Here is a 70,578-nt window from a genome sequence, read left to right as displayed (position 1 = left end):
GGTCAGAGATGAGGACAACAACGAAAACCCCGACGAGTCAAAGCGTATAAGTCCAGGAGGTCCTGATCCGAAACATCACTGAATTTTCGTCAGAGCTAGATCTAGTTATCGGCATCGTGGCACAAAGCAGCCATAGCATCTTCGGATGAATGAAATAAAATTGTTATCAGAAATGGTTGTACTGACAAAATATGTTGGATGCAATAACAAAATTTTCAACTATCAAATAATACAATGCATCTGATCCATGTTATTTGAATACATTTTGTGTATTATCTTTAATTTGCATTTTGTGTATTATCGTCGGAAGAATACTCTTGGCCGATCTCTTCTGTTTTGTGGACTTTTCACTCTCTAGACAGAATACTTGACTTGGACAGTGAACTTCCTCTGCCCCTCTCATTAGATTTCCTGGAGAGTCAGAATGCTTACATTATTTTTTTTGGTCTGGCAAATATATTTATGCACCAAGGAAAGCTGAAATGTGGGTGTTTGTAAACCTGAATTATATAGTACTCACATTTATCATATGTCTTAACATCCAAATGACCCTTTTCTGTATCGATGCTCAAACAGTTGGATGAATAGAAAGTTTGGGATATGATACAAATCAATTAAGTAGGCTTCAGAAGCCTAAAAATACTGCTGCTCTGCTTCTTTCCGATCAACTGTTCCCACAATCAGAAAATAGACTCCAATTAATGCTAATTGATTGGTGGGGAGCCTGTGGTTTGGCCCATGTGAAGGACAGAAATGAAAAGAAGAAACGCACTAGCATATTTTCAATGGTCGTTAGAGCTTTCACTCTTTCCTACCATTGAGAACATATAGAATGAATCTATACACAGTATCACGATCTAATTTGATCAAAGCAATAATATGGAATCTCAGAATAAGATCCATGTAAAATGGAAAGAACTTGGCCTACATGAGTTGACTTAGTTTTACTTTGATTTTCTTGGCCTATGAATTATGAGCATGGTTAGAGCACTCAAGAGGCGAGCAAGGCCAATATAATTTTGTCAGCACACCACTTTGAAGTAGTGGATCTGTCCCAAAGTTACTCAGACGTGAAGATCGTGACTCTTAAATATTTGCCATTGGATGAGGAGGAAGCAAAGTTGAAGAAAGCTACGTGGACTAAAAACCAAGAAGATTTGTCTACAGGGTAATCAAAGACAAATTGAAACATACACGCCCATGCTGAAAATTTATATGCACCACACATATTTGCAGCATCTGCAAGTATGAATTAGGCATCTTGGATTTCATGAAAACCAATATCATGTTTTTAATTTGGAGGTCCTTTTCACCAATTTGAATGGCTGAAAGTAACAGTTCTCTAGCCTATATATACGCCACCTCTTCCAAGCTTGGACCTGCACAAGACAAAGACCGCATATGGCTAGCTTGCGTTTTTGTGCATGCTTGATACTGATTATATTGCACGCAGTACCAAGGTCTGAAAGCCGTGTTCTCAATCCATACGTCGAGGGAAAGACCACAACTAGTTCTTTTGGAGCATTGTCCATTACGACTAGTTCAGGGAAAGTGCATCAGTTTAGCGTACCACTCATAGATGAATACACGAAGAACCTGTATGCGTCGAAACGTTTGAGTCCTGGAGGACCAGATCCGAAACATCACTGATCAGCTAATTATCAGTAGTAGAGATATTCCATAGAGCTGGATATCGTTCACGGCACAAAGTAGCTAGCATTCTCTGATGATAGAAATCAAATTTTGTCACCAGAAACTGGTTATTGGCAGAATCTGTCAAATGGAATAAGTGCCGAATTATTGTAATGTATCTGATCAATGTTGGTTGAATAGAATTCCTATATCGGATTCTACCTTTTCAAAAACTAATGCTTCAGTTATTAAGAATTTGCAGTGATATATATGACAATGAAAATTTAGAAGAACTCCCATTCCTGGCAGTCTCTTCTGTTTGTAGCCTTCTCACTTTCATGAGGGAGGATTAACCAGGACTCCTGACTTCCTCTGTTCCTCTTATTTCCATTTTCTGAGAAAAATAGAATGCTTAACACAAATTTGTTTAATTGAGAGCATGGGATATTCTCTCCGACTAATGTGAACTTCTTTGGTTTGGTAATACCCTTGCACCTTCACCAATATGTATACGTACGCTTATGACTTTTGCACAAAGGGGGTTGAATATGACAGCACTGAGCTCATGTTGGGTTTTTTGCACTTATTTTAAGCACTCTTTCCGGTTCAATTCCGCTCCCCTGGCTGATTGTTCTGATATCAAATTGCAAAAGTTTTCTGGACAGAAAGAATGAAATTTTGTTTAATTTAAAACTGTCCTTTATATATTAATTTAGTTTCCCAAAGATTTTCTCAATATCAATTCAGGTCCACTCTCTCTTATATGCATACCTACTAGTGATATGATTGTTTCATTCTCTTGTGGTAGGATTAGGTCATGTCAGATTATAAATCCAACATGTGCAGCATACAACTTGATACTTAAATGATTTCCAGGTACAATAATTGTCTAATAATTATGTTGTTAAATGTGTGTGTACGGAAAGTAAAAAAAAATCAATAGAATTAATTTCGAGCATGCTGCAACGTATCAGTACTCTCCTTCATATTTATTTTGCTCTCACTATTTATGGTGTGCAACAAGTTTAATTCAATAGTTTTAAAATATAATTAAACTTTATTTGTTTGCGTCTTGCACTAATATATCCAATTATTAAATACATTTTAAAAAGCACAAAATTATCAAAATTAATCAATTAATTCATTTAAAAAGTAAACTTTTTAAATCTAACTTTAGTCGAGAATATTAATCAATTTAACATGCTTACAGTCTTCAATTTTGACACTTGTTTCACATTAATCGATTTTCATTAAATATTGATCGATTGATTGTCATTGAATATTAGTCAACTAATCTTGCTTACTTTTAAAATTTTCCAACAAATTAAAGCACAAAAGAACAAGAAAATTGTTAGGTCTGCGCGAATAAATCTTCCAATAAATTAAACCACGAAAAAGAACGAGAAAATTGTTAGGTCTATGCCTTGGAGTAGACTTTACAGTGCAACATTCACTTAGCAATTCTTGTAAAAGTTGTTCTTTTGTCTTCATACAACCTAGATAGATGGCTAGATGCCTGAGGAAGGATTTGAATAGTGAATAACTTAATCAGCTTACGAATGATACTAGCTTGAATGTGGAAATGAAATGAGAGAGCTTGAAGCATATCTTAACATTGAATGCCGAAGCCTTTATGTAGTAGTAGTTTTATCCACTCTACCTTCTATTAATTTGGTGATGATGGGAAGAAAAGGAGAAAAAGGAGCCATTGAAAGTGCTCGACCTTTGCTGCTTTTCCAAATCTAGATAGAAAGGTGCTGTCATCTCAAAAATCATGACCTACTTCTAATTTAGGATATGAAAGCAACATTTATTGGAAAGAACTTCTTCTATAAATCACTGGAAGTGGGATTCCTTCTGCTGCTTGCTGGGAATGTATAGGAGAATGAGAACTAATAATTAATCCAGATAGAGTTGGGTAAATTAGCCGCTTGAAACACGGGGATTTTATCCAAGATATGATTGGCACAGTACAATCTTATATATTTTGCTCTTTGACTTTACTTTTAAATCAAAATTCAGAGTCCCACGATTGTGATTAGACAGTCCACATTCCTCAAAATGATGCTAAAAGTAATTTAAACTAATGCCTTAAAACTAATAATGTTTATCTAAACACATATAGGCGCATAATTAATGTTATCAAATGGTATCAAAACCGACCCAAGTCCACTATCATGTCATCAACATTTAGTTAATTTTTGTTTTTGTTCTTCTCCTAGTCAACTTGGTGAAGTACTTTCCAATATGTCTACAGATAAGAACCGTTGATAATCAAAGTCTATATTAATTTTGCCAATCTGCTTATGAAGTGAAGATCAATGGGTTATGACTATTAATTTAAGCACTATATATGGTGTTGAATTCCCATTTTAATCACTCTGTAAGCCTACTTATTCATACGTTGATGGTGCTTCAAGTATGGATGATAAACATATATAAGACCAATTAGTCAACACATGTTGAGAATTTAATTATAATTATAGTAATTTTTATTCGTAAATATATATAATTTTACAAAATAAAATTACAAAAATTTATTCCACACATTTTCAAGAGATTCTTAAAAGGTCCAATCATATGATGAATTGATACGACAAAAAAAAATACTACAAGTGAACAGAAAGTGTTAGATTTGTGTCCAAGTCATGATCTTATGCAGACAAAGTTTAAAGCTCTAAGAAGCCTTCAATTCCCCCAGCATGTGCTTAGAAGGAAGAACAAGTTGGTATAGAATGAGGTCAGTCCCCTTTTTAAGGGATCGTGAACTGGAATTTGAGGTTCAGTGGTCCTGGTCCGTACTAAATTTAGGTCCCTCATGTTTTAAAACCCAAGTTGATAAAAAAAAAATATACATACAAAGTCCAAATTCCTCATCTATCAATAATATAAAGTGAGCTACAAGGCTGTTCATAAGTTGTCCAAGAAAATAAGGGAAGAATTTCGTCATTTGTCAAGGGTACTTTCGTCTAAAAACAAAAAAATGCAGAATGAGAAATTAAGAAGGAATAGAGAAGAGGGAAAGAAGGAGAGGAAATTAGGCTGAGAGAGGATTGGTAGGAAGAGGATGAGAGATGGAGATAAGAGCAGAAAGAAGGGGGCGTTGATCTCGGCCCGTCTGTAATGGACCTAAATAAAATTTATCAATCATTATATTTACACTTTTTCCACGTAGACACAAAAAAAATCACTTTAATACATATATATATATATATATAATCACAATGAAATACAAATGTCATAAGATTATTATTTTTTTAATAAATTAATTTTATAAGATGTGTAGTGCTTATACTTATAAATCTAAAATTTTTTTCTTACGTATTCGATATAAGATCTATAATATTCCCTTTCATATGAATTTACAATACTTTCATTACAGATCGAGTCACTTTATCTATTTCACTTCTTGAAGTGTTTGATGCGATATTGAAATTGAGTTTAAATTTATTATGATATCATTTTATTATATTTTCATTTAAAAAAGTAATTTGATAGGATATAGGATGTTTATTTTTATAAATTTAAAATTCTTTATTAGTATTCGATATAGAATTTCGTGACACAATACAGCGTATGCTTTAAAAAAATATAAATGTCAAAGGCACGGCGAAATCAATAGAAAAAGGTGAAAAGAAAGTTGGACATGAAAAGAAATAAAGGAAAAAAAAAAGCTAGCATTCCCTCATTTCTAATGCCAATGTCCAATAGCAATTAGTATTTAGGAACACAAAAGAACTTTGCACACATGTCTAGTATCCATCCGAGTTCCAGGTTCAAAGTTGAAGTTCAAACCAATTTTATTCATAAGTCATAACTTTAGTTTGGCTGGAGATTGATCCGAATCCAAGTACACCGTCCCTGTTGGTTACAGCTTCTGTCTCGCAGATAAAGCTCGCTTGATTTCAGCTTCCCTTGAATTCCCAATATAATGAGGCATTTTAAAAAATAATCTTTAAAGATAAAGATGTTTTAAAAAATAATATTTTTTATAAATTTAATTATTTTTAATCAAGTTGGGTAAAATTACTTTTAATGAAACCTTTTTATTTCAAGTGTACATGATATTACATGCCATGCACATGATGTTATACGTCATGTATAAAAATATATTACACGTCATGTATTAAATCTCTTTATATCAAGTGCACATGATGTTATATGCAGTGCATATGATGTCACACGCCATATTGAAAAAAATATTATTGTTACATATCATGTATAAAAACATATTACAAGCTATGGTTAAAAAAAATTGTTACACGTCATATTGAAAAAAAAAATATTATTATTATACGTCATGTACAAAAATATGTTTCATACTATATTGAAAAAAATATTGTTATTACATGTCATGTTAAAAAAATATTATTGTTACACGCTATATTTAAAAAATGTTGTTACACTTTAATGCATAAAATGTTGTTGTTACTTACGAACTAAAATTTCAAATTCTTTCAACTCTTTTCATTTTTTTTTTACGATTTGGCACTGATTAAAATGTTTTTAACATATTTTCATAAATCAAAATATAATTTTCCTTATCTAAAACACCAATTTCAACTAAAAAAAATTTCTTTTGAAACCTCAAGTTTATAAATTTCAAATTTTTGAGTTTATTAGTGCATAGGCCCCAAATTGACTTAATTAAAAGCTATTTTAAACATATGTGATCATTTCTATCATTTTAGTTTTATCCAAAACACTTAAAAATTAAAATTTTCAAATAGTCACCCACCCCAAGCACATCAAAACCATTTCTCGGCGTCTTGAAAGACAAGAAAGAAAAATTAGGAGCACAGCAAACAAATGTTGAAGAAAGAAATCGATAAAATTAGAGAGAGTTAGATGGTAAGAGAAAGAAATCAGAAACAGAGATGGAAATGGAGAGAAATTGTGATGAATAGTTTAATTTATTTAAAATGATTTCAAAAATATTTTTATCAACTCATGATTAAATATGGTTAAATTTAGTTAATTTTATTTTAATGTTTATTTTTGGAAATCAAGTTATGAAGATGATATTTTTTACAATTTTTTCTAATAAAATTAATAATTTAATATGGTTTCTAATAGCCCAATCAGATTTGGGATTATTGGGCATCTACTTCCATATAAAATCAAAAGAAAACTTGAAAAGTTGACTTGTTTCAAGGAGGATTATCGTTTTCTGCAGAATCCCACAACCAAGTCCAGCTATCAAGTTTTACCTCAATCTTCTAGAGATGAGCATATATGAAGTACTCATTATCTATGAGGGAGCGGGACAGCACATTGCCGGCCCACCACATTGCTCAGTGGATCCGTCCTAACAGGACATTAAAAAGCTGATAGAAAAGGGTTTTGGACGACCATAAAGAATTTCTAATACAGACAACAGAAGCATGTAAGTTTCTTGAAAAACTGCAAAAATAATTGTACTGAGTGCGGTTAGGAATGCCTTAGAAGAATCCAAATACAATGTCACTCTTTCAAGCCAATTGGAGAATGAGGAATTTCAAATGGAGCTGGGAGCTCCTCCCATTCAAGGGCACCTTCCACCATTTCCTGCCGCGTAAACACATGATTCGCATGTTGCGATATACATGCACCCCGGAAGAAAGAAGTTCAATGAAAAGAAAAGATTGCATATTGGAGGTGCTTTGACTCTTTGATTCGATCAGACCATAGGTTTCTCTCTCGCTGACAAAATTAGTTCACCTATATCTGTATGGTTCTTCTATGGTCGGTAATTGTTTTATATGATTAGTGAAAGGCATTGTTAGAGTATATAGGGAAATGAGAAACAAACAAATAATAACAACACAATCCCATTATGCTCTCAAGGCCTTTTTCAACACAATCCCATGATTTTTTAGGCCTTTTTCACCCACGATTACCAGGTTGATACACTGCCTTGAACCCGATCTTTTGGTAGAACTTAACAAGCTGAAAATTCTCAAGTGTGATATCCTAAATCCTACATCAAATGTGAATATAATTATTAAGACTTTTATAATAATTTAAGTCTATCATTGCTAACAACTTGAACTTTTAAGAACCATCTAGTTTAAACTCAAAAAGTTGAACTTGGGTTATTACAAAATGTTTAGTTGTAAGAAAAGATTTCATTAATATATTAATATACATTAAGTTCATAGTTGTTTTGCTTTTGAGAATTTTTATGAATTTTATTCTAAAATAAAAATATAATATATTCCATTATGACATGTTGGGCGTACCAATTTCAAAAATTAAATCACACCATTAAAAAAGTTCCACATTACATTTTTTAATTTTCAAATTTGCTTTTGGAAATTTTTACTAATTTTATTCTAAAATAAAAATATAATATATTTCATTATGACATGTTGGGCGTCCAATTTCAAAAATTAAATCACACCATTAAAAAAGTTCCACATTACATAATTTTAAAATTTTTAAAAAACATCGCGTCAACTTGAGTTTTCATATTATCGCAGTCAATATCCACATCAACAAAGTTAATGGAGGAATTGATGCTCTTATTGATTGAACTAATATTTACAATTCACAAAAATAGAAGGATTCAATTTGTACAAGATATTATATAAAGATTAAATTTACCTTTATGTAGAGTACGTAGAATAATTGTATAATTTAATCTAAATTTTTTTTATTGTTATTCTTATTTTCAGGGGCCCTCTTGAAGATAGTGGATGGAAACGACCTCTTTTAACTTGTTTTTGTTTATTAGCTTCCGTACATATATGTATAAAATGGTATTCCTTTGATCATAAGGCTCAAAGTGGATAAGAAGATCGTAAGTTAGCTCGTAAAAAGTAAACTAGAAAACACCACCAAAACTAACATAAATGACCGATGACCACTGTTGATTGGTGCTCAATGTCTCAATTAGAATTTTGAAGTGACCATGATCCATGGATAAGATAAACAAGACTATAATATCCTACTCTCCTGTAGGTTGGATTCTCCTTCGGTGCTCAAATCTTCAGAGTGATATTATAGAATGAAGCACTGATACCTCACCACATGAGAATTAGCTATTCCGCTCAAGTGACAATCGTGCAGTTATTTCTTCATTTTCTACTTCAAGTCAGAAAATATGTACTAATAACCTTTATCATACATTGTTGAGAACCTGTCGATCATGGAATGAATTGCAAAGTATAAGGCTCGTTAAATCCTACTGTCAGCACCTCTGAAGCTGACATCTGTCTAATGGGTGGAGACTGGAGAAGTAAATGAAACATAAGAATCTACTGATATAAGGGGTCGCTGTTTATCTAAAGCATGAAAAAGAAAAGAAAAAAAAAAAAGGAAGAAGTCTCTCTTCCTTCTTCCCTTCTTTGTCAAAGCAGCACTTTTTCCATTTAGAAAATAAGATATAATTCATGCTTGAAGTACCTTTATGACACAACTAAGCCACTTTGCAAGTTAAAGAAATCGAAAATCCAACTATATTTGCTCTAGCAATAAAGCAAAACTCTCTTTTGGCACTTTTTAGCAGTAAACAGTTTAAAATATAGTTTTTCTGCATCAAGTAGTATGTAGGCATCTGCCAGGATGGCAGAGCTTTTATTTCCCTTCTCTCAATTAGATCCCTAGTTCAATCTAACATATGATTGGAAGGGACATTAAAGTTCTGACTCTTTTTTATTTCCCTTCGATGACAAGAGGGGCGGGAGCACTAAGAACTGAATCTAAAAGTTTTGTCCCAACTCCCAACCCCAACCATTTAACCTTGCTGCCGAAATTAAGGCGATGTTTATCAGATATTGTTGTTATACAACTAAAATAAGAGCGAAGAACCATGAAGGTTTATTCTATGTTTGTCTGTCTCTGTGGATTATGGGGCGGAAAGAGAATGCTATATAACTATAGCGTCTCCAAATGACTAAAGAATAAGAAATTTGGAATAGATTTGTCTCTTTCATGATCAGGTTCAAGTTTACAAAATGTGATTCGATTAAACTCATAACACCATTTTTAAAGTAAAGACCAGCTAATACAGTTAACTGGAATTGGTGCTTTAAGACAATGGATAAGATAAGGGACCTTATGGAATCATATCCAGCTTGACCTCGAGTGGAACTTTTTGTTGGTGCCGCAGTCCAATCTTTTTTCTTTGAGAATGATAAGTTTCAAACCACTAATACATCATCGTCAGGGCAGGGCAAGGCGGTGGCTTAGCTCAACCTGGAAATCTGATTCAACAAGGATCCAAGAAAAAACCAGCCCTTCAATTCGTGACTTTCACTTCTAGAGAAAAGAAGGAATATAATTTCTTCATAAAAAAGAATTACAAGCAATTGAACCTAAATCCCTTGGTCCCAGCGAATCAAAGACTATTCGTGATTCGTCAATGCTTTTGAATTAACTACTAGCTAGCTACCTAATATTGACTCCCATTGCAAATCTTCATTGCTAAAACCCAGGAAGTTCTGCTGAACAACTATATTGACTGCAGTAACTCCTATAGGACTACATATTTTAATGGAAAAAGATCCTTGAATAAAAGTTTATAGGATGATGTTTCGCTAGAAAGTGGATTCCAACTTTTGCTATGTTTACAGGCTTACAGCTGCGCCCAGACCTCTGTGGCTAAAAATTTAGAACAAAAAGGGACAAACAGTTGAACACGATATAAGGACAAGAAAAGGGACATTTTAAAAAATAACTCTTAAAGATAAGATATTTTTAAAAATAACCCTCTTTATAATTTTAACTATTTTTAGTCAAGTTGGATAAAATTATCTTTAATAAAATTACACGTTATGATATTGCACGCCATGGTTAGGTTGTTATACGTTATGTATAAAAATATGTGACAAGTCATTGTTAGGTTGTTACACACCATGATTAGGTTGTTACACGTCATGTACAAAAATATGTGATAAGTCATGGTTAGGTTGTTATACGCCATGTACAAAAATATGTAACAAACTATGGTTAGGTTGTTACACGCCATGATTAGGTTGTTACACGTCATGTACAAAAACATGTGACAAGTCATGGTTTAGTTGTTACACGCCATGTTGAAAAAAAATATTGTTGTTACACTCCATGATTAGATTGTTACACGCTATGTTGAAAAAAAAATATTATTGTTACACGCCAAGTAAAAAAACATGTTACACGTCATAATTAAAAAAGGTTGTTACATGCTATATTGAAAAAAAAATATTGTTGTTACACGTCATGTTAAAAAATATTGTTGTTACATGACATATTCAAAAACATTTTGTTACACTTTAATGCTTAAAATTTTGTTGTTACTTATGAACCAAAACTTCAAATCTTTTCAACTCTTTTCATTTTTTTTTTATTTTTTTGACAATTTGGCACTGATTATAGTGTTTCTAACATGTTTTCATAAATCAAAATATAAATTTTTTTTTATCTAAAACACCTACTTTGATTAAAAATAAAAAAAAAATTCTTTTGAAAACTTAGGTTTATAAATTTCAAAATTTTGAGTTTATTGGTGTGTAAGTCCCGAATTGATTCAATTAAAAGCTATTTTATACATCTTTGATTATTTCTACCGTTTTAGTTTTATCCAAAATACTTAAAAATCTAACTTTCCAAATAGCTACCCACCCAAGCATGTCAAAACCATTACTTGGTGTCTTGAAAGCGCAAGAAAGAGAAATTTGAAAACAAGAAAGAGAGAAATCGAAAACATAGCAGACAAACGCCAAAGAGAGAATTCGATAAAATTTGAGAGAGTGGGATGGTGAGAGCGAGAAATCCGAAGCACAAATAGAGAGAAATTGTGATGAATGGTTTAATTTATTTGAAATAGTTTAAAGAATATTTTTATTAAGTTATGACTAAATATGGTTAAAAATAATTAAATTTATTTTGATGATTATTGTTAAAATATCTTTATTAAGAAAGATCATTCTTCACAATTTCCTCGTAAGAAAATAGTTTTAAGTTTGTTTTATAGCTATTTAAGAATATCCAATAAAGACAAAATGTACAGTTTGTCCAAAGCATTGGACGTAGATTAAGGCCAAAAAATGCTTTGTCTTTTTCCTTTCCTATAAGCCAACAACAAAGGCCTCGAGAGAAAAAAGATTTTGCTGGGTCTAATCAGAAGTCCTGACTGGAGAAATATGCTCAGCGTGCATTTATGAAGAGGAAATTACAAAGGTGATTGGAGTATGGAAAGAATCCGAAAATGAAGTCTCCTAAACTTTGTTGATATCGATCCTAGTTGAATGGACAGCTCATTGATACTCACAAATTAGTCAGTTCTTTTGTTTCCATGCGGAACTGTTCAAGTTAATAATCACATTGAAATATATCAGCCACATAGTATGGACAGGCAGATGAGGGAAGTAAAAAACGAAAAGGTCCCGGCCTAACTTAACTATCCAAAAAGGGGAATACAAGGCTAAGAATGAGTGATTTAGGTATGTCTCACTCTCATTTAACGGTTCAGGTCTGGCTTTCTCTATCCAGTCATTGATCAGCAGCATCAAACGGGGGGCTACGTATAAGTCAGGCAGAGATTTCTGAACAAGGGGATTGATTACCCTGGAATATATTAAATGAACTCTCTAATTAAGATTCTAATGTTTCTTCGTCTAACAAATAAGTATTTAACTCCTCGATTAACTTGTCAATTGTTAGAACTCGAAATTGAAAAATTAAAAAATAACTTCCAGACGTGTTCCGATACTACTATTATTAAAGGTTTTTTTGTCTTTGTTTGTAGTGTGCAAAAGAATTACTGACATATAAACCTCGAAGATATAATGAAGCTTGGTGATTGATGACGTTTTACATTGATGAAATCAATCTACTGAATCAAAGTATAACAAAATTATCAAACTTTTATAAAAATTTTCTGCAACAAAACAATATAGAAAATAACTTTGGAGAGTATGGAGAAGAAGGAAATATCGTTTTTTTGTTGTTTTCCATTGTGTGTTCTGTTGTTCAAAGAAAAGTTTTTTTATAGGCTTAGGTGACTATTCTCAACAGATACAGTTATGTCTATTTCAATCAGTTACAAATATTGGTCTTTTCCAACAAATTCCTTTATTTTCTTATTTTCAACAAACATGACCCATCCTTTATTTTTTAATTTCCAATAGACATGACTTTTCCTTTGATTGTAACATGGGATTGCATTCCATATTTATTTGAAAATGTCCAACAATCTCCCACCATTTTCAAAGTAATCCAAATTTTCGATAATTTGAAAATTAATGGCGTAAATGAAAGTGTCTTCCGATTAAACCTTCATTCAGTGAAAACATGTGAAAGTTAACCAAAATTGCATGGTAAACTATGCTTTGAACCAGTTATTCCATTTGATTAACCAAACACATCTCATACAATTACTTCAACACTAATAAAGCACAATATTCAACAACACTTTTATAACCATGCATCTGCATCCTCTTTTCATAAGTACTGTTAGAACCAAGCACTTGAGATCCTAGAAGCGGTCATACTTCACACTCACATAGGTACATCCCATCAAGAATGCCCTCATAATTAAAGCATTTCAAAAATTTATGTTATGGGTCTATTAAGAGTACATAACTCATCCTTTCCTTACCATTACAGGTACCTAGCATTTTACTTGGGATTGAAAATAATATATCATATTATAGTGCTAGCAACCACATATAGATAGTGTACTTTGTCTCATTGAACTAAAGACTTGACGTTATACCAAGCATTGAGTCAAGTTTCCACTATGGATGACTTTCAATTTATGAGTTTGAGCCTCATTTCCTTTGAGGTCTTATTCCTTTTCATTAAAAGATTGGCCAAGTTTCTACTAGACCTTATAAAAGTTACAGTGATCACTCCATCATAAATTAATTGTCGGACATAGCTATATCTTAATCCAATATGTTTAGACTTTCCATTATACACTTGACTATATGCTTTTGTTAGAGTTGTTTTACTATCACAATAGATAGAAATTGGAGAGATTGGTTTAGACAACAAAGGTACATCATAGAATAAATTTCTTAGCCATTCAGCTTTTTTGGTGGCAACAACCAACGCAATAAATTCGATTGTCATGGTTGAATCCGTTATACACGTTTGTTTCTTGAACCCCCAAGAAATGGCACTCCCACAAAACATGAAGATCTATCCACTTGTAGAAGCATGATCTTCTAAACTTGTAATCTAACTAACATCCGTATATCCTTTTAGCACTGATAAATATCCTATTATAGAAAAGTCCATAACTGATTGTTTTCTTTAAGTACCTTAGCACTCTTACATATTGTGCCTTAGTACATTAAGCAACTAATCACTCTTACATATTGTAATTGATCAATAGCCCTACTAGCATTAGACATTAATTTAATTTGAGGATCCATAAGTATAAATGCTAGTATACAATTACTAGGATTAAACTTTTTAAGCACTTTTTCAATGTAATGCGATTGTAACAAAGTTATGTCATTTTTATTTTGAAATATTTTAATTCCTAAGATGACATTCGTTGCACCTATATCTTTTATTGCAAAATTATTTAACAAAAACTTTTTTGTCTCATCGACTTGCTCTAAATCTGTACCAAAAATTAACATGTCATCCAAATATAAGCAAATTATAACACTTTTATCATTTTGGAATATATTATATATACACTTATCATATTCTTTTATGTTGTAGCCATTGGTTAAAATGACTTCATTGAATTTTTTAGGACACTATTTTAGTGCTTGTTTAAGCTCATACAATGTTTTGATAAGCTTACAAATCTTATGCTCTTATCTCAGAATAATAAACCTTTTGGTTTTTTTCTCTTTAAATCTCGAGCATAATTTCTTGTTTTAGAATCAATGCAATGAATGATCACAAAGCTACTATTGTATTAGGCCTCCAAATTAATATCCCATAGACATATGACTCCTTATAATTTTTTTTCTTCATTTTGGAGTAATTCCTTTACAATAAGGTCACAGATCTCAAATGTTATATCAAATCATTCAAATAGTAGTCATATATCTCAACCATCTTTTCGTTTTTTTCTTTCTTTGGAAAAGTATATAATAAATTCTCATTAAAGATCATATTTTGCAAATATTCAACTCAGTGTATGTCTAGTTTTCTACACCCACAACAAAGAAAATTTTTCTAGTTCTCAAATCACTATTAAGCATAAATTGGAATAGCAAGAATGAAAAACTGAAAAGCTTTTACTTGTTAACAAGCAAAGCACAAGTTGCATGGAAAGTATCCCAAATTAAAACTACTTATGATGGAAGCGAACAATCCTATTCACATAAAGCTTTTCTTTTTTTTTTAATGCTTAGTCATCTATTAAGAAAAATCATAAGATCTTGATTGTTTCCTCTTGAGAAATTATTTGTATATTTGACGTGACCAAATACTGTACGTAACAATAATACTAAATGTTCAATTTTCATTATTTCTTTTTAAAAATCAAATCAAATAAATAATGACTTTGCTCTGTTTGAGAATACCCTTATTGGAGTCTCACAATTTCAATCCTTACTAAAAAGGAATAAGAATGATGACAATAGTTGCCATGGCAAAGGCCTAAAGCTCCAAAACCAAGTATATATATTAAACGGCAAAAATTGAGAAAAGAAACAATAAATTTTGCCAAAATTATGTTTTCTCACTTTTTCCTATTGCAAGATAATTATGGCTACACGTTACCCAATTTAGATGAAGACACTGATTTATTTATTTATTTTTCCTTTTTGCTACTTAATAAGTTCTGCGTACTAAGATTTTTCTATCAAATTTCTTTGATCATAAACCATTAAAAATTCTTGAGATATCTAATAACTAATCTTTCTACTCTTAGGACAATTTGTGCAAATCAAATCAATAAAAAGAAAACCTTATATGATAATATGATGAAAAACCATTTTACTATTTTCTTTATCAATATCAACCCGATCCAATTTCATAAAAATCAAAGCCAATTCTCTTAGTATTCCACTTGCAGCAGTCATTAGTAAAACGAAATAAAACCTTAAGATTGTTAGAACTCGAAATTGGAAAATCAAGAAATGACTTCAAGGCGTGTATCAATGCTACTATCCTTAAGGTTTTATTTGCCCCCACTTGTAATGTGCAAAAGAATTATCTATGTATAAACTTTAAAGATATAATAAAGCCTAGTGATTGACGGTGTTTTGCACCGATGAAATCAATCTACTAAGCACTCACCGGAGTTTGATAAGATTATCAAATTTTTATAAGGTTTTTTTGCAATAAAATAATATAAAAGAAAACTTTGAATAATTTAGAAAAAGAAGGAAATATTGTTGTTTTGTTGTTGTTATGTGTTCTTTAAAAGAAAGTTCTTTCTATAGGCTTAAGTGCCTATTCCCAACAAATACATCTGCGTCTATAGCAAACAGTTACAATTATTGCTCTTTTTTAATAGACGTGACTCTTTCTTTATTTACTTATTTTCAACAGACGTGATTTTTTTATTTTTTTTTATTTTCAATAGATATAACTTTTTCTTTTATTACAACATGAGATTGTGTCCCATATTTATATGAAGATATTAGGATTAAGTCCCCTTATGTTTCTAAGGAAGCTGAAGCAACACTGCTTCTAAAATAAACAAAGATTAGCAGTTGTCCTGCAGGGACAAGGGCTTCATATAAAAATTATTAGTATTATTAATGCATAAAGGTGTGACAGCCCACTGTTTATCGTCAATGACAGCAGTATCATTGCAAGGTGGCGATGTTGACCTTACCTTGCATTGGAACCAGCCAGAAAGAAAGGGTAAATTAAAGGCAAAATCTTTGTTAATCCAAAAGGAGTTTTCTCTATTTGTTTGACGCTTGGCTTATCCCTGTGAGGTGCTTATCAATAACAGAGAAACTGGCCGGTTTAAAACGAGGTATCGGATGAGGGGCTTTCAACTTTACCTCAAAGAATTGGTTTAATTTAAAGTTTTCCGAACTTTTTATTATTAACTGTCACTGGCCGGTGTGGTTATCCACATCCACTTGTCCTCCATGGCGCACGAATGGTTATGCCTAACAGTGACGTATTCTTGACTTATCCGTCTGAGAAGTTGCGAACCTTACCAGTATCAGTTATAGGCTAAAAGGAGTTTAATACTCTAAAAACTTAAAATAAGCCAAAAGAGATGTTGCTTGTGGCTGTTTCACATCTTATTGGGAAAAGCTTCGTCAGAATGATCTCAGGGCCAAAATCCACAGGAAAAACGATCTTTCTCTGTCAGATGACAATTTACAGTTGAGCGATTGATTAATAATACCTCATCCACTTCGACATAAAGTTGACTAGGAAGTATATAAATATAGAAATCCTCTCAACTTCCATGCCAAAGCACAAGGTTTTCATTGAATCGCCTTAACTACAATGTCGTTCTCTAGATGTCTGGTGTGCCTTACTTTGCTCTTGCTTTTGTCCGCAGGCTCACAGAGTCGCCCCTTGATAGAGAAGCGGAATCTAAACAAGTCTATCGAGGACTTGAGACAGTACCTGAACGGAGAAGCTAAGAAAAACCAGAATGGACAGGTTGAGAGAACAAGTCCTGGGGGACCTGACCCACAGCATCACTTCAAAAATTACTAGTTTATAACTTTGTAGTAGGAGGTGGTATCTTCTGTAACGAGTAAAACAGGATTGGCATCTATCTTTTTCTTCATGTGGATTTTATTTCTTGTTACCTTCCCCTCTCTCTGGGTTTCACTTGAAAATGGAGGGAAATGTCAAATACCTGTTAGATATGAAAAATCCTCTTCTCGTAGGACCTTGTTGGTTTACATATGCTTGTACTATGTTTAATAGATTAAATAAACGTTTCTCTTTTTAATCTTTATGTTCTCAGCTATTCTAAACTTATTTGCATATAATGAATGCTTCCACAAGTTAATCAATTTCAACATGTCAAACTCACATTCTCCGCAAATTAGTTTAGAATAGCTGAGAACATTGAAACATTCATTTAATCTATTAAAGATAGTAAAAGCATATGTAGACCTACAAGGTCCTACGAGAAGAGGAATTTTCATATCTAACAGGCATTTGACATTTCCCTCCATTTTCTTGGTTCTTGCAAGCAAGAGATTTTTAATTTATGTTGGCGTCGATTGCTCCTCTGTTTTGAGGGTTTGAACTCATTTTGTTTTGATGGATTAGCTTAGGTTCTTAATTTGCACAGTGTTGATTCTGATCTTAGCCCGAATATTTTTGTATAGAGGCTTACTTTTCTCTGCTTGTGCTGCCAATTGCTTTTTGAGCAGCCTTCTCTCTCTTTCGTAAGTGTACAGGGCTACGTTTCCACCAAAGCTAATTTCCTTATGTCAAGAGGAGTCTTTTACCATTTTGGTTCAAGACTTGTTATGGCATTCTAGGTTTTGGCTCAATAATAAAAACACTTTTCGGAAAAAAAAAAAAAAAACTTGTGGAAGCAAAAGCAAAAGGAAAAATAACAAATGAAATACAACTCAGAATATTTCTCTTTATCGCTTGCATACGAAAATTATTCATTCTACAGAGCTAATGTGGCATTAAAAATAAGAATAAGCAATCCAACCCTATCAACTGTTCAAAAAGCTAACTCAAAGGCTCGCCTGCAGCAATCATTTGAGTTCAAACTCCATGTTCTGAATCTTCTGATTCTTGTGTAGTATTATTGACAGTATCCATCAGTAGCATTTAAGAGCAGCAATACATTTGAAAATGGAATATGCATGCAGAGGGCTACATTTCCCGTTGATACCAATCGGATTGAGTAATGGATCGAAAATATGATATAAATTTAAATTACATATATAAAATTAACCTAAGAATGGCACAATATTATCTATTACAATTTAAGGATTTCAGGCCTGCAGCCCGCTGTTAAAAAAGAACATAACCTTACTAATTTCTGTACAGCTTGTACAGATTTCATTTGTCAGCACACTGTAGCTCTTGTTTTTTTTGCGTTTTTGTTTTTTGGATGATTGAATATAATCTTTCATCCAATCCTATCAGTATCTTTACAACCAGTTTTTCTTTTTACATCATCAACTTCCAGGAAAATACCTTTCAAAATTAAAGTTCTGATAATTTGATTATTAACAAATGATCCAAAGCAGATGCACCTCTTTTAACTGGAACCCGTAGTTTGCTGTTGACATTTAGAAGTAGTTTAAATGCTTAATAGGAAAATGATACAGTTAGTTGCTTGCTGGGGCAAAGCAGTTTTCTGTTAAATAATGATTGGACCAAATGGACTATTGATTGTTAACTCAGGCAGGGCTTGAATCTAAGTAGAAGAATAAAGATTAGGATAAAATCCACACAAGCTACCTGAAATTGATTCTAAGTATAGAGGGTTTGAACTCAAGTCCTGTTGTAAAGCATGAATAGATCTATCTACTTGAAAACTAAAGGGAAAGCCAGCCAGGAAATTTGGCGTATCTATCGGTGGATACGGTATAACTTTCAAAGTCTGATAGATAATACGAAAAGATTCATACGTTCTTTGCTTGGGAAATTTAGCAGACAAAAACTGAAACGTCATTCAACCTTTGACGACAGCAAGTATAAAGTTGGAAAGATCTTTATCCTGGAGAAGGAGAAATCGTAGAGTTACACCAACTCTTTATTGGGTCGGCGTCCCTAATCACTTTGGAAAGTTATCAGGAATTTTTTAGGAGTCAGCGTTGAGCCAAAGAAAAACCTAAAGCAGTGCAAGTTGGATAAGCAGACCTAATACAAACAACAAGGCAGCAGAAATTGCCAAATTGGGAATCAAATACGTGCTCTGTTGCATTAATAATAACCCCTGTGGGGAAGGACACTGCAAAGTGGGCAAAGACGCATTCGTTTTGCAGAGTCACTCACTTTGGATCAAACAAAAGACAAAAACCAAATGCAAGAATGACTTGAAATGAAATTTGGCATGTCTGTCTGTTTCTTGTCCTTTTAACATTTTTATTTTTCAGGTTGCTCAACTTTGTTCTTGTTTTTGTCTTATTTAACTACTGCGCGTACCTTGGATTTTCAAAGAGCCGCGGATGATTTTTGCGGGTAAAGTTATAATGGGAAATGAATGATGAAGCCAAAGTCATCGGCCGCGTATGGCAGGGTGCTCATGTGGGGACCTAAGACAAATGCTTCTGCCTTTATGCAATTTGAGGGATAATTAAAGTTATCAGGTAATGGGATTGTGTTAGGAAAAGCTATATAAACATTGTAGAAAACAAAAACAAATATTCCTACAGGATTTGTCAACTATCATACGCCATACCATTATTTCCTGAGCTGTGAACTCTTGGACGTTTTCCATGAATTTCCCACTATATATGAGAACGGGATTAGACCGTAAAACGGCACTTGCCATTGCCATCCATTCTAGCTGGCTACAACTGATCACTTACACCGGATCCGGTACATTCAGCTTAGAAATGCCTAATTCAACCATCATGCAGACTTCACTTGTCATCTTACTGATTTTATCAGCAAATGCAGTTGACATCGAAGCAAAGAGTCATGCTGGGCGTAAGACAATGCAGAAAAGGATCGATAGCCAATCCATTATACATGCATTGGCAGGCTATGATTTGTCTGCAACGAAACAGGGCAGGAGGGTTATGACGGATACGTCAAGAATTTCACCAGGAGGGCCAGATCCTCAACATAACTAGCTAGCTCCCAGTTACTTTGAGGGATCAACGTCCACCAGCATTGCCCTAGAGATCAGCCCTTGAAGGGACAATGTGGTTGCGGCAATAGCTCTATTTGTCAGGTCCAATAATTTCTAGTAAGAATCATGAAACTTCGATCATCGAGATGTGTTCATACTTATCATAGAACATCTCTCATGTGAAGAATATGTAGCTACTTGACAACCTATATATATGTAGTACTAAGTAGTTGTCAGTGCTTGGACTAAGTTCGAGTAACTCAAGAGAAGTTTATGTTAGCTTCTTGTCTAATATCAAATACTAATTAAGTTTTACATATATTATATGGACTCCTACATAGTTTAATTCGACAAATTAATGTCTTCTATATTGTGCGTAATTAGATATTAAATAACTAAGTTAAAGTGCAAGTGTCATACTAAGTTTGCTTCTACAAATGAATGTCTTTTAAATTTTGTTGCAAAATTATAAGAAAATGTACTAATAGAACATTAAAAAACATTAATTTGAAGCTAAAACCAATGAAATGTAACTAAACTGAAAGGGAAAAATTATCACCAAATACCCCTGAAATTTGAAATCTATTTCAATTTGGTCCCTTGCTATCTATCTTTATAATAAAAGGTTTGAAATCCCATAGGAATTTCCATCAATTAAATATTCTTAATTAGCCTTTGTTAATTGAGGGAAAAAAAAAAAACAAAACTCAAGTAGTGTATAATTCTGGTATGAATGTGTCATTGATAGGCTGAAACTTAGTTTTCATGTGTCTGAATTATAATTAATGAAAAATATTGTCTAATTACCCCAACTTAAACACCAACAAATTGAGCTGAATGAGAGGAAAATTATTGGTCCTTGGATGAGTTCTTGATTGGAACTATCCTTAAGTGTAACCCAGTGACTTCCTCCCTCCTGGCTCATTCATGTTTGTCGATTGTCAAAGTCAGTTTCTTCCCTCTTCAACAAATTGAAATCGATCAAACATTCTTACTTTAAGCCAACAGGGACAAAGAGATATAGGCAAAGAACTGAACGCAAGGCGACGGTGCATGAGTTGGCCTTTCTCATTTCTTGATGAGAGCATGAGGCCCAAGCAAGAAACGTTTTGTCCCACATCAAATCAAGTATTGTAAATGTCCAAAATAGGGCTGAAAATTCGACTCGCCTCTGTTCTTTGTTTTGGTTTTCTCCCTCCTTTTGGTGTTAGATAATTAAGAAGGATATCTCAGGCTAAGTTTGGACTAGAAAGATTCAGATATCAATCTGTGAGCGAGAACAAGCACCAGATTAAAAGGGAATTGTATTAAAGTTTTGAGAGTGTGATCCTGACTTACCCTAATGAAAATGTTCTTATTTATAATAAAGTTCCTCGTTTGACCGGTGTTGCACGATAGAAAAGTGCAATCAATCGCACAATTACAGGCAGAGAGATCCTCCAAACCTGTTTCGGTCTTGGACTTGGATGACCAAAGATTTCTGTGTTCCTCGTTCTTGATTTGGAACTCCATTGTTCTAAAGCTTTCGAGCTCTGCCTTTGTTGTTTTGTTTTTAGCTTCCTTAGGAGTTAGGAGGATAGACTTAGTTGGATGGCTTTTGTGATACCTGCTGCCATACAGGCAGTGTTGAGTTTCCTGATTTGTATGGGGCTACTGCCAAAGTCTATGTTAGCAGTTGCCTTTCTTGTATAGCTCCTTTGTCAAGCTGGTTTTAATGTCAATGGGAGTCTCTGATAGTTTCAGCTTGAGACTAACAATAGCATATTAGTTAAATGACCAATAAAATCCACTTTCTAAAAAAAGAATCACCCAATAACAGCCTGACTAGCACGATACCTCTGTTGTCTCCGTTGACTACCACTCTTCCACCCTAACAATTTTGTTGTTCCTATTGTTAGCAATATGGGTTTTCATGGCCTTAAGATCTATCAAGATTTCGGGTCCTCATCCATTTCATCCAACCTGGAATGGGGAAAGTACTCTGTTTCTACATGCATTGACTAATTTTATTTCTGAAAGGCAATAGATTTTTGGCAATTTTTTTTTTCCATTTTAAATTTTGGAGCATCCACATTCATTGCTGTTACAACGCAATGACAAAATAATAGAAATTGGTTATATTGTTCAGAAGCTGAAGCAGTTGCCATCTATAATTTGGCCATTCGTTTTATATAGAATACTTCTAGGACTACAACAATAGCAAAATAATACTTAAAGATCAAAAAAGGAGATCCTGCCCCTGATATATAAATATTCAGTGATCTTAACTACCACTGAAAAGCCTTGAGTGGGTCACCTTGGTCAATATCAGCTAAAAGTGGGAGATCAACTGTTAGCTTTTCCAGGCTTAAGCCTCCCACATTCAGCTTCTTCACTACTTCCTCAAATACTACCTTGTTGCCATCCTGAGTGAGGTGCAAACCATCCCTGCATTTCCAGTAATAGCATATTAGCAGAGGGCTTAGCACTGCTTCTATTTAACCGATAATTCTTACCTTCAAAGACACGAATAAAAGAGAGAGAGCAACAACAACTGGGAACAGGATTTTGACAGCAAATTACAGATTAAAAATCAACAAACTATGGAAATTCAAAAGAATTTTACTGTGAATATAGAAAATTTCAGTATCAGATGTCAATGTAGCAATGCATTGTTTCATCAGAATATTCATGGTATTCATACCTAGCAGGTTTACAAATTTTTTAGTCTATCAGTCAAATCAGGCACAAGCCTAATCTGCAAACTCAGCGTAGAAACTGCTACCTAGTATTATAATATTAATATTGTGTACACAGAATCCATATATAGATCAAAGTATGCATTGTAAATTATTAAAAAAGCGCAAAGCCTTAGATACCTAAGATAAGCTTTCCGCCAGTCAGGATACTGCTGCATCCTGGTCCAGAGATCTACCACAGGGATTCCACATTCCCCAGCAGTTTCAACACATGCCTTGGCAAAAGCGCCAGCAGCTTCATTTGTCCTCTCGGGCAAACCCGATGGATTCTCTGCGTAAGGATGTCTGCATCCAGAATATTTCCTTTCGTTCAAAACATTCATTTTCAAAATAACTTTGCATCAGAGGCCAAGGGTAACACACCAGTCTTAAGTAGGTATAAAGATATTGTACATCTACAATGTAAAATAAACAGAACAAGTGGAACAAATACCTAAGGCGTTCATCTTCATCAATTGGAGGAGGAGTAATCAGGAGAATCAGAGTCTTTGGCCACCGCTTCTGAGACCCCAAAGAAGAAAGGGAAAAGCATGCAAGAGGAAGGCTATGAGCAGGACAAGCATACATAATACAGAAGATGATAGTAATCTTTTGGTGATACTGATAACAACTTGCATAATTCCTTAAGATGGTTGAGTTAATTAAGTTGATATAATGGGCTATACTTGCTCTTTCTAGGATTGTAGGCACAGCAGTATATAGTAAATTCTCGAGTCCAAATAACAATAAGAAACAATCCAGGCCAAAGGATGTGACACAATGATTGTCTAGTCCCAAGGATTTGTTGAGCTTCCCACGTTTGCTTTAGAAAACAAATCCGCTAAATAAAACCAGTCGGGAGTCCACCATTCCACCAAAACACTCTAGCAATTATTATTAAAGCAAACATTGAAAAGGAAAGCCAAACACATAGAAGAGACTATGCTTAACGAGTAAGTATAAACTCTTTTTCTTTTTCTCGAGTGGCACAAAATGGAGCCCCCGGTCATAAAGGCCTTGGATTTTTATCAATAAAGTAACATTCTAGAATTAATATTTAAGGTCATCCAAGCAAGAGAAGACGACCATAACCAACAAAAAAGCTACATTGCTTGTGATATCGGGCGCCATATATAACTGCAACCCCATCAATGCCTATGACATCTATACCTAATACCAATCTTTTGGGTCCCCATCTACCCCTATGTAATACTATAAACTATATACTACTTATTAAATTTAAAACGATTTTCTAAGGTGATCTGTGCATAAATCTTTGGACCACCAGAAACGTGAGAAAAAGGTCACCACTCAGCAGAAGACGCTTTTTTAGCTGAAGAAAGGTACTAAATTGTCATCGGTTTTAGATCACATGATTCATGTCTTTAAGTTAAATCTTTTGGGCAGTTTCTACCTAGTAGGAATAACAAAACGTAAAGATAAAAAGTAAGTTCAATAATCAAGATGTGAAATAAGAAGACTAGTTGTATAACCTTTGAATAAAAAGCGACCTTCCATTTTCCGACCTTTTGTATCAAATGAAAAATTTATACATGACGGACAAAACTAGGCATTCCTACGTTCTCGTTTGCCTTATTGATCGCAAAAAGATTGCTGGCTAGCTAGTAAATGTAAAAATTAAAGAGAGATATAGCCAAGTGGCAAACAATAACAGAGACAACTGGGCCTTACCCTCCCACGCTTTATCTGGCTCTATCTCTTTGCTTTTTGGATACTCACAGGCCCACTTCCCAGCCACAATGGCTGGTTGACCAACCAAACCAAAGTCCATGGCTCCCTTCCACCAATAAAGTATCCTCCTTTGCCAACGTCTTAAGATCCCTTACTACTACATTACAGGACACAGTGCTGAGAACACCATGGCCAAAATTATCTACCGAATATTTTTTAGAATTATTAAAAAAAAAAAACAAGTTACATAGTTCGACCACCTAATCCTTGCTTGTGTGCGTGTCTCTTCGTCTACGTGAGAGTTGCTTGAAAATAGTTATCTTTTGACCCTTTTCTCCGCTGTTAACGCAACTTTTATCGAGTAGAAATTAAAATTGTTGGTCAATAAGTTAACGTGCTTAATGTGTTAGCAAATTTGTAGTATAGACTATAGACCAAGTTACCATAAAAGAAGATGAGCACGTGAAATTAGTATCTGTGGAGAGAGGGATGTGAACCTTGAGAGAGGACACAATGGAGTGGAGATTCTGCTGGTACTCATCAACTGGCACGTGTTGGAAAGCAGCGTATCTATCGGGAAGGCAAGCGTCGTTAGCTCCGAAGAAGACGGTTACTGCAAGTGGTGGCGGTGAAGCACCGTCAGAACCACCGCTTTCCGCCGCAGGAAAAACCCTATCAAGCACCTTCAACGCCCACCTTGAATTGTACCCACTGTACCCTCTCAGCACCACATCAACCTGTAAACCACAACCCCAATAAGAAAATCTCTTATGCATACAAAAACAATAAAAAGACTGCCATTTAGCCATATTGGTATAGGAACCGCTGGAGAAAAAAAGAAACTTATGATTGGAAAAGACTTTTATGTAGCATCAGATAATCAATTAATACCGTGCGAGAGAAAAGGTTGGCGAGAGAAGCACCCCAACCACCATCACGAAAGGACTCCTCCGTGATTGAGTCTCCAAAAAGATAGATCTTTGGCCTCATGTTTGAGAGCGAAAACAATTCAACTTTTCTACTTCAGGGAAGCACTGTGAGAATCAAACTTGCAAGAACCAAGGACTAGCAAAGGAGGAGTTAATCAAGATCAATTCAGATCAACTACCTTCTATTGGTATCAAAAAGCTGGTACAATTAAATGCTCACCAACTTCGTTGCACCCCAAAAGGGAGAGAGGGAATACAGACAAGAGGTAAAGAGATTAAAGAAAGAAAGGTTTTGTGGGCTTTTTTTGGCTGGTTTTTGGACTTTTTGGTTTCTTTCTGAAACGATCCAATGGTTGAAATATTTTAACAGCAACACTATACGTTGAAGCAACTTGGTTCTGGGGCAAGGACCAAAGCAGCCTCTTTAGTTGGTTATAACAACAAGATTGCCATGGTTGGTTAAAGACCGAGAAGTCTCAGATTTTGAGCTAGAATGACATGACTGTTTACATTAAATTCTCTCTCTCTGTGATGTGAAGTCTAAGTCATGGAGGCTATGGTCTATCTCTATCACTTTCTCTACCCTTCCCTCTCTCCTATCTCTCTCCGGCTCAGGGCATCGATCCTTTTATCTCCAAGCTTTAATAGCAATAGGCATTCATAATTACGGTGGGCCTATTGTGCCTCACCATCAACACTATGTAAATTGGGTCAACTGAGAGAGTTGCAAAAATGATAAGGACTTCAAGTTGATGTGATTTTTTTGAGCACGATGCTGCCTCTTCTTTTTAAGATAATCCAAAAAGGAAAAGAGAGAATGAGAGTTTCAACCTTGAATCTGGTTTTCTATCGAATTTTTTGAACTATATTAAGAGAGATTGCAGCTTCCATATACTACTAAGGCGTATGATAAATAGCTAATTTTGCCTTTCCTATGTACCCCATAAAGTAATAAAAGGGTAATTCTTGATACGCCAGGCGCAAAATCTTTGGAAATCGATCAGGGTCATGTGAAACAATTATATATTCAAAAGAAAACTATTCAGATCTAGAAGATCAATTATATTATATTAATATAATATATTTATAAACATATATTGCATTATACATCAAAACCTAACTTTGGAAGATTTGTAAAAAGTGGATAACACTATTTTATTTGCATTTACTGAAAAGCAAAATGATGTCAGCTCCCAAAATCTCCAAATGAAATGAGGCTGGTCCATTTTTCAATTGATAAAAAAAAAAAAAAGGTTGATTGCGTATGCATGGAAATCCATACTTTTTGCATCAACTTCTTTTTACTATGAATTGAACCATTCGATTGGGCAAGAATCACTTAAATACTTGAAGAGTTTCTGCATTAAAAACGCCTCTTGAAAGTTGAAACGCTGCTATCATGACCAAAGACACGAGTTGGAAGTTGGAATGATAAACCTAGTTGGAAAAGGAAGGTGTAATGTTTTATTAAATTATTTAAAAAATTTTATATAAATTTATTTTGTTTTATTATATTCAATCAAGTTCATTAAATAAATTCTTAATATCAACGATTAATTAATTATCATTAATCAATATATCACTTGTCATTTTTATATCAAGTTCAAAAATACTTAATTATTATGCAAGTAACATTGGATATTCATTATTTTAAAAAGTATATTGGCTGACATTTAAGGTATTATTATATATATATGTATGTATTAAATAAATAAGTTGTTTAAGTGGTTAAAGAATTAATAAAGCTGTGTTGATTCTAAAAATGTTGTAAGTTATACGTAATTGTAAAGGAAAGTCTAAAGAACAAAAATAACATGGTCAAAAAATGCAAAATGACAAGGAGTATGAGTCAAAACACTTGTGGACTCCACCATATGTGTTAATTCAAGAAACAAAAGTAGAAACGATTGCCATGATCCCTTTAATTTCTGTGTTTAGGACGGTAATTCCAAGAAAGCCAAGAGACACGGCTAAATTAAGAAGGCATTGGGGAAAATTTTTGAGAGATTCTAAGGAATCCTTGTTATTAATTTTCAATTACTTTAATAATTGAATTAATGCCTCAAATGACATAAAATTAATAGGGATGCATGACAATGGGTATCCTTTAACCGGATACCCATGGGTATCTTATATTTAGATTTTAGACGAATTCGGGTAATAATTTTACTATTCATCTAAGGTTTGGATAGAGAACGAGTATCATTGCTTAAATATCCAAATTCATTTATAAATAAATATGTAAAAAATATTTTATATGTTTTTAAAACGGATTAAACCTTGTCTATACTTTTGAACAATCAATAGTCCTATCAATTCGATCAAATTTATTTTTTAATATTTTTATAAAAATTAATATATATATATATATATATATAATAGATTTGAGGATTTAATGAGTAATTACGAGTTTAGATAATACTTTTAAATGCTATTCGAATAATTATAAAATTTGAGAATTTGAATTTGAGTATTTAAAAAATAACAAGCATTCTGCTCCTCGACATTTTTAAAATTAGTCTACATTATTAGTCATCATTAATGTAAGAGTGAATTGATTCGTATTCCAATCTTATTAATTAATGACAGAAATCAAAAAGAGAAATGAGAATTGATGCAAGCATGCAATCACGACTTTGATAGCCGTCGTAGCAAAAGAGATCATCAAGTCCTAATATGATGCTACTAAGCCTTTCCAACAACAACAGCTCTTAATTACTTGTCTGAAGGGTTGCTGTTCCCCTCTTGTCTTGACAGACACAGGAGATACACAAACCAGAAACAATGATTAATGTTGGCTAAATAATGCTTTAAAAGGTTACATCACATGAGAAAGGTAGTTGAATAATATAAAATCCATGCATCTTTATCAAATCATATGCCTTGCATAGAGGGTATTTTTTAATAAATAAAAAAAAGGGGTGGGGAGGAAAAGCTTCATATATAATCGAGCATGTGGGACTCTATTGAGATTCAAAGCATTATTCTCGTTTTGTTTCTTTCTCAAAAATCAAAAGAGGAGCATGAATTACTAGGACGTTATTTTAATGTTCGTTCAAAGTCCAACACTTTTTTATTTGTGCACGCCAACAAAGCTGCTTTAATTCTCATTACCATATTCTTCATTAACCGCCAAATTTTGCCTAATTTTATAACCTTAATATTAGAATACAAGAAAATATAATCATTACTTAAGGATTAGCAATATATGTATGTGTACATATATAATATAATATAATATAACTTCATATTGTCCCAAAGGACTGTTGAACTTGAAATGAGTTTGTTCTTGACTTTTCTTGCGGTAGGTTTTGAGAATAGAAATTGGTATGACCCCAATCCATGGCCTGGGGTTTAGAAAATAAAAAGAAAGGCATGAAATATAGATATAATACCTGGATGAGATGATGCAAAACCCAAAATTCGTTAACTTTGCAAAGCAAGTCATGATATTTGTTATGTAGTAATTTACGCGTCCTTGTATTAATATATAGTGACAAAATCAATATCGCCGGTGACCACTTTAAAGAAGAAAAAGAAAGCATAAAAGGGTCTCAATCCACCAGTCACTAAAAAGGGTAGACCAGTATTGGTGAAGGCGGTGGATTTGCAATCCCAACAAAGAAAAACTAAAAGCTTCACATGCGTGCGTTGTTTGCTTTCCAAGAAAATGATCATTTGCTCGTGGAGTTTGGCCATGTCATTCCTCTTATAGCATGAAAAGATTTCCCTATTTAAAAGCAGAAAAAGAAAAATAGAAGAGGAGTAACCATAGCTACATAGGAACAAATGTTATGGCCCAATAAGAATGTGAAAGGCTAACCAGCAGTTGACTGAGCTAGGCCCTAGTCCTATAATCCTCGCCAAGAAAAACCAAAGCTACTACCTGCCTGAGTGCCTGCTTAAATCAGCAGATATCTAGTAATTAAATCAATGGGAAAATGAAAAATGGAAGACTACCCACAATCGGACCGTCAATTTTCTCATCAGCCAACAATCAAAACTTCCGGGTCGCACCTAAGAATTCTTTCGCGCCAAACCACCATAAGTTCCTCTCTAACCCAACCACCACAACTCTCTCTGCTGCTCTTCAACACTTTATTAACTCAGATACCCCTTTTCATGGCCAAAAGATCCATACACACATTATAAAATCTGGGTTTTCACCCAATACAAATGTTTCTATCAAACTCCTTATATTGCATTCGAAAAGTGGGTGCTTAAAATATGCCAGCCAAATGTTCGATGAATTGCCGCAGCAGACTTTAAGTGCGTACAATTATTTGATCGGCGGGTACCTTAAACATGGGAGAGTTGAGGAGTCACTTGGTTTGGTTCGTAGAATGGTCTATGCAGGTGAAAAGCCTGATGGATTCACATTTTCGATGATTTTAAAGGCGTCTGCTTGTGGGAGTAATAGGGTGGTGTTGCCGCGGCTTTTAGGAAGGATGGCCCATGCCCAGATGGTGAAATTGGATGTTGAGCCTGATGAAGTGCTTTATACAGCGCTGGTTGACTCGTATGTGAAGAATGGGAAGGTTGGATGTGCAAGGACTATTTTTGACATGATGTTGGAAAAGAATGTGATTTGTTCAACGGCGTTGATCACTGGATACATGAATAATGGATTGATAGAAGAGGCTGAAGATGTGTTTAGTAAAACAATTGAAAAAGATGTGGTAGTTTTCAATGCAATGATTGAAAGTTACAGTAAATCAGTTGAAACTGCTAAGAAAGGACTTGAGGTTTTTGTTGATATGCAACGGTTGAATTTCCGGCCTAATATTTCGACTTTTGCTAGTGTAATTGGGGCTTGTTCTGTTTTATCAGCATTGGAAATTGGTCAACAAGTTCAAGGTCAATTAATGAAGACTGAGTACTTTATGCACATAAAGATTGGAAGTGCTCTTGTTGACATGCATGCAAAATGTGGAAAAATTGTAGATGCCAGAAGGGTTTTTGACTACATGCCGGAAAAGAATGTTTTCACATGGACCTCGATGATTGATGGATATGGAAAGAATGGAAATCCAAACGAAGCACTTGAGCTGTTCCATGTGATGCAAGAATGTTGCGTTGAGCCAAATTATGTTACATTCCTTAGCGCTCTCTCTGCTTGTGGACATGCTGGCTTACTTGCCAAAGGGCGTGAAATCTTCGAAAGTATGGAGAGAGATTACTCAATGAAACCAAAGATGGAGCACTATGCTTGCATGGTTGACCTTTTGGGACGTGCAGGGAATTTGGATCAAGCATGGGAACTTGTAATGGGGATGCCTGAGAAGCCCAATTCTGATGTTTGGGCAGCTTTGCTCAGTTCTTGCAGGCTGCACGGTGATGTACAAATGGCAAGTATAGCTGCCGATGAACTTTTTAAATTGAATGCTGATAGTAGGCCAGGGGCATTTGTTGGACTATCAAATGCTTGGGCAGCTGCTGGAAAATGGGATGGTGTAAGTGAGTTGAGGGAGATGATGAAGGTAAGAGGGATACTGAAAGAAACTGCCTGCAGTTGGGTAGGGACTGATGATGGTTATTGAAGTTTCCATCTTCTTGAAGCTTATTCAGCTTGTCCTGCTTCTATGATCATTGCTTGTGCTGGTAATTTCCCATGCAGTTACTCCAAATGCTTGAGTAGGGCCTAGGGGTATGGAACAATGGATACAGTTATCTGGCATTCACGAGCAAGAATTAATCAAGCCATGGTTGAAGGAAGTTTACTGGGTTCTTTCTACAAGAATTTCAGGACAAAACCTCACAGTCCTTGTTCTCTGCGCATATCTCCATTTTTCACGGACATCAACCACGATTAATGCCACATTATTCTCATGATCACCAAGCATTGAAATTGCAAATATCAATTGCGGGCCTCGACGAATTTATTCAGTCAGGTTAATTAGTAATCTTCAGGCATGGATAAACCATTGTTATTTTATTTAAAATCCTCAAGTTCTGTATGATCCATGTCTTTATTCAGATGGTAATGACGTTGTAAAATTGATGGTTGAAAATTAATCCTTGAGAAGGAAGGATATTCTTTTATATTCTTTCTATTTTCTCACTCACTTGGAGATGATCAAGTGAGGCACGCCAGGCTTGCCTTTGCCTTCCAGCCCAAACTCTCAGCAAAGTGGATCAAGCCCATTTCACAAGACTGATCCATCAGGTTTTAACTTTCCTTTTGGTCAAAATGTTTAACAGCAGCTTCAAAATGCATGTAACTTCTACATGGACCGGCGAAGGCAAGTAGCCGGCTGTACCTTCATCACTTTTGCATATCTCCTCCTAAACCCTCATTTCCTCTGATTCCTTTAGGGTTCGCTCCACTAGAAACAGAAAGCAAAAAGATCACAGATGAAGAAATTTTATCGATCTAGTTGTCTGCTGTGGATAACTTTCATATAATCTTGGCAAATATCTGTTGAAAGTTTACTGATTGGACCACGTACAAGTACTTCTATTGATCTAGAGAGCATGTGAGATTCGCTTGAATGGACACTGCTTAACTAATCCACGAATAGTTTATTCATCAGTTGAAAAAGTATGGGAGCAGTTTGATCTTAGGCCTTGTCATGCCTTTTTTTTTTTTTTCAGAAAAAAGAGTAACAACAGCTGGACCTCTATATGCTAACAATTGATGATACGATTGGCAATTTGGCGTTGCTCTATATGGTATAGCTGTAAAAAATTCGAACAAAAATTTAATATAAATCACAAATGAATAAACCATAAGCTGCCGATTGCGTGACCCCAGAAGAAAGACTTGCTAATCAATAATCATGGGCGCAGACAAGAGTCATAGAATCACGTGGAGATTTGGTATTGGTTGGTCACCGCCTCCCTTCAAACATTGCGGATTGTCATGGTGTAAACGGCACAGACATACAAACATAGATACGCCTGCACCAAATTTTATTTAAAGCCTTGCTTGTCTTATTTCTTGTTCCGCTTCGTCAACATTGTTATATCAGAAGAGATCAACTAGAGCAAGAAAACTCAAGAGAACGAAACAGAGAGAATTGGGAACAAGCCGATATGTCTTGCTGCTGCTGCTGTGATGATTGTGAATGCAGGCCCTTAGGCTTTCTGTTGGGTCTGCCCTTCGCCTTCCTATCCCTCCTCATCTCCATAGTCGGCATAGTCATCTGGATTGTAGGGTTAGTCTCACTTTCTCTTTTTCTTTGAGTGGCTTCCTACAGATTGATGAATCAATTCTTCGATGCAAAGTCGATATGTTCTTTATACGTTAACTGCTGCCTTTAAGCTGATTATCATGGGGTTGTTTCTGTGATGCTGCAGGTTGGTGTTGACTTGCATCTGCCCTTGTTGCTTGTGCGTAACCATCATAGTTGAGTTTGCACTGGGTTTGATCAAGGCTCCTATTCTGGTCATGAAGTGGTTCACCTCTAAGATCCCTTGTTAGAATTGAAGTGTAGAGCATTAATTAAATTGATTTGATTTTCATTGGACTTTTGTTCAAAGTTTTCTATTAATGTTGGTCATATATTATACAAGTTGATTTTTTAGAACATTAGTTTTTTTCTTCTGTGATCAATCTTTACTAATTATGAATTTTTATATAATTCAATTTTCCACTTTTCTTGTTAACTAATGGATGACAGGAGCACTTATCCCATAAAAAAAGATTGATACTTGTTTAATTGATGGTTTTATTATTTTTTATTTTTTAATAAAAATAAATAGAAAATAGAAGACAATAACAAAAACAAATAGCAAAAACATCAACTACCCAAAATTTATGTAAACAATAAATAAATAAATTACATGGCATACAATTTTGTTACTTTTTTCTTAAAGGTTAGAGGAAAAGCAATTGGCTCTTGGGGAAGATTGAAGTCAGTCTAAGTTCTTAATCACTTACTATAGCTTTTAGGCTCTTCCATTCAAAATCCTAAAAATGTAAACGGATGAATAAGGGGTTTTCGATTTAGCAAAAAAAGTCAAATAAAGGTGAAGAGGGAAGGTGATTTGATTTATGGAATCTTGACCTAGCTATACAAATCAAACGTGAGTTGTTAAAATAATATACATATATATGAGATTAATTCAAGTTTGATGAATTAATAATGTATTAACATTCCAAAAATAGTTAAATTTATCACTTATGTCAATTGCAAAATAATTGCTGTTGCCTTGATCGATATACAACTATGGCTGCTACTATCAGCCCCAATTCCAGCATGGAACATCAATGGTTAGAAATAGAATATTCTAAATATGGTACTTTGCAATTATATTCATTTTCTTTTCACTAGTAAATCTGATCCCTGACCTCTCTCTCTGGGGTAATCTCCATTAATCATCAGGTATCTTGCTTTGCCAGTACTATACTCACTTTCCAAAAAATTAAGCAAACAGATAATATAAATATAGTATCAGGCTTAACCTGTAGGACTGGGAAGACGGGTAAGAAATCAGTGGGCTATAAAAGGCACAGGAAGCCTGTGTTAGGTAGCTACTTAGAATACCAGATAATCCGAGAGCAAGACGCATGAATTGAGCAAGTCGGTTCAAGGACTCACAGATTTAGAATTTCTGTGTTTCTTGACAAAACAAAAAGAAATTCAAACGAAGTAAATCCAGAGGTAAATTTATTTCCATTCCCAAGTGAAATTTCATTTAAACTAGTACATGACCAATTGAATAAAAGAGACATCTTGTTTGTAGAAGCCTCAAAGGCTGAGTTCGGTCAATATTCAAAGCCCAAGACATTCAACACAGTCGCCCATTACGAGAGTTTTCAATTCTTAGGACTCAACGTGCCCATGAATTGAGAAACCCGAAAGAGCCGAATGTAATGGAAAACCAGACCAACTTGCTCCTGTTTTCCAATCTCGTGGTCCCTTTCATGTCCGATACTATTATTCCCTCACATCAGTCCTAGATATTCCCTACCCAAAACCTTATAATAATCAAAATCACAGTACCAAACCGACAGCTATACCACAAATGATACCGCAGAGAAACCTAAACCTGGTTTTCACTTAATCCTGCTTTGCTTTTTAACTTTAAAACCCACCAAAGCCTAGCCAGTGAACATGACTTTTTCCTTATCATCAGCCCATTGTTAATCAAACCCGCTTTCTCTGAACTTGTATTAATACCTCCTTCAAAACCTTTAAAATCCCACCAAGTAATTCATTTTCAATAGTTTCTAAACATCACTCATTTCATAGAGTTCCCACCTCTTCCTTTTTTGTTTTAATCATTTCAGTACAAAAGCTTTTACCGCATGGAAGCTGGTAATAAAATCGGTTCATCAGCTCATCCCAATTCCTTAGCTCCTCCGGTCTGTGGAGGTGCCTCGCGTGGCACCCTAGGACGCTACCTAGCAAGGCGGCTCGTGGAGATTGGTGTGAAGGACGTGTTCTCAGTTCCTGGTGATTTCAACTTGACTCTCTTGGATCACCTTATAGCAGAACCTGAGCTGAATTTGATCGGATGCTGCAACGAGCTTAACGCCGGATATGCAGCGGATGGCTACGCACGTTCTAAAGGCGTGGGAGCCTGCGTGGTGACTTTCACTGTTGGGGGCCTCAGCGCGCTTAACGCAATTGCTGGTGCTTATAGTGAGAATTTGCCAGTGATTTGCATAGTTGGAGGGCCTAATTCTAATGACTATGGGACCAACCGAATCTTGCATCATACTATTGGGTTACCTGATTTTAGCCAAGAACTGAGGTGCTTTCAAACCATCACCTGTGCCCAAGTAAGTTAAAGGCTACTTTTTCAGTTATATTCATAATAAATATGATGTCTTTATGCAATTTAGCAGATATAAATATTTGCTTATTTTGGTTGTAATTTTTATGCCTTCTGTAACTTGTTTGATATTAGAGTAAGTTCCTAAATTAAGGACGGTGTGGGGGTGATCTGATTTGACAGGCGGTGGTGAATAACTTGGATGACGCACATGAGCTTATAGATACTGCAATATCGACAGCTTTAAAGGAAAGTAAGCCGGTTTACATTAGTATCAGCTGCAATTTGCCTGGAATTCCTCATCCAACTTTTGCTAGAGAGCCAGTGCCCTTCCTTCTTGCTCCAAAGTAAAGTTTTTTTCCGACTTCTTACATTACTGTATTAGCCCTTCCCTTGAATCAGAGTAGTCTTTCCCTGAGTTATCATTACATTGCTTGTGGTATATTTTGAGGCATTTAATTCATTAACATTATTGAAATGTGCAATTGGCAAATGAGTGCTTGTGTTTGATTCATCCTAAAGAGGAACAATTCATATGCTTGCAGAAGGTTGTTAAGAGTTGTGACTATTATAACCTACTTTCCATGTATTTTATTTGATTAATGGACGCTATTTGAAGCTAAGAAAGGAACCTGGCCAAAAGAAAAGGGAAATGTTAGTTTATTTAGATGAAATGGTTGAAATATATTGAAATTTGAATAAAAAAACCGAGGTGTTCTGTAATATGGGGTACCATTCTGAGGGGCCTAGAGTTAGCCTTAGCCATAACTGGGCAGAGGCAGTTTTTGTTGGAAAGCTATCCAAGGCTTATTGTGAGGAAGTAGTAGGACTTATTCTAGCTTTAGCCAAATTCACAGGTCTTCCGTGTACTATTAGGTGCTATATACATGTATCACAATTGTGCTATGCAGAGAGCAAAGTCTCGTATTAGCATTCATAAAAAGAATTAGTAGCGTTCTTTTCTATCCATTTGTCTAGACCTCTAAAAGAATGCCCTTGATGGCTGAGTGAAATTTTCATTCATTATAATGGCTGTTAAATAGATATTGTTTCAGATGTGAATGGAATTAAGTTACATGCTTGTGATGCTTATTCTTTACAATTTTTTGCAGGGTAAGCAATCAATTAGGATTAGAAGCAGCCGTGGAAGCTACTGCTGATTTTCTGAATAAAGCTGTGAAGCCTGTCCTTGTGGGTGGACCTAAATTAAGGGTTGCAAAGGCACAAGAAGCCTTTGTAGAGCTTGCAGATGCCAGTGGGTATCCAATTGCTGTAATGCCCTCAGCCAAGGGATTGGTGCCAGAACACCATCCACACTTTATTGGAACATACTGGGGTGCTGTTAGCACCAGCTTTTGTGGGGAGATAGTGGAATCTGCTGATGCCTATGTTTTTGTTGGCCCGATCTTCAATGATTACAGCTCTGTAGGGTATTCTTTGCTGTTCACGAAGGAGAAAGCAGTCATAGTGCAACCTAATCGTGTCACTATAGGCAATGGTCCTTCTTTTGGCTGGGTTTTCATGACTGACTTCTTAAGTGCATTGGCCAAGAAGCTGAAGAGAAATAGTACTGCTGTGGAGAACTATCGACGAATCTTTATCCCTCCAGGCATGCCTCTGAAGCGTGGAAATGATGAGCCTTTGAGAGTCAATGTTCTCTTTAAGCACATTCAGGTAGGCACTAAAGTCATGACTTGAAAATATCCTCTTCACTACTGTAGTTTAGAATATAGAATTACTGAAGGAATGAGCTTATGACATTATTGGACCTTTAAGATGGCCTCCATTTGGAATAAAATATGGTTAACTAACAAATGCACTGAAGGATGTAAGACATGCCTTGTTGGCCCTTACTGCTTTAGGTTTTATTTCTATAAAAGGTGGAAACACTTGCTTACTTTGTGGTGTCACATTCTTATCCTTTGTTCTTTCTCTAACTAAATCTGTATGACGTCCATGATACTTAGAGATGATGTGAATTGTTTAGACTTAACTATGCATAACCAGATGCAAACACTTCTTTTGATTCTTATTTCTTTCATTTACTTTGATTTATCTCATTTATTGGTCGACCTTGTTTAACAGGATATGCTAAGCGGAGAATCTGCAGTTATTGCTGAAACTGGAGACTCATGGTTCAATTGTCAGAAGCTCCGGCTTCCAGAGAACTGCGGGTAAGTCCTGATCATTTGAAATAGTACGTTTCTTTGAGTTTTGAATGAGACTCATGTGTGCTTATTATGCAGTGGGTATATTTTTTTTTTATTGCTTGCAGTTATGAATTCCAGATGCAGTACGGATCCATTGGTTGGTCAGTTGGTGCCACACTTGGATATGCTCAGGCTGCTAAAGACAAGCGTGTGATTGCTTGCATTGGTGATGGTAGTTTCCAGGTGGGCGAGATAATATTTTTTACGTAGAACTTCAATGACACATTTAGGGGGAACAACAAACATTTGAAATAACATTGATATTGAAAAGGAACTTCGTGCTAAAAGGTTGCAGTTTCTAAAAATGTAAATAATTTTTACTGTTTCAATTCATTGTCATCGTTGTGAAGCAACTGAACTAATTTTTTTTTTTGTAAAAAGGTTGCTCCATATACGTACTATAAGCATAAGAGAAGCTGAACCTTGGCTAGGACAGTCATATACTGCAATATTTGCTTGGAAGTTAGAACTAACAAATAGTGAATAATTTACTTCTACATTTGGATAAAAAAAGAATGTGATAACTAATAATATTTTTCTTCAATTATTCAGGTTACAGCTCAAGATATTTCAACAATGATCCGATGTGGACAAAGAAGCGTTATATTTCTTATCAATAATGGAGGCTATACGATTGAAGTTGAGATTCATGATGGCCCTTACAATGTTATTAAGAACTGGAATTACAGTGGCCTTGTTGATGCCATCCACAATGGTGATGGCAAATGCTGGACAGCCAAGGTTAGTAATTTAGCATAATTAATGGAAGGCCCAACAAGCCATAGCTTAATCAAGAGGATACATCATAGTACTTAATTGTTGCATTAGGCTATAGTTCTTAGATTATCTTGTTTGGTGCAAAAAATGTTTATTGTTGTTACTGGAAAATTTCAAGATATTTCTGGACCTAATCACAAGAGTATGCATATATTGATCAAAAGTTCCAAATCCAAAGTTTGGCCTTGTTTAACTACAACCAAATGGTAGTTTTATTTTTCAAATGATTTATCATCCACTGTTAATGCAGAGCACCTGTTTGGTAAGCATTGACTGATATTTCTAGTGTTAAATATAGGTGCGGACAGAGGAAGAACTAAAAGAAGCAATATCCACAGCAACAGGAGCAAAAAGGGATTCACTATGTTTCATTGAAGTTTTTGCACACAAAGATGACACTAGCAAAGAGCTTCTGGAATGGGGATCCAGAGTTTCCTCTGCTAACAGCCGGCCTCCAAATCCTCAGTAGTGCTGTTGATTTCTGAATGTTTAGGGGAAGGCAAATTTGAGGCACTGTAAGCTTGAAATAAGATAGGACAGAATTGCTTGGCATGGATGAGATTTCTGTCAATCTTGTTACTGCATTATACTTTGTAAAGTGCAGCAATTTTATTCTAGTTACTCTATGTTGACATGTTGAGCCATTTTATTTCTTGTACATGATCACGGTGAATAAATCTGTATGAACAAAAAGAGCTAATGAATGAGTAGATTGTGAACAAGGTGTTGTCTGTCAGAATCAGCCTAAATAAGTCATCACTAGAATTAAGGATAAAGCTGTCATCTGAAGGGGTTAAATTGTAAAGCTCAAAATCCCTAACTATGTCTAATGATTGGAGGTCTCATGAAATTAACCAAATATTAATCTCTGTAACAATGGAAGAACCCGTGAGAAAACTTAATATTATTAAGTGGAAAGATCAGAAGCAAGTTTTCTGTTTTCAATCCTAGCCATCCTTTCGGAATGGCTTTCAGAATGATCCTCAAGAGCACTAGGGATTTTTTTTTTTTGGAAAAATGGATTTTATTAACCATATGACTCATATGTTATTGTTAGTCTCGATCTGAAGCATGGAAACCGGCTTGGCAAGACTAGATCAAAAACTGAAAAAGAAAAGCTGCTAGAAGATCGCTTTTCAAGGGATTTCCTCGAAACATGTCTCTACATAGTGTTCTCCAATTTTAACAGTACAATTTGAACTGTCAAGTCAAATCTTTGTCGTGTCTTTCAAAACCTGAATCTCTTGCATTTGCCTAAGAAGGGTACAAACACAACATGCAAGGGAGGCATAGAAGAGAGCAACCAAGTAAAATTTAAGACGAAGACAACATTGTATATGGTCCATTCTTGTAGTTGGCGAACTGTAATCTCCTTCTTGTAGTGATTGTCTGTTTCCGTTTGGACTCCACGATGGTTATCCCATAGTTTCAGTCACTTTCTATCAATGCATTTTGTTGCACATAGGATCTTTAAGAATTGGGTGCCGCCCTGTCCAGCAGCGGGACGCGCCACCTCCACCTCCACCGCCCCCCGCTCCGGCCTTCGCGGTTCCCTGAGGAGACAATTGAATGTAAAGAAGTTTTACCGCAGAAAGTATTGGAGTCAGTCTGACTATTTTCCAATATTCAGTAAACATAATACTACCATAAAATAAGAACAAACTTGTCCACATGTCAAAACTTCATTAGCAGCTTCCAACTCCTCGAAAGCCACAACTTTTTTGTTTTTCTTTATTTCACTTTTCCCAGTGATCCACTCCACTCCTTTTAAAGCCTCTGCATTTCTTCTGTTCTACTATTCCATTTTCTTCGCAAAACTCAACCACCAACTCTTCCTCTCTTCTAACTCAAAATGAAGATTACCATGTTGGGATCTGCAGTGGCTGCGTTGAAGAAGGCCGCAGCAGCATCACCTAGCACATGTGCATCAACCCATCTCCTGAGTCGGTCCTACTACTCCGCAGGGTCCTACCCTGAAAGGAAAGTTGCGATATTAGGAGCGGCAGGGGGCATTGGACAGCCACTGGCTCTGCTAATGAAGCTAAACCCTTTTGTCTCTTCCCTTTCTCTATACGATATAGCCAATACTCCCGGTGTTGCGGCCGATGTCAGCCACATCAACTATCCTGCTCAGGTCTTTTTTCCTTCTCTTTCTTTCTTTACATCCCTCCTTCTTTATTCTTATGTTGACTGAAAAGAGTTTGTTCTTTAGTGGAGAATAAAGGATTATGTTTTCTCAATTCAAATTTCTAGTTTTTACGAGGTTTTTCACTTTTTCTTTTTTGTTTATTGCCAATTAGGTCGCAGGTTATGTGGGTGAAGAAGAGCTGGGTAAAGCATTGGAAGGATCTGACCTTGTGATTATTCCTGCGGGTGTTCCAAGAAAGCCTGGAATGACCCGTGATGATCTTTTCAACATCAATGCTGGAATAGTGAAATCCTTATGCGTAGCCATTGCTAAATATTGTCCCAATGTGAGTCCCTGACTTTGTCTCCCCTGGTTATATCTTGCCTGTGATATGCTCATGAATTTGTAATTTGTTTTGGGTTAGGCACTGGTCAATATGATAAGCAATCCAGTGAATTCAACAGTCCCAATTGCTGCTGAGGTTTTCAAAAAAGCAGGGACCTATGATGAGAAGAAGCTATTTGGTGTGACTACACTTGATGTGGTCAGGGCTAAAACTTTCTATGCTGGAAAGGCTAAAGTGCCAGTGGCTGGTATTGTTTATCTTCTTGCTTTGCGTTCTTTGTGGATCCCTTATTTATACTTTATTATGTTGCCAATAAAATGCAAGATCAAATAGAAAATTTATAGTATTCTGGAAAAAATGACTCCTGCTATTAGCCTTGTTTTTTGCATATGCAGATGTTGATGTGCCGGTAATTGGTGGCCATGCTGGCATCACTATCCTCCCACTCTTTTCTCAGGTCTCTCCCTTTTTCCATATGTGGTGTGTGTCTTGTTTGTACTTGGGTTTTCTATTTTTCAAATTGGATTTTTTGTTCTTCAAATTTAATTGCGGTTGTTTAAGTTTATCAATTTTATTGTTTATATACGAATGAATAGGCCACACCAAAAGCCAACTTGCCTGATGATGACATAGAAGCTCTTACTAAGAGAACACAGGATGGAGGAACAGAAGTTGTTGAAGCAAAAGCTGGAAAGGGATCTGCAACACTATCAATGGCGTAAGTAATTACAGCAGTCTTTTTGTGATGATTTTTTCACTGGTAGTCAATTGTCTACTATCACTTTACCCCTTTAGTGATTATTCCTGGAAGAATAAACGACTGCTGGGAGTTAGTAAATAACTTGTGCCATTTTTGGGGAGTTAGTATTATACGTTGAGGTGAGAGATTGCCATGGCCTGAAGTCATTGCTTGTGTTAGATCCAGGTGCATATAAAAGATAATCTTACCCTGTTCTAGCACTTGTACTTAAGTAGCAGAATGCTTCCCTTCCACCATATATTTTAGCTGCATGAGCTCTTGAAGGTTCTGGTTTACTCATGATCCTTTAATCTCCAGAAACTAGCAGAATAGGGGTTGGGGACTAAAACCATTTTTATCTTTTTGGTACTGAAACTTTCCAAGAAATTTGAATTGAATATATATGCTGTTGAAAACTAATTGATGATATCTGCTGCAGCTATGCTGGAGCTGTTTTCGCTGATGCTTGCATAAAGGGGCTTAATGGAGTCCCAGACATTGTCGAGTGTTCTTTTGTGCAATCGAGTGTCACAGAATTACCTTTCTTTGCCTCCCAGGTGACTAGATAAAAGTTATTGGAACTTTTATGGTGTTTGTTTTGTTATCTTTTGTTTGGTAAAGACAAGCGTGACTCATAAAGATAATTTAATGGCCGTGAGTGAGTTCCTGACATATAAATTATCTTTTATATCGTCAAAGTGTAAGGCAATTATATTCAAATAGATTTCATCTAAATATGAGCATGTTTACGATGTCAGATAACTATCAATCTCTATGGCATCTCATGAACTGCTACTTTCTTTTGGTTGCAATGTTTATCTTGGCCAATGCAGTTGAACTTATGATCTTGAATCCTTGATAGTTTAAAATTAGATAGCAAGAAAATCCATTTTAGTTTATAAGTTTAGTATTCATTTATTTGTTAGAGCTGTAAACTCTAATTCATGGACAATTGATTATTTCTAAAAGTTTCAAGATCAACACATCATTATTGAATCTAATTGTACCATAGCTTCTGTTATCTTTGATAATTAACTACCTAGTAGGTGGAAAAAATAATGCCAATTACTGAGACCAAATGACTTTAGACTACTGTATTTTTGCAAAAGTTAAGTTGCTGATTTCAGTAAAGGTTGTTGAGATGTTCGAATCTGATGTGTTAAATCATTGGATAGCTGGGATTAGTAGGTTGTGCATTATTGTGTTAAACTATAGATTAGAACTCTTGTAAGGGGACTTATGCAGAAATCCATGTCATATAGCAATTAATTAACTGCAGTGGGATGCCTAATTGCTAACCTTGTTTGTATATATTTGTTTAGTTTTATTTATCTGGGTGGATGACGCTTTTGGCTTGTTTATCTAAGCTCAATTTTGCGTTTCAAAACTGCAGGTAAAGCTGGGAAAGAATGGTGTTGAGAAAGTCTATGGACTTGGTCTACTTTCTGAATTTGAGAAACAGGGTCTTGAGAAACTCAAGCCAGAGCTCAAAGCATCTATTGAGAAGGGAATCAAGTTTGCCAACCAAAATTAAGTAGATTAATTAGAAGATTCTCACATTCAAGATTCCTGGTTTTGTGTTGCTGTTTATAGTTTTGCTTTCATCCAACAGATAATTGTATTTTGCTGTGGGGTTTGTAAAGTGATTATAATGTAATCCAAAACTAAACTCTACTAATCTGCTGATAGTGCCTTCTGATGATTAAATAAGGCAATGCTGAAGGGATGGAGAGTATACAAGAAGATAATATAAGTTGAAAAATGAAGAAAACAAAGCATGAATAGCCAGATAGTCAAATCCTGCAAAATAAAGGGTAGGCATTTGGACAAATGACCTTGAAACGGGGGAAGTGCAGCCACTATGGAGAAGAAAATGAGAGATACCCAAAAAAGAGAAATAAGAAAAGTCCTAAAAATGTGAAGCAAATGAGCTTTAAGCTATAAGCTATGCTTCTTTTTTTTTTTTTTTGGTTTGGTTAAAATACAAAAGATGTTTTATATTGTTTTTTTTTTTTTAATCTTTTTATGGCAATCAATTGAGTTTTTAGATAATTACTATTTATAATCAATTGAATTTTTATTTGGATCAAAATTTTACTAGTTAGGATAAATCATTGTCGTGTAACATGAATAAATAAAAAAAAATCATATAAGAGCTTATTTTGTATTGTAGTGAAAAAATGGAAAACAAAGCAATATTGGTAATAGACAGAAATCAAGCAAATCAAGCTAGCTGTAGTCAACAGTCAATTAGTCTTCTTGAATTTTTTCATCACCATTCATTGCTGTACATTGACCTTTCCTTTTCTTGACGATATCACCTTATATAAATATGTGTAATTATTCCTTTGAAATGTACAACCGATTCAACCATTCTTTACTCAATCTTTATAATTGGGCATTTCAAAATGAGTGTGAAATGCAACGTATGTATATTTATTTCATAAGAGAATGTATAGTACAATGCCTAGGACAATGTACCAAAGATTACAATCGAAATGCAAGAAGGAGAAGCATCTTTTATTGGCTAAGGCTATGCTTGGATCTTACGTTAATCACTTGCAGCAGATGATGAGGCACATAGGATCTTGAGCCGAGGAATGGTACTCGAACCATCCAAAAGCGCCTTGGAATCAATCCATAGGTTGCTTCTGTGAGATGGATACCGTCCCAGCTAACATACGAGGAAGGATCACCACAGGATGTCGTGCCTGGACTACCGCAACCTAACGACAAGTCAAAATTGTATGGACCTCCCCCTCCACAGCATGCAGTAAGAGTGCTATTAAATCCTGGAGAGAAACAAGATTAAGCTGATAGTAAACTACATATGCTTTATTTTATCAGGTTCATAGTGAAATAATGTAGGGTTAATTAAGACAAGGAAAGTACCAAACTGCCTTGGAGAACGATAGAAGGGTATTGCAGCCTGACAATAATCTGCATAAACAATGTTGGCACGAGGATGAAGCTTTCGGATTTTGTTTAGCTCGTTTTTAAGCATTCCGTTATAGTACTGGGAGAAGTCGTTTAGCCAGGTCCGACAGCCGGTAGAGCGGCCATACTCTTGCTTATTAGAAGTCTGGAAACGCGTTAGATAGATTGGCAGACATCCGATTGGTAGATTTCCTGGAACCAGAATTGTCACTGCCCCCAGCTTCATTAACTCCTACAACATTGTATTAAAAGGAAACACCCTTTAATAATTATTCCCAAAATGCAGTAGATCAAAATTAATACAGTTGATATTTTTTGGAAATTTGCCTGCAATGCTTGGTGGACGCCACCCTTGTTCATTGTATGCTGACTAATTAAACATTAGCACAAGAGTTTACGCTGGCTACTTTACTCCAAGTCCAAGGTTCTTACCTGAATTGCTGAAGAAATGGCATTGATAACATCAGGGACCAATCCTTGAATCACTTCAGTCGTAATCCCTTGGAAAAATGCAAAGTTGAAATCATTTCCACCAATCTCTCCCATGAGAATCAAGGAGTTTTGGAGGAGTTCATTGCATTCTGTGAATCATCATCGCATGTAAAATATGTAACTGATATCAATAGTTCGCCAGTGATAATCCTTTGTCAAACGATACGGTAATTCTGACAGTAAGTACTTGGCCATAGTTGGAGATGATATTTTTGGTTTTTTTTCATAGGAAAAGTATATATATTGAAGACTGAAGTCAATCTGTGAGGAATGGCTACGTCTAAAACAACAACAATACAGGAAATACTTGCCTCCTGAATAAGACAAGCAAAGAGATGGCAATAATTTTTTGAATAAACCCACTTGAACTCCCAAAGAAACGTTTGTGGCTGGATTTATGATTCCCTTCTGTGCCAGAAATGCATTATCAAGCGCCGTGGCACCCGCCACAGCAAAATTTACGCCCTTCAAAAACTTTAGGTTTCTTCCATTACCCGCTCCAAATTTATGGTGGTACCAATGGAAGTCCGAAATTCTGAGCTACAAAACTATGCAAAAGCAAAACTCAAAAGATCATTATCAATTAAAATATAAAATTTTGTGTCCCAAAATTAAAGTATCTATTCATGTTCAAATCAGACATGTGACCGAAGAAATCAATGACTAAACGACCATCAGAAAATCGCCCTGTCGGTTGCTTAAAGAATGTCTCTCCATATGGTGGAAAGGCAGCAGGAGGTTTATTGGCTTGTGAAAGTATGACCAAGTTTCCAGTATCAGCTAAGGAATCTCCGAAGCTGATAATTGATTTGTAGCATCCCCTTCCACTCACACTTGAGAATTAAAATAGTAATGATAAGAAGAATGCTAAGCAATTGTTGCTTGGATAAACAGAGAGAAGGAGATGAAGCCATCACCAAGATTAGATTAGGGATATGGACAACTTTTGAAGGTGAACTTGGTTAATTTATCTTTGGTTTTCACAAGATAATAGTACAATTTATAAAGAAAAACGGTCCATGTTAAATTATGGTAACAGGGGGTCCAGCATCTGGATTTTAGGGTACGAAAAGCTACTTATTAACAAGAGGAGAAGGGGAGGGGGCTAGTGGAGGCGGTTCATCCACGTAAAAAATTTAAAATTTTTTAACATATTTTTATTTTTTTGAAAAGTAAAATTTTATTCGCTTCGAGGGCCATCATGCTATTAAAAGTCTCTAGCTTGTTTAACTGAAGACTTCTTATGACATTGAAACTGGCGTGAGCATGAAAAGGCAAACAACGTAACACACAGCTATTCGCCCAAAATCAACAATAGTTGTGCCATAACAGAGATTGCAACAATGCCCAAAGGTAAAGTTGGGTGTAGAAAATAATAATCTAGCATCCCCTAGTGCACAAAAAAGCCAGCAACAAAAAACCTCATCAACCAACAAAAAGAGAGCAAAAAAAAAAAACCCAAAAATACAATTCTTTTCTCTGTACTAATTACTATCCAACTTACTCACCCTATACTACTCTAGTACCCAACGTTAAATCTCTTTCATTGTACATAAATGCAAACATGATTGTACATCCACAACTACGTGTCTTGACTCACGATCATTGTTCAATAATCCTTTGAATGACCTCTTCTTTCTCCTTTTTAAATTCAAGCGTAGCTTTTTGCTTAGTTTCTAAATCTCTTCGGCTTCCATTCTGATAGTTGAGTTTCGTTTCCTTATATTTGGGTCAGATACGATTTCTTTTATCTGCTTTTTTCATCTCTAAACCTTCCTTAATTTGATCCTTGAACTTCCTTCTCTTCCTATTCTATTCTTCGAATCTAACTTTGGAGTACCTGATTTTCCTTTCCCCATATTTTTACTCCTCTTCTTTCTATTTTTCTCCCTTTGTTTGCCACTTTGTCTTCTACTCGATTTTAGCAAAATCTTAACCATTTGACTTTCTCTCTTTTGCTCTTTAGAAGCTTTGGTGTTAGCCAACTCTTGGCTTCACTTCGCCATCATTGTTGTCTGTTATCTGCACTCATTTTTTATTTTGTACTTTCTTCCTATTCCTTTCCTCTTGTTCCCATTCAATTCGTTCCTCACCACTTTTTAAATTTTTTCCCCTAAGTTCCCATTGCTTTTTTTTATTGTTGGCCTTAAGACCCTCTAACTTGGACTCTGTTGCCTTTTATTTTCCTTTCCTAAAATTGCCGCACTATTAATTTGCTCCAAACCACCATGACCCTTATTGAGCTAATATCCTTCATGCACGTTCCCACTTCTGGAGTTTGAGCCTTAGTAACTTCTATTTTGGGCTTAAGCTTGTTAATCTTTTCACCACTTCTTTCGATAGGCCATATCTCCCTAACTTGTCTTCTCTTTTCTTCTTCTGAAAATACATACGTTTCTTTCTAGATTTTTTTCTTTCACCTACCCCGAGCCTGTCATCATATCAACAATCCTATCTTTTTTAATTACTTCCTCTTATCTCCATCTCTTCTCTTAACAAGGCTACAGTTGTCAAATCTAAAGCCTTTTTTTACTTTTCCGTGTTCCCCATCTTTTCAACATTGCTAGTTTCGTAACCTATCCCCTTTTTCAATCAAAGCCCCTTGTCATAGTCCCCTTACATTTGAACACACTTTACTGTCACGCAATAATGTTTTATTAAGTGAGATATCCCATAATAATTAATTAACAACTAATTTTAATAAATTGAGAACTAAAATGAAACCTATTGAAATAAAATTATTCTTAAACCTCACTTCTTCGAAATCTAACAATCAACAATTCTTGTTTTCTTTTCTTTTTACCAAATATAAACAAAAATGCTATTTTTTTTCTTACACCTTTGGATCCTTAGCATTATTTTGAATCGTTTGATATTGAAAGTGTTTGCAACTTTACAAATAAATATTATCCTGATAATTTTACTGAGTATACTAAAATACATCTAGGTTATCGATTGAATCTAATCAATTGGATTTATTCAATTTGATATTCTTCATAATTAGGTTTTAAAGAATGTATTTACATTTTCTAAGTTAGGTCCAATGTTGAAAAAGGCAGAAATATCAAAAGTTTAATTTCGTATTGACAAATTGATCCAACTTATCTTGATTCTTTTAGTTTCCGATGCAACATCAAAGCGAATATTTTCTGCTATGAAAACCGTTAAGAATGAGATTCATAATAGAATGTCAGATGATTTTCTTATAAATTCATTAATCATTCTCATTAAAAAAGAAATAATTCAAGGCTTTGACATTAATTCAATTATAGATGCCTTCAACTTTATAAAAGATTGTCGATCTCAGTTAAAAATACTCAATCTTAGAATGTAATAGTTGTTCAGAAATATCTTTATTTTATATACTTAAAGTGTAGTTGGAGTTATATATGTAATTTTCACATGAACTTTCATCTAAGTTACTTTATACTTTTGTCAAACATTAAATTTTTAGTATACCTGTTTTAAAAAATGTCATTATTTTATAGATATTATCCTCGTCACTCCAAACACGAAATCATGACTCTGTCACTGTTATTAAACTATACAAAACCATACCCATTTTCTAGCAAAAGATATGATAATTAATATATTCCCTGCACAATTTTTCCTGAGGTAATTATTCAAGATAGAAGTTATGAACAAGATTACTAAGTTGTCAGACTACTTGTTTGATTAACGTAGAGTACTTTGTTGTTTTCCTTCATTTTGTTCATTGTTACCTATTAGGGAATCAAAAATTAGTTGCATAATGCGCATGACAAACAATCAAAAATAAAGAAGCTCATCCCAAGAAGATTAATTAAATAGAGAAATAACGGAAAAGACTGATTAACCTTAAAGGTATATATGCTAGGGTTTTGGTTTTAACAAGAACAGCTTTCACATATAAAGAAGGCCACATGGCACAGTTCAGATTTTACTTAATTTATGAAGTTGGGAAATCTACACAAATAAACCCTTTCTCGTACAAAAAATTGAAATTTTGCTCCATAAGGCTAGGGCCTTTTACCCTTAGCTTCGCCCCCAACATCAGGTAAAAAAGAAGCCACATCAATTTTTTCAGCCCACAGCCGCACAATTGAAATTTATACCCGATAAACCTTTGTATCATGCTTAAGTTTTGAGATTTTACTTTACAACATGGGGCTAAAACGTTAACCTAACCCCTGGATATATAATTACTTGATAATTTAAACAATATAAGAAGTACGAGAATGGTGTAATTGGGTTGAATATTTAGCAACCCGTTTGCTCATTTATCTCCGATTTAGTGTTCAAATATCGTATCCATTATCCAATTCAATTCATTTAACTAATACGGCTCATTACTAAGAAATAGTTGATAATAACTATTTTGATCTCTCTTGAAATAATTATTTCGTAAATAAAACACAATCTTAAAAAAGATTAAGAATAGAAACAGAATAACTATTCCATTCTCCCAACTAAACATGCACTAAAAGAAAAATAACTTTTATTATTTTATTATTATTGTTCCAAAGTTCCATGCCTGCTTTCAATGGTCATAAGTCATTATATATAAGTTATAAGTATGTTTCTTGCTAATTTTCATGACAATTTTACCAATTGATAGAGTGATTGCTGAAATTAGTTTATCCATATTAATTGTTGTTATTACTATAAACATATTAATCCCTTATTTAATATATTCATATTTATCACCTAACAACCTAACCAGTTGAGTGATTGTTAGAAATAGCAATAAACATAGTTACAAATTATCTATTGGTTTTTAAGTTGTGACATAGCGAAGCTATTAAAGTTTGTAATTCTTACATTAATACCAATTATTAGTTATTTAATAGGATATACAGTAGGATCTTATCTGAAAATTTATATATAATCTGTCTCCAATTACTAAAATGAGTACTGTTATTTGTTTTAGATCTTGATTGACTATTTCAAGTCATACATGTTACATAATTTTTAACAAATTTTGGTTCTTATATAATATTTTGGTTCAGTATTTATGTGTTCGTTTTTTTCCTTGTCTCTATATAATAGTACGCCCATATAAAAGTTTAACTCCAATAATCGTGTTAATAGTTAAAATTTAAGGGCAGCTGAGTAAAACCTGTAATTTGAGAGAGCTGGAACTTGGCCACTTATTAGGTGATCAGAATCCGTGCTTTCCCACAGTTCTACAGAGCAAGTATGTATTCTTGAATGCAATTAGGACCTGTTCGTGACTACTAGACCTTTTTTAAGTTCAATTTTCTTGTTTGATCCATACCCAACCCAACCCAACCCATTATTCCTACTTGAAGTGGGTCATCCATTCAAAAGTATGACCTTAAGGGTAAATGGAATAGGTGGATAAATGGATTCGACCTTCAGATAGAAAGGCTTTTCCAAGAATTGCTTTTCACTGTTCCATGATCCATCAGTATTTAGCTGGTTAGAGAAGCTTTATCAAACTCGGTGGCATAACAAAGGGCGGTCCAAATGTTTGCGGCTACTTTTCATGTCTTTTTCCCCTTCCCAGTTTTTTCAACCAATTAACAGCTCATCTGCCAGAAAATTTAATAATTTGCATCTTAACAAGTACTACAGTTGGATTATGCATCCATTAAAAATTCATGTGGACTGAGAGCTAATGCAAGAAACCAAAACAAGACCAGTTGGCTAAACTTGCATGTAGGCTTAGTTTCATTCCCTGGAACCAAACTGATATAATCAAAACAGCCATACACGCCTTTCAAAAAAAAAAAAAACCAGCCATACATTTCTTTAGCCGGGATGATTACAGCTACCAATCAATTGAAACTTGTTGCAGCTTCCCGCCAGAGAAAACCTACAGTTCAAAAAAGGGAACGCATTAATTTATCCAACCTGGAAAAATTGGATCGTTAATAAAAAAGGAACAACAGTTACGATCTGAATTTATGGAGCCGAGGTTGTTTGTATTTATGAAGTCTTATTTGATCTGTCTGATTTCAAACACATTTTGCGGTGGACAATTCAATTTTTCCGCTTCAAGTATTAATGGGCCCTTTGCGCCACATTGTTGAATAGATTCACGAGTTATATTGGTAGTACCAAACCACTTAAATGGGATGCACTTATTTGAGGCTCAACTGCCAGAAACAAGGAAGATACATGGGTTTTCTTGGGGTATAACTTTCTTATAACAGAGCAAAGTTCTTACATTTGCAAGTTGCCACTTCCCTGTCTCAAATCTTTTCCCGCTTTGGTCGTTTACCTTTACCATGAACAAGAAAATCTTTTTGCTCATAATCTTGTTCCAAATCTTTGGCTTAGTTTTATCATCAAGCCTCCAAAAATATGAGTCGATATTTAACTTTGGTGACTCCCTTAGTGACACTGGGAATTTCCTTCTCTCCGGTGCCCTTGCATTTCCAGTCATTGGACGGCTACCTTACGGTGAGACCTTCTTTCAACACGCAACAGGCCGATGCTCTGACGGACGTCTTATCATTGATTTTATTGGTACTCTTCTGGTCTCTCCCTGATATTCTTTCTAGTAGATCAACTTGATTCAAAACTCGGATTTCATACTCCTAACTACGCTTTTCTATAATGTTTAAATCCAGCTGAGGCATTTAGTTTGCCCTATTTGCCACCTTACCTAGCAGTAACAGAAGGCCAGAGTTCTGAACATGGAGTAAACTTTGCATTTGCTGGGGCCACTGCACTTGATGCAGAGTTTTTCTACGAACGAAACATCGGATCAATCTTATGGACAAATAATTCCTTGAATGTTCAGCTTGGTTGGTTCAGGAAGCTGAAGTCCACCCTTTGCTCCAATAAACAAGGTGATTTTTTTTCCAGCTCTTTGGTCTCTGGACTACGAGTGTTATATGTAGTGATACAATTTTTCATCCAAGTCCAGTAATTCCACCGTACCTTCTTGGAATAAAATTTTTCTTTCTGTCGTAGCCTGTGATGACTTCTTCGGAAAATCACTTTTTCTGGTGGGGGAGATTGGTGGAAATGACTATAATTACGCCTTCTTTCTTGGTGGAGGCATTAAACAGCTCCAAGCTACAGTACCTCTGGTCGTTGGAGTAATTACTAATGCTACCAGTGTAAGTTAGGCCAAAGAATTACAGCTAACTATTTTGTCCTTATTCTGACTAAAAATGGTCTGATCCTGCATTTTCCATCATGTCAAATTTTGGGGGTCCCCAAGCTAGAAAAATTATTGTTGAGTTCTTCCAAAGTCTAATTACTTGTAAACATGGTTATTATTAAGTCCTACATGTGGCTATTTGTTTTAGGCATTGATAGAGGAAGGTGCAGTCGAGTTAATGGTGCCAGGGAACTTGCCCATTGGTTGCTCCGCGGTTTACTTGACCTTGTTTCAAAGCCCTAACAAGGCAGACTATGACCGCCATGGTTGCTTGAAGGAATTCAATGCTTTCGCCAGGTATCACAATGATCAGCTCAAACAAGCCCTGACTATGTTGAGACAAAAGTATCCCCATGTCAGGATTATTTATGCTGATTACTACGGTGCGGCAATGCGTTTCGTTCATACCCCACTACATCACGGTCAGTTCTTGTAAATTCCCTTCAATTTCAACTTCATGCATGAACGGTAAAAATTATGTTTCATTTTATTATTATTATTATTCTAAATTTTCCATTCATATTTTATGGTATTAAATGGCGAAGGTGAAACAGATTAAACCTTAACAAAATTTTTTACTCCATATATAGTGCATGCTTTGCTGCTGCCATATAGAACATGCTAATTAATACCTTAAATATTTTTTAATTGATTGTTGAATTTATTGTTCTGACATGGGGTAATTGAATTGAACGTTGTTGGGTATACAGGATTTTATGGTGGGATTCTAAGAGCATGTTGTGGAGGTGGTGGTCCTTACAATTTCAATAACTCAGCTAGGTGCGGTCACACTGGATCTGAAGTATGTCAAAATCCATCTCTTTACTCCCAATGGGATGGAATTCATCTAACCGAGGCAGCCTATCGTTATATAGCCTTGGCTTTAATTAATGGCTCTTATTCTACACCTCCCCTCATACCCTCTGCCCTTTGAATGGAAAATTTCCCATACAATAAATGCTCAAGGGTTTGATTTAGATGTTGGTTAGAGAACAAGGATCCATTTACGTGTAAATTTACTTGGTTTAATTTGCTCTACAAAATTAGTCTCATTTTGGAAATCACGGGGGAACAAAACTGTATTTTAGTTAATTAATCTACTAGTTGATATGGGTTTATTAAAATATGAAAATTTAGTTTAATGGTTCTGTTTATGTTTATGAGGGAACAGGGACAAAATGCGTTTTCTCATTTTCAACTTGCATCATGTTATTGAAACCCATACGTGTTTGGCAGCGTGTGCGTGGAACTTGGAAAGTCAAACTGACAAAATTGTCAATAATAGAACAAATGAAATTGTCTTAGCAGCCTTCACTATAGCACAATGATTATTTTCATTACCTAAATTTATCATGATTATGTCATCATACTTCAGTTTTCGTCTCACTGCTATCCACTGGAGCCTGGAGTATTAGTTTCTTAACAGTAACAGTAGTTTACATAATATCCTGTCAGCATTTATTCCTATTACCATTAGTTACTTTGAAGATCCTGCTACAGTGGGTTTTATCAGCTTAATTTGAATGGTGATTCACAGGGCCTAACTGATCATCCATTCTGTTTTTCGTAGTAAGAATAAAGCAATTGGCAGGATAAAGTTATTTGGAAGTAGAAAAACAGGGATACTGTAGAGGGAAAAAAACCAGTCTTGAAATGGTAAGTCAAGAAGCTTATCAAACAGTATTTTGAGTTATTGGACATAGTCTGGAAATACATTCACGATGGCAAGGATTAGCTTAACGTCATGCTAATAACAGTCACTTTCTCCAGGGTTGACCGATGCGGAACAGGGGAGCTTCACGTTTAGAACAAACCATTGTAATTTTGGAATCAAAGGAAAAGTTAGAAAAAATAAATCTAAGAAAGTGTGCCATCGGTTATAATAATTTAGGAGTCCCAAATGGGACCGAAGGCTGGAATCCCTGCTCCCTTGCAAGCATTGACCACATCTCTGCTTCCTTCTGGATTGCTTGTAACAATGACCACTTCAGCTCCCCATCTCTTAGCAGCATCAACGCTCATCTGAGAAACGTTTGGACGGCCTAACACAGCTGTATCGTGGACAATCACCTTCTCTTTTGGATGCCCGCTCATCATTTCTTTGATTTCTTTACCAAAGTTTTGCTCGATACCTTTGGCCACCCAAAGCACGCATACGTTAGCTGAGCATGGCTGCAAAAGGAATGACAGAAAAACGCAGATTCCTGAACCTGTTGCCACCAGCAAAACCCTGTCATACATGTTGACTAGATAAGGCAAGCCAGCAAAGTGCACTTGTCGAACCCACAAATGGCTTGGTGGATTTGAGACCAAGGATTTTGTGAAGTCGCCCACTGCACCAGCAAGCATCATGTGCTCAGTTTTTCCATCAGAAATTATACCAAAGGCGTGCCATTCTGAAAAGGGAGATGGACTGATTCTCCCTAATATACCGGCTTTTATTCCGCCCTCAAACTTGATTATGGAGGCATGGCCAGAAGGAGCTGAGACTTTGACAGGCAAGCGTCTTACTGTCAACCATGGGATGATAATTAGGATGGTGATGGCAACTGTGAACCAGAACTCTTGCCGTTTGATCAACCTCGAACCAAGTTCTTTTGAGTAAGATTTGGTTATTGGGTCATAGGAGATTGTGAGGATGATAAAGGCCCAGAGGAGACCAAGAGCAGTCCATCCGGCGAATCTATGAATCCTTTCAAAGACGTTGTGATGGAGATGGCGGACTAGGGGAAATGCGGCCAAGCATGAGAGACAGAGAAGGGAAAGAATAGTAGAGGCTACACCAATGATCTCAGGGGAAGTGCTTTCTCTGTCTTTGAGAGTAAGAACTAATGCGTATATGAGCCATGCAACAGAAGAAATTCCACAACTACTGTGTATCCCGCCAAGACTTTGGAGGAGGGATGTGGTAGCAGTCTTGATTGGGAGAGGTACCCAAGACCTTCCCAGAACTTTGACTGCAAGCCAAAACACTACTCGCAGGAAGGCCTCGCTTCGGCAGAGCGTCAAAACAAGAATGTTTGCGATGGAGAAAAGAGCAGCTCGATTTCTTGCATATGGAAAGTGTCCAGTGGCAGCAAGCACCAAACCAATGATGTTCACGGTTAAGCAGACCACAAAGAGTCTTTTGTATACGGTTAACAGCCCTTGGTCAAGCAAAATGACCGATAATCTTGATTCTTGCTTGCGAGCTGGCTTTGGTGTTTGTTCACGTTTGCTTGCGGACGGAAAAATTGGCTTCTCTTCTTTCTCCTCATCCTTGCCCTCTTCTAGTCGTTCCAATACGAAATCAGCTTCATTATTTTCATCTTCATCTTCATCAAGGTCAAGGTCACAGAAGTGACTGCTTGCTCGACTCGCGGATCTTTGTATGGAAGAAGGGAAGACCCTGGATGAGCTCCCTTGATACCAAGGAAACCAAGATTTTTTGCTGCTGCTGCGGGTCTCATTTTGAGCTGGAGTAGCAGTAGCAAATGGGTCTGCATGAGGTTTGATCTCGAAGGCCACACCTCTGCAGCTCGAAAACCTCACTGGGCTTTGCATGTTTCTCTCTTAGTCTTAGACCAAGAAATGAAGAAGTTGTTGCAAATTATAAAAGAGCTCAAGGAAGGCTAATGGTGTTGTTTGCTCTTCATTCAAAGCAAAGTTGGCTATTTATAGGCCTTTCTGAAGGGTGCTGGTTGACCACTTGGCCCTTCGAGAGTGATGATTTTACTTTGAATTTGTCTAACAGGCTGAAGTGGCATAATTTGTGAAGGCAAACCTAAATTGTTTGTGACACAGATAACCAAGATAATGGTCTTTAATGACGTGGCAAAACGTACATATCAAAGTTTCGCCTGTATATGACCTGTTACATTCCTTTGTTATTTGTACGATGAACTAGCCTCGGTCAAGGAGGGGCTTGCTTGTAATAACTTGGTATTTCTTGCTTCCATTTCTTTCACCTTCAATGTTAATTAAGTGATCCCATTACACTTAATTAACTTTTATTTACCTTTGAATTAGTCAGATAGTTTACTCTAATTAGCTTTACGCTATGCTTATTGACTGAGTTTACAGTCACAAACACCCTACAAGCCATGAGCATCATCGAAAGAATACTTAGCTGTTAAAAGGAGTGGCCCAATTAAAACTAAGCGCCTGTTTAATTATATGCTTAGAAAAGTTTATCGATCAACTCGATTGTCTAATTCTAATAGCAATTTTATCTCTTCAAGTATCTCTCGTCGGTTTTAGCAGATTTGGCAAAGATCCGAAGAAAAGGCATTAATCATTCCGACTGAATTTGTCCAATAACGAATAAATGCTTTCATCTCTGCTATTTTCTATAAGTGGGATTCAAAGAACTAAATTCCTTCTGTAATTTTCTTGTCCAAAAAACACCTGACCTTACCAATCGCTAGACCTGTTACCGACTGCTTTACTGGTACGTGAACGGCCATTGCAGTACACTTGATAGTACCAAGTAATTAGAAGCAAAAATGGCTTCTAGTCTCAATTTCAATAACCCTAGCTAGTAGAACAAGTTAACGTGATGTTTGATTCACGAAATGACATAATTCTTTTGCAAAAATAAACTAGCTAGCATGTGAATAGAATAATACTTTCCTCAAATGTGATTTTGTTTTATATTTAGGGTAATTGCACTGCACGTAAATTAAAAGCGGACATGACCCGCAACTGAACTGAACATGGAAAATGGTAGAGCGAGCAACTGCATCTATCTCTTGAAGACCGAAGTCCTGCTAAAGATCAGACAAATACTTTGTCGTTAATTTGGTTGTGGTTTTTTTTTTTCCTTTCCTTTCGGGGGTGGGGGGTTGGCTGTTGACCCTCCAGAATGTCAAATTCTTAGCCTTTAAACCCAAGAAACAGTACACATCTCAGCCAACAGACCCGATTAAGTTCAGGTCATGGCAAGTTTACAAAGTTGACGAGTGTTCAAATTGTGATTTGAGAAGATGAACGGAGAGAACACGGCCAGACGCCAGAGTGGACTTGGAAAGGAGAGTCTTCAGTTTTTTTGTCCTTGTGGCTTCTATAGATAAATTTGATTTAACGTCAATAAAATCTTCCATATGTGGAAATGCTGACGTCCCTGGAAGCTTAGCGAATATGGGGAAAGAATTTTGAATTAAGACTTTTGATTATGAAGACCGATAGTTATGGAGGACATTATTTAAGAAATGTAACGTCATGATATTAACATGTATATTTGAATAATATTTGCATCATATACAAATAAACTAACAGAAAAAGTGTACTTAATACTAAAATTTTTATTTAATGAAGAGATTATTTAACGCTAATTCTGGTTATGCATATTCCCATTCTTTTCCAAGGGAATAAAAAAGTGAAATTTGTCTGTCACCCTTTCTTCTGAGAACAGAATAACAAGCTAGGAGCAACATTTAATTTCTCCATGGGTCTTTGCTGCAGTTTCATGGAAGTTCTTCTGAGCCACGACTTTCATAATGAATGACTAGCAGCAAACGTCAAAAACGTTTTTCAACATTATTGGCTAATTCACATTTTGGGGATTTCCAAACTTTACGGGTCAATTCGATTCTGTTATTTGAACAGTGAAGAATTACACTTGCTGCCGAATCACTTATTATTGTGAAATTTCTCAGAGGAAAACTAAATGAAAAATAGCGGCAACTTAAATTTTACCAAAAATTATGGTATTTTCTATATTCTTTCCAATTCCATTTAAGTTGGAGAGACCTTGTCAATATGACTAGAGCATTGGGATGTCCAAATTCACTGTAATGACAGAAGATCCAGTAGGTGTGATGGCAAACATTGCTTGATCGAGCTATCTCATTTGAAATGCCATCTGAAAAGGAAATTGTATGATGAACTCCTATTTGTCTTTTGGCGACGGACCACGTCGATTTGGATAATCAATTCAAAAATAGTTATTACCCCTGATGTCAATCACATCAAAGCTTGCACGACCACGGTTTGCATGTGACCAAAACTTAGTTCAGGTTATGAATGCAAGGGGAAGGGGGGCAAAGCATAGGGGTGGAACAACGTCCACATCTACAAAATGGCAATTTTTAAATGTTTCCGTGCTTCATTGATCATGAGATCAATTGTATATTCTGCTCGCAAGATCGGTCTCCAGATCTGCTTTGAGGAAAGAAATGAAACTTGTAGAAGCAGATCACTCATACGAAGAAAAGAGCAATAACACTATCATTACAACTCACGTGTGCTGAAAATCAGCACAAAATTATTTATAGATGTACAAGCAACAGCCCAAAATAATAGTCAATATGTGCTAAAAATCAGCACAAAATCATGTACAAACAGTAACCCCAAATCATAGTTCACATGTGCTAAAATTCAACACAAATTATTTCTGTACTGGTGAAAGCTTTCCATACAAACAACTCATGTGTTCTATAAAAGCAGAGACTTTCTCTGCACCAGAAATCAAAAGAAAAAACAAGCAAATTCATCATCTGCACTTCTTGCCTCCTTCTTTGCTTATTTTTCTTCACTTCCTATCTTTTTATCTTCCCTGTTGAGTTTCTCTTCAAACTATCCAAGATAATAAAAGAAAAGGCTTTAATGTATAGCATGATCTGAACTGAATTCGACACGATATTTCCGCTAGACATTATATTTGACCAGATTCGAATTATTATGGCGAAAGAGCTTAAGGCAGATTCTGACAAGAACTGAACATCGACCTTGTAGCTGGCAAGCCAGCTGGCTAATTTCCCTTCAAAATAGTTGCTCTTGTAATTGTTATTACTATTTTGGTAGTAGTCTCCCTTTTGACAATTATATTTTATATTTTGGATCAATGCAGATATAATCATTATGCGAAATGCATTTCTCTCCGCAACCATTGCTATTTGCTACACAACCTTTGCCAATTGCAATTTCCAGGACAGTGACCGAGCGGGAAGAATGACAGTGTCAAAACTGTTGCTTTTCCATTTTCCATAGCATTCCTTTCTGGTTTTGATTCTATAAGCAAAGTCATACCCTCCATCCACTTGCAAAGCATTCAAACTCACGCAATTCCATATCCCTATACACATCCCCTTTTTTTTTCCTTCCATAAAAACTTTACTGCTAGGGAAATCAAGATTGGAGGGAGGTATGACCAAGTCGACCGAGAATGATAATAAGACCTTCCGCCCCTTAATCTTAATGTAGGAATAGATCCAAAAAATCAATTTAGAATTTCAGGTGCCAGAGTAGCTACACCGACTATTTTTTTTAACTATAATTTGAATGGTTAAAACTGCTAAAAGATAAAGCAGTAATCGCCAAAAGTCAGAAAATGTTTGACGGTAAGTTAAAGAAACTCGTGCAGATTCACTTCTTTCGATGTCGATATATCGGAGACCCATTCCTGTAACTCTGATCCTTTTGTCCTAATCTATTCCGACTTTATCGTTTCTTTTCTTGGATGATTATTTTCTCTGTAATTTGACCAAGTTAACATGATGATGATGATGCAACTGCTAAGTTGAAAACGATCCAAAGATGATGTAATTTCAAATTTTATATGTTTTAAGTTCTAACCAAAGATAATTTTATATATGATTGATCTTTGATTACTAGCTGGTCAGTGATTGCGGGGCAAATTGGTTAGTGATTCCAGAAACAAGGCTATATGACTTGCAGTAGCGTAGCAGTCCAACTGAACACTTTTAAATCATGATTTATTAGTTTGCAAGCAACTTGAAGTAGTGACGAAATGTTTTTTCAGAAAACAAATGAAGAATGTAAAATAACTTGGTCAGCCCTAACTTGAAGAAACATGGGGCAGATCTAAGCTAACTCAGATAAATTCCCAGGGAATCTGACTTTCAGAACCTCTTTCTCTTGGATACTAATTTGACTTCAGTTAAGTATACTTAGCTGCAAATTGGGTAGGAATAGAACATTTGAAGCATTTAAACTTCCATCATCATGTTGCTATAGCAGTATCAGAGCAAATTGATTTGATTCCAAACCCTGAGAAGTTACAATCAAAAAGTGGAATTCATTTGTTCCAAACATACTCTTAACAGATAACAGAATGTACCAATGTTCTTCTAATTATTGAGTGTCTTAGACAAAGACATAACTTAATACTGGTAAATAAAGAAATGATTGTTAATAATATATGAATCTATAACAGCAATGGCATCTTCTTGACTGATTCTAGCTAAATGATCCTACTGTGAATTCTGCATTGAGAACAGAGCGATGATCTCAATTTCTCAAATCGAAGTTAGTGGCTTAGTCCACATGTTGCTTCCAGGGGCTTGCAATTATTGGCTTCATCAACTATATCTGATGGTGATGTTGATAACATGATGACTTAATTGCCAAACGTCGGTGCCATCACTAATTGCCATATATGTTTAGCCAATCGGGAAATGCCATTAACAAGTCCAAGGCTTTGGTATGCCTAGCGACCAGTGACATATGTATTTATTTACCAAGCCAACTTACGGAGACATGCTTAATTTATTCTTCTTCGCAATAAAAATGAAATTTCATTCTTGATTCTTTCAATTTTAAGAGACAGACAAAATCTAAGATTCTATTCTTTTGTCAAATAGCGACATTTTACTGTATTAACTTAACAGAATTCAAGTAAAAAAAGAATGGTTTTTTTTTTTAAAAAAAAATCATGAAGTACAGAAAGAGTTGACATGGTAATAGGCATTTAAAATTAAAACACTTTGTTTGATGTATTGTCAGATGACATCCAGATAACGTTTATTATAAGTTAATTTATAAAAAAATTTATATTAATTATCAATAGCTAATATAATGACTTACTTGCACGAGGTGTAATTATCTCCTTGCCACATAGAAATAACTTCTTCTTTATACTCTTTAGCTTTTGAGTAGATTCGACAAAAAAAACAAAACACCGACATTTATTTGAGAGGAACATGCTTTATAGTACTAATGCATATGTAATGGATGTAAAGTGAAAAACCACTATCAAAATCCCCTTAAATTAATATAAGATGAGTTTAATACTTATCTCACATCAAGCGTTCTTAAAAAAGTAAATAGAGTATTTCAATATCGTATTATAAGTAGGAGGATTTTGAAAAGTTTATTAATGTGAACACAATAATCTTTAATATTGGATTACTCTTCTAAGAAAAAAATAATGATTCGTGACAAAGTGATTTTAAAACGGATCTAACCTAGACTCAACTTATGCTAAGCACCTCCAGAGGGAGACATGCAGAGTGATCGATGATGATGAGGGTGCCACCGAATGGGAATGTTGGACAAGTAAGAGATATTTCAAAGTTTATAAACATAAATGTGCATACTTTATCAAGTTAATTTTTTTTTAAAAAAATAAGTACCTTACGACATATACGCAAAGTGAATCAAACAAATCCAATGAACATTCATGGAAAATAAAATCATGGTTTTATCAACAACGGAAAATTAAATATTTTTTTGCCACCATATAAGATTTGATAATATAGATAATAAAGGAAAAACAAAAAGATAACAAGACCATACATGGCGTTATCTGGCCCAGTATCAGTTAGGCAATGACGTGAAACTGTCCAAATAATTCTATTAAAGGCAATGGGATTGATGCCTGACCAGCCTAGCCTAATTATTTGACCCGTATCTTAAATTAACAAGCGGTCCACTAGCTTTTTCATATCTTTATAATTTCATTAAAGTTAGGCCCAAGAGGAGCTTTCCCTGTTGGGCCAGAAACCTAAAACTTTAAAATAGTGGGCCTAATGGGCTTTCCTGTCACTATCAACTAGCAACCTCTTCTGCTTCACCAATCGCCAGCTCCAAAATAGGATGTAATTAATTGAATTGAAAAGTAAAAGTAAGCATAGACCTATTCTGAAGAGGAGCGAAATCAACCCATCTGGGAAATCAAGGTAAGACTTTGTCTTAATCAATTGGCAATAACTAAGAAAAACCCCACCACATTCTTTAAGAACTAAAACCAGAAAGGATTACATCGCCTGAACTCAGTTTTCTTGGTTGATATGTATATACATAAACGGCAATATATATTAAACTTTGATCTTAATCTTAATAACTATACTTGCATATGGAACCAAATCATAACTTGGATAGCCCGATGAACCGAAGCTTACACGATTTTAAAATTAGACTAATTTAAACAATTGCAGGCTCTGGTTCATGATCGTCCAATATCCAGGAACCATCGTCCTGCTGAGCCATGCCTTTATTCTTTTCTATCCACCATTCAACTGGAACTTTATACTCGTCTTTCAATGCATCCAAGCTTTTGTTTAGAAGCGCGATATCCCGATTAACCTCCAGCTTGAATTCCCCTTTGGCCCCTTGTGAACCTGCGACTCCATGCAAATATGGCTCCAACTGATGAGCAATCACCAAATTCTCACTGATATCCAAGTGACTCTTCATGTATGGCGACTTGTGGGAATCGATTAACAATTTCTCCCCAACGTGGGTATAATGGAGTAAAGGTAATGGTATTGGCAGTGAAGGAACCATATCTAATTCATTTTTTATCCGCAAGACATGAAGATTTTTGAGTCCAGAGAAGACTTTCTTGAAGCCTGAGTCCCCAACGCGAGGGCTGGCAAATACAAAGGCTGTGACCAAGTATTCCTTGTCTGGTTTGGTCGTCGACTTGTTATATCCATTTGCAATAATGTCCACTGCATTGAGCGTGGCAACTGCGCCACCTAAGCTATGGCCCGTCAAGGTTATACTGATTTCTTCGTCTTGGTATAAGTCAACCAGCCTCCTAACCTCACTTAGAACCTGATAAAATCACTTCTTACAATTAATTAGTATCTGATATACATGCTTATGTTTAACATACTATATCATGAATAGCATATTAAATAACGTTAGACTTGCCTGTTCTCTAGCACTGGCCTGATTGTATACGGATTTTGAGTCTTTCGCAGTGTATATGGAATGCCAACCATGGTGCACCTTCGGATCTCCATTATCTCCAAGTATATCGGCAGCTGAGACTAAATCTGCTTTAATATCATTAATCACTTCCAAGTTTCGCATGGTTCCTCTCCAACATATCAAAATGTCCCTTCTTCCTAAGACAGCCTTTCCTTCGTCGGTGGTCACAGCCACATACCCGATCCAGTTGGATTCCACAGCAGCAAACCAATCAAGGATTTGGATTTCTGATCTTGCATAAAAGAACTTGGTTACTTTGTATTTGTAAGGATTGCCCATCTCTAACCCCACTTTAGAGAAGAAATCCTCCGTTGAATATCGGCTAAATCCAACCCATTTCGACGCCTTCTCTCCATTAAAGGCATCCATAACAGCTTGAGTTCTTTCACCATAGTGAATAATATACTTGCGAAGATCTTTATCAAGAGGGTCCAATAAACCCTCCCAGTTATTTTCCCCACTTAGTTCTCTCCACCTTTGCGCAATGCTACCCATCGATTTCTTTTTCTTGCCAAAAAAATCCATGAGGGATCTATGAGCTCTTAATTCTTATTGCAGCCAATATATAGCGATGTGCTCCTCATGCCCCAACTATGGTGTCCCCCTTATTCTTATTTTTTAATTTTCAAAAGCATATTTGGTGATATTAAGTTTTCAAGAATGGTAGTTTTTTATTTTTCCACATGGAATGATAGTTGAGCATAACTTGTTAGACATGGTCAAAGACTTCTACCCAATCTTTGCCCTATGGCACACATTTTCCATTATTATATATTAATTGTTCCAATTTCGTGAAAGCAAAACATTACCAACTATTAAATTAGTAAGTGTTGATCATCTTGCCCGGAGAAGCATAGAATCCATATTTACAAGTATATTAATTGAGAGTTTATCCCCATATTAAAAATAAGCAAAAAAAGGAAGAAAAAATTATTATAATTAAAGGAATTGACCATATTCATTGCAATTTTAATTTTAGTTAGTAAAATATTATGTGATTCTTGACCCATAAAAAAAAAAAAAAGGAAGACAAGGACGACAAATCCTCTTCACAAAAATATCTATAGGCACATTACATCATTCTTCAAAAAAAATTGTTTAATTACATCATAATTAAGGCTTTTTCCAATATAGAGTATTTCACTATTAATTTGTATGAACACAACTGATAAAATAAAAATGCTTTTAAGTATTTCGCTATTAAATCCAACAGATAACTTCTTCAAGTGCTCCAACTTCCTAGTTGGTCTGCTTATTGAAGAATATAAAATCAGTACGTTATTGTCTAATATATACTTAGTATACTCGTAGTTTGCTCCAAAGGTCAACGAAATGATTAAAAATATTTAAAAAAAACCTAATTAATTTTCTTCCCAGGAAGATAATGTTGGCCTCTTCGGAAACCGAAGGCAGACGGTCGACGATATTCTTAGATGATAAAGAATTATCAGGTTAATGACACGTGTGAACACCGTTGGAAGCCCATCAGACAGATAGATCCACAACCACACTGGACCTAATTCGGAAGACCCAAAACTTCCCCCAAGAGCTTAACGCGATGGTTTCTTTAGGTGGCTGGGCTTGAGTTCAGAATGAGAACAAAAAGGGCATTGATAGTGGCCAGTCAATCAAACAGAGACAAATGCTTTCCTGAAAAAAGGAGTTTCTACTTCCAGTTTTCATTAATAACATGTAGCAGATAAACTAATTATAGCTGCAAAAGAAGTAGAAGCACATTGGATCTAGCTAGGCTAACCGGTGCCGATAGACCCCATAACTTTGTGAAATAGCCAAGCTAAGGAAATCAATAGCTGCAGAGAACATATAAACTCCATGCCGACCCCTCCACTTTGACCATAAGTAGAGCAACCATTGTGATTTTTAATTTCTTTTGCTGGATGAACTATATAGTGTTACTGGAGGTAATCATTTGGAGGGTCCGGCACATAAGCACAATCAACAAACTGCCAACGGCCAGTATCCATTTGAACCATATTCTTGAACTTCTCATGGTTCCACCATTCAGGCGGTATTTTATATTTGTTCTGTAAACCATCAATTTTTTTGTTTATGAGTGCAATATCACGATCAACTTCCAGTTTGAATTCTCCGCTTTCTTGTACCCCTGCCACTCCATGCAAGTGAACCTCCAAATTGTGAGCGTTAATGCCCTGCCTCAAGTACGGTGATTTGGTTGTGTCGATTGCCAAATTTTCCCCCACATCGGTGTAGCCTAAAAGCACTGGAAGCTTGGGAATTATATCTGTGGAATTGGTGATGCGTAGGATATGAAGCTCAATGAGTCCATCAATTACTTCTTTGAATTCTTGGTTCCCAACGTGTGGACTAGCATATGCAAAAGCTGTGACCATGCACGTCTTATTTGAATTGTCTGTGGGTTTGTTATATCCCTTGGCTGCTATATCAGTAGCGTTCAATGTTGCAAGGGCTGCTCCCAGGCTGTGGCCGACGACAGTAATGCTTATATCCTCATTCTGGTACTTATCTACCAGTTTTCGAACTGCTTTTAGAACCTGAAAGGTGTCAACAAAAGATTGCGTATGTTCAAATTGCATAATCATATGAACTATTAGATGAATTTTGGCAACATTAAGGGGAAATAAGGAAACCGCTAGTACAATATCAAGATTTACCTGATCCCTGGCACTTGTCTCGTTATAAGGAGAATTGGAGACTTTTCCTGTATAAATAGCAAGAAAGCCAGAGTGCACCTTAGCATGGTCGGTTCCAAATAACTCTTTAGCTGGTGTTGTAAAAAACCTTGCATCATCAATCCATTCCGGTTCTGTTCCTGTTCCTCTCCAAGAAACCAAGATATCCCTTCTTCCCAAAGCAGTCTTTCCTTCATCTGTAGCAACCGCCACATATCCAAACCAATTGGAGTCATTACTATCTGCGGCTCCATAAAAAAAGTTGGTCACTTCATACATGAACGGGTTTCCATTTTCTAGACCAGCCCTGGAGAAGAACTCATCTGGTGGATAAAGACAATATCCGAACCCCCTGGATGCCATTGTATCGTTGAAGAGATCTCCAGCAGCTCCGGCCCTTTCACCGTAGTGAATAACATAGCGGCGGAGGTCAGGATCAACAGGATGCAATAGATCCTTCCAGTTTTTCTCGCCGCTAAGATCCCTCCACCTTGTTGCTATGGAATTATCCATGACTCTTGTTCACTCGCTAGTCAGTTCTCGCCTACTTAATTTACGGTCAGGATTATGCGACTCTAAGCTTGCTTTCCATGCTTTATCTATCGTGCTCTGCGAGGCTCTCCCCTTTCTCGAAAAGACAAAAGAAGAAAGAAGGTAAAACAAAAGCTGGAAAAACAAACAAGAAATAAGCAATCAACAAATATCTAGGAATTTTAGTATTCCTAGAGCAAAAGATGTAGTAATTGCTATTTATATATGTTGATAACTGGCGGGTATTATTCTTATCAGCTAGCCGTGGATAAGCAAAATTCTTCATTTTGTCCTCATTGTAGAATGAGTGAACCTCATGCATGCATTCTAAGATGAGGCTATATGACGAATTTTAACTACATATGATTCATGAGTAAGAAAATAAATATAATTTATAATTTAAATTCAATTGAATTTATAATGTTGTGAAAGCAACAGATAAAGGCAAATAGTATATTCATTATTATTATTTTAGTATATTTTATCATGTAATGTAAAATCCCTTCACTTCTCAACCATCCATGTGTACAAATATCTTAGGCCTCTTCATTATTACTACTTCTGCACGTTTTAAATATTCACACTGAATCGCGACAGAACTCAGATTGGGACCATAGTATTCGTGTCCACACATTTTCAAGATTTCCTAAATTTATCAAGATTATCATTCATCCATTGAGCACTGCCAAAAGATAGTGGTAGTATATGCTTTATTTCTTAGAGCTGGTACTTCTTTGGACCAAATAAACAAAATATCAGCGGAGGCCCATTCCATGACTTAAACTGGATCTAAGACCCATCTAATCAAGCAGGTACAAGCCAGCAGGTATCACCCGGCTTTTCTTTAGTGGCTGCAGCGTGCAGGTGAACTACGGCTTCGGCAGATGAACTCGTCGGCTGCGTTTGGCCTCACCGTACAAGGCCTAGGAGCGGGGGAAGGGGTGGGGGAGGGGGGAACAATCATTCAATAATTTTCCCTTTTTTATAGCCTTGTATACTTGCAACCTGAATTGTTGAAAGTCGATAGACTAATTTGAATGCAATTTTTAAGGAGTAATGTTGATTAAAAGAAAGATTAAAGGAACATATATCATGTTATTGAAAATAAGATTAATTGGTGGCCGATCCAAGATAAGCAGATGTTTGTGGAGTTCAAACTTTCGAAATATTCACACGACCAGCTCAACGTTGTTGTATTCCGTTTGTCTAATTGCTGTCAATAGCAAGTTTTCTTTAACTTTTTTTTGCCCCTAAAGGAGAGTGATACTTAGTTTGTCTATTACTAAATTATTTTAGACATAAAAGTCGAATTCATTCACCAATGATATAACACAAAGTACAGACGGCACAATTACTTTGACGTACTAGATTATCTATTGTTGACAAACCAGACTTAATGTCCAACTTATTTAAAGGAAATTACGAACTCACCCCTCCACTTGGACTGCTCTAAAAGTAGAGGTACTTATTTTCGGGATAGCAACACACTTTTATTTGATTACATTTTAAAAAGAGTAAAAGATCTTGAGCATTTGCCATGATCAAGCACTTGGAGGATCTGGCACATAAGCAGAGTCAACAAACTTCCAGTGACTGTCATCCATCTGAACCATGCCCTTGAACTTCTCATTGTTCCTCCATTCAATTGGAATTTTATAGTTGTCCAGTAAACAATCACCATGTTTGTTTACGACTGCATTGTCAAAATCAAGTTCCTCTTCCAATTTGAATTCTCCATTTTCTTGCACCCCTGCAACTCCATGCCATAAACATCCAAATTGTGAGCATTAGCATTCGATTTCAAGTACGTTGACTTGGCTGTGTCAATTCCTAACTCTTCTCCCACCCACATGGGTGTAGTCAAATCCAATTGGAACCTTAGGAACAGGGTCTGTGGAATTTACAATGCGTAGGAGATGAAGATCCTTAAGTCCAGCAAATATTTCGAGGAATTTTAGATTCCCAACGCGAGGGCTGGCAGCTGGAAAAGCTGTGACCATGAATGACTTAGCCGGGTTACCTGTTGGCTTGTTAAAACCATTGGCAACTAGGTCCATAGCATTCAGCGTTGCAAGAACGGCGCCCAGGCTATGGCCTGTTACGGTTATGCTTACATCTTCATTCTGGTGCTTGTCAACCTGTTCTTTGACAGCCTTTAGAGCCTGAGAAGCATTAATAAATTTTGAATAGGGTCATTAGATGGGAATTTTTTTTCTTTAAGTAGAACAAGTTAGTGTCGTAACGTGCGGGTCCAGGAATCCGACCGCTAGACGTTGACGAAAATTAAATGTTTATGAGTTGTCACCAATTTTTTTTATTTAGGTGTGATTGGTCACCTATTAACTTGATTCTAATCGACGAAGTCCTAAATTAATTTTAAGTTTGTTTAAAGAACGAGAACTGATCCGCGTTTTTTTAGAGATGGGTTAGGGAGTGCGGTTACGCACGGAAAAGGGTTAACACCTCCGTGGCGCCCGTTCCACGAACGGTATCATTTAATCTTAAGTTATCCTTTTATAGCCTACTTTTGATTTAATCCCTGCTTATTAACTAATTTTCATTAAATTGGCTGACTGATTTTTTTATTTGATTTTACGTATGCACATGATGCAAGCGTAAAATGATGTCGTGACTTATTTATTTTAAATAATGGAGTCGGTAATTTTTTTATTGGAAAATCATTCGAAGACCATCCCAACGCTTTGGTGAAGTCTCAAAATTTTTCTCACCTAGAGATATCCCCAGAATAACTCGTCTCTACAAGCTCCTCGGGAAAATCTCATCATCGGAACTCCCGCGTCATTTGCAAGATAAATGTGACATGCTATGACAGTATAAGATGATGATGCATATATGATCGCGTTTATTGATTTAGTTAGTTAAAATTCATGTCATAATGTGTTTAATAGTTCAAGGTGATTTATTGCCTTGTTTACGTGTTTATTATTAAAAAAAATTTCTTTAATGCATGTTATTTGCTATTTTATTATTTTTTTTCTTTTTATTATTTATTTATTATTTTTATTTATTATTTCATTTTATATTTTTTAAACAATTATTTGAATTAATGGGTATTGGAGTATAGAGTTCGGATTTATCCTGATGCTTTGGTAAAAATCTGTTTCGATCTCCAAATTTAAGTGACCTACCTAAAAGTGGTAACTCTTTACCCCTTTTAAGTGAAAGTACTCANCACGGACTAGTAAAGCACCTCAGTCCTCACCCATTACAGGCTTCAAACAGACTAGGTTCGATCTGAGTGGGAGTCTTCACTAGCCCATGCGAAGGTTATCACCTCATGAGAACGTAGCTACTTAACTCCCTCCTAATTAAGGACAAAGCCTGGATGAAAGGCTTATGCATGAATGCAAGATGTGTAGTGTGTGAGAAGGAATATACTGACCTTGGACCAATGATTTCACACTCCCCTTATCCTAAATTTCCCGCAATTATTAAAAATAATGAAATAATAATAATAGCAAAATAAATGAATGCATTAAACAAAAATATGCAAAATTGATGCTAAGGAAGACAACAAATTATTTAAGGCTTAAGATAACTTATGATTAATTAATGGCTTGACTCTCGATGTCCCCAGCGAAGTCGCCATCTGTCGTAACGTGCGGGTCCGTGAACCCGACCGCCAGACGTCGACGAAAATTAAGTGGTTAGGAGTCTCCACCAATCTTTTTTATATAGGTGTGATTGGTCATCTATTAACCCGATTCTAATCGACGAAGTTCTAAATTAATTTTAAGTTCGTCGACAGAACGAGAACTGATCCATATTTTTCAGAGATAGGTTCGGGAGTGCGGTTACGCACGGAGAAGGGTTAACACCTCCGTGTCGTCCGTTCCGCGAACGATACCATTTAATCTTAAGTTATCTTATTGTAGCCTACTTTTGATTTAATCCCTGCTTATTAACTAATTTTTATTAAATTGGCTGATTGAGTTTTTTTATTTTATTTAGTTTTACGTATGCACATGATGCAAGCGTAAAATGATGTCATGACTTGTTTATTTTAAATAATGGAGTCGATAATTTTTAATTGGAAAATCATTCGAAGACCATCCCAACGCTTTGATGAAGTCTCGAAATTTTCCTCACCTAGAGATATCCCCGAAAGAACTCGTCTTTACAAGCTCCTCGGGAAAATCCCATCATCGGGATTCTCACCCCATTAACAAGAAGAATGTGGCATGTTATGACAGTATAAGATGATGATGCTTATATGATCGCGTTTATTGATTTAGTTAGTTAAAATTCATGTGATAATGTGTTTAATAGTTCAAGGTGATTTATTGCCTTGTTTACGTGTTTATTATTAAAAATTTTTCTTTAATGCATGTTATTTGCTATTTTAT

General features: G+C 35.6%; 9 protein-coding genes and 2 pseudogenes across 10 annotated transcripts; 5 read left to right on the top strand and 6 right to left on the bottom strand.

The window, feature by feature from the left end:
- On the bottom strand, positions 22,358-25,955 carry LOC18596729 (GDSL esterase/lipase At5g45920). 2 transcript variants are annotated; one of them, XM_018122549.1, is made up of 5 exons: positions 25,564-25,955; positions 25,170-25,409; positions 23,435-23,502; positions 23,122-23,304; positions 22,358-22,690 (listed from the first exon to the last, which is right to left on the bottom strand). In XM_018122549.1, exons 1-5 carry the CDS (start codon positions 25,660-25,662, stop codon positions 22,531-22,533), a joined length of 750 nt encoding a protein of 249 aa, XP_017978038.1. In that variant the 5' UTR covers positions 25,663-25,955; the 3' UTR covers positions 22,358-22,530. The 2 variants fall into 2 exon arrangements, with proteins under 2 accessions (XP_017978038.1, XP_007025444.2); XM_007025382.2 differs by having other exon boundaries at positions 23,122-23,286; positions 25,564-25,950.
- Positions 29,354-31,643, top strand: LOC108660417 (pentatricopeptide repeat-containing protein At1g28690, mitochondrial). Its single transcript, XM_018122620.1, has one exon. The coding sequence runs from the start codon at positions 29,543-29,545 to the stop codon at positions 31,139-31,141; it is 1,599 nt and encodes a 532-aa protein (XP_017978109.1). The 5' UTR covers positions 29,354-29,542; the 3' UTR covers positions 31,142-31,643.
- Positions 32,515-33,192, top strand: LOC18596727. Its single transcript, XM_018122983.1, has 2 exons — positions 32,515-32,758; positions 32,901-33,192. Exons 1-2 carry the CDS (start codon positions 32,637-32,639, stop codon positions 33,022-33,024), a joined length of 246 nt encoding a protein of 81 aa, XP_017978472.1. The 5' UTR covers positions 32,515-32,636; the 3' UTR covers positions 33,025-33,192.
- On the top strand, positions 34,561-39,033 carry LOC18596726 (pyruvate decarboxylase 1). The gene is made up of 7 exons (XM_007025375.2): positions 34,561-35,331; positions 35,508-35,671; positions 36,437-36,998; positions 37,410-37,498; positions 37,600-37,717; positions 38,087-38,275; positions 38,610-39,033. Exons 1-7 carry the CDS (start codon positions 34,855-34,857, stop codon positions 38,778-38,780), a joined length of 1,770 nt encoding a protein of 589 aa, XP_007025437.2. The 5' UTR covers positions 34,561-34,854; the 3' UTR covers positions 38,781-39,033.
- On the top strand, positions 40,048-43,212 carry LOC18596725 (malate dehydrogenase, mitochondrial). Its single transcript, XM_007025374.2, has 7 exons — positions 40,048-40,445; positions 40,612-40,785; positions 40,864-41,032; positions 41,181-41,242; positions 41,382-41,503; positions 41,964-42,081; positions 42,918-43,212. Exons 1-7 carry the CDS (start codon positions 40,164-40,166, stop codon positions 43,056-43,058), a joined length of 1,068 nt encoding a protein of 355 aa, XP_007025436.1. The 5' UTR covers positions 40,048-40,163; the 3' UTR covers positions 43,059-43,212.
- LOC18596724 lies at positions 43,951-45,794 on the bottom strand (annotated as a pseudogene).
- Positions 51,036-53,212, top strand: LOC18596723 (GDSL esterase/lipase At5g45910). Its single transcript, XM_007025372.2, has 5 exons — positions 51,036-51,427; positions 51,532-51,753; positions 51,878-52,026; positions 52,219-52,492; positions 52,781-53,212. Exons 1-5 carry the CDS (start codon positions 51,187-51,189, stop codon positions 53,002-53,004), a joined length of 1,110 nt encoding a protein of 369 aa, XP_007025434.2. The 5' UTR covers positions 51,036-51,186; the 3' UTR covers positions 53,005-53,212.
- Positions 53,760-55,966, bottom strand: LOC18596722. The gene has a single exon (XM_007025371.2). It carries the CDS (start codon positions 55,611-55,613, stop codon positions 53,958-53,960), a length of 1,656 nt encoding a protein of 551 aa, XP_007025433.2. The 5' UTR covers positions 55,614-55,966; the 3' UTR covers positions 53,760-53,957.
- LOC18596721 (phospholipase A1-IIgamma) lies at positions 61,982-63,591 on the bottom strand. Its single transcript, XM_007025370.2, has 2 exons — positions 62,949-63,591; positions 61,982-62,849 (listed from the first exon to the last, which is right to left on the bottom strand). Exons 1-2 carry the CDS (start codon positions 63,531-63,533, stop codon positions 62,214-62,216), a joined length of 1,221 nt encoding a protein of 406 aa, XP_007025432.2. The 5' UTR covers positions 63,534-63,591; the 3' UTR covers positions 61,982-62,213.
- Positions 64,655-66,384, bottom strand: LOC18596720 (phospholipase A1-IIgamma). Its single transcript, XM_007025369.2, has 2 exons — positions 65,663-66,384; positions 64,655-65,542 (listed from the first exon to the last, which is right to left on the bottom strand). The coding sequence occupies exons 1-2, from the start codon at positions 66,191-66,193 to the stop codon at positions 64,922-64,924; spliced, it is 1,152 nt and encodes a 383-aa protein (XP_007025431.2). The 5' UTR covers positions 66,194-66,384; the 3' UTR covers positions 64,655-64,921.
- LOC108662461 overlaps positions 67,682-70,578 on the bottom strand; it is a 7,767-nt pseudogene continuing 4,870 nt past the window's right edge.

This window comes from Theobroma cacao, chromosome 6 (assembly GCF_000208745.1).
Source record: "Theobroma cacao cultivar B97-61/B2 chromosome 6, Criollo_cocoa_genome_V2, whole genome shotgun sequence".
Taxonomy (NCBI): Eukaryota; Viridiplantae; Streptophyta; class Magnoliopsida; order Malvales; family Malvaceae; genus Theobroma; species Theobroma cacao.
The sequence above is the reverse complement of the archived record's forward strand: the minus strand, read 5'-3'. Positions and strand labels throughout refer to the sequence as shown.

Coding starts and splice junctions, on each gene's coding strand:
- LOC18596729 (XM_018122549.1), bottom strand. CDS start 25,662: ATGAGGCCAAAGATCTATCTTTTTGGAGACTCAATCACGGAGGAGTCC. Junction 23,503..25,169: donor CCATTGTGTCCTCTCTCAAG/GTTCACATCCCT, acceptor TTGGGGTCTCAG/AAGCGGTGGCCAAAGACTCT. Junction 23,305..23,434: donor GATGAAGATGAACGCCTTAG/GTATTTGTTCCA, acceptor TTTGAACGAAAG/GAAATATTCTGGATGCAGAC.
- LOC108660417 (XM_018122620.1), top strand. CDS start 29,543: ATGAAAAATGGAAGACTACCCACAATCGGACCGTCAATTTTCTCATCA.
- LOC18596727 (XM_018122983.1), top strand. CDS start 32,637: ATGTCTTGCTGCTGCTGCTGTGATGATTGTGAATGCAGGCCCTTAGGC. Junction 32,759..32,900: donor ATAGTCATCTGGATTGTAGG/GTTAGTCTCACT, acceptor GTGATGCTGCAG/GTTGGTGTTGACTTGCATCT.
- LOC18596726 (XM_007025375.2), top strand. CDS start 34,855: ATGGAAGCTGGTAATAAAATCGGTTCATCAGCTCATCCCAATTCCTTA. Junction 35,672..36,436: donor CCCTTCCTTCTTGCTCCAAA/GTAAAGTTTTTT, acceptor AATTTTTTGCAG/GGTAAGCAATCAATTAGGAT. Junction 37,499..37,599: donor CGGCTTCCAGAGAACTGCGG/GTAAGTCCTGAT, acceptor TATTGCTTGCAG/TTATGAATTCCAGATGCAGT.
- LOC18596725 (XM_007025374.2), top strand. CDS start 40,164: ATGAAGATTACCATGTTGGGATCTGCAGTGGCTGCGTTGAAGAAGGCC. Junction 40,786..40,863: donor TTGCTAAATATTGTCCCAAT/GTGAGTCCCTGA, acceptor GTTTTGGGTTAG/GCACTGGTCAATATGATAAG. Junction 42,082..42,917: donor TACCTTTCTTTGCCTCCCAG/GTGACTAGATAA, acceptor TCAAAACTGCAG/GTAAAGCTGGGAAAGAATGG.
- LOC18596723 (XM_007025372.2), top strand. CDS start 51,187: ATGAACAAGAAAATCTTTTTGCTCATAATCTTGTTCCAAATCTTTGGC. Junction 51,754..51,877: donor CCTTTGCTCCAATAAACAAG/GTGATTTTTTTT, acceptor TTTCTGTCGTAG/CCTGTGATGACTTCTTCGGA. Junction 52,027..52,218: donor TAATTACTAATGCTACCAGT/GTAAGTTAGGCC, acceptor TATTTGTTTTAG/GCATTGATAGAGGAAGGTGC.
- LOC18596722 (XM_007025371.2), bottom strand. CDS start 55,613: ATGCAAAGCCCAGTGAGGTTTTCGAGCTGCAGAGGTGTGGCCTTCGAG.
- LOC18596721 (XM_007025370.2), bottom strand. CDS start 63,533: ATGGATTTTTTTGGCAAGAAAAAGAAATCGATGGGTAGCATTGCGCAA. Junction 62,850..62,948: donor AGGCCAGTGCTAGAGAACAG/GCAAGTCTAACG, acceptor TGATTTTATCAG/GTTCTAAGTGAGGTTAGGAG.
- LOC18596720 (XM_007025369.2), bottom strand. CDS start 66,193: ATGGATAATTCCATAGCAACAAGGTGGAGGGATCTTAGCGGCGAGAAA. Junction 65,543..65,662: donor AGACAAGTGCCAGGGATCAG/GTAAATCTTGAT, acceptor GACACCTTTCAG/GTTCTAAAAGCAGTTCGAAA.